The 72,089-nt window shown below is 41.2% G+C and overlaps 1 protein-coding gene and 2 long non-coding RNA genes across 4 annotated transcripts in view; 1 reads left to right on the top strand and 2 right to left on the bottom strand.

The window, feature by feature from the left end:
- Positions 1–35,986: 35,986 nt before the first annotated feature.
- LOC307168445 (rho-related GTP-binding protein RhoB) lies at positions 35,987–36,901 on the bottom strand. Its single transcript, XM_079888410.1, has one exon. It carries the CDS (start codon positions 36,822–36,824, stop codon positions 36,234–36,236), a length of 591 nt encoding a protein of 196 aa, XP_079744536.1. The 5' UTR covers positions 36,825–36,901; the 3' UTR covers positions 35,987–36,233.
- Positions 36,902–62,795: 25,894 nt separating this feature from the next.
- Positions 62,796–65,869, bottom strand: LOC307169081. Its single transcript, XR_013823038.1, has 4 exons — positions 64,135–65,869; positions 63,619–63,663; positions 63,257–63,430; positions 62,796–62,910 (listed from the first exon to the last, which is right to left on the bottom strand). It is a non-coding gene; the product is annotated as an uncharacterized lncRNA (long non-coding RNA).
- Positions 65,870–70,862: 4,993 nt separating this feature from the next.
- The window catches only part of LOC307169080, a 4,227-nt gene continuing 3,000 nt past the window's right edge, over positions 70,863–72,089 (top strand). The window contains exons 1-2 of one of the 2 annotated variants that reach the window (XR_013823036.1): positions 70,863–70,910; positions 71,732–71,791. This is a non-coding gene — a long non-coding RNA (uncharacterized lncRNA). Of the gene's footprint in view, positions 70,911–71,544; positions 71,792–72,089 lie in introns of those variants that run through there. The other variant, XR_013823037.1, reaches the window with a different exon arrangement.

The following is a 72,089-nucleotide window of genomic DNA, read 5'->3' as shown; positions in this document are numbered from 1 at the left end:
CGCGGCTCGAACAGAGGGAGAGGAAACTCGCTCCGAGACCGTCCGCTTCTGCCATCCCTTGAGAGCGGCGCAGTTGCATGGCTCGAACAGAGGGAGAGTACGGGTATATATCACATTCGCCTCATCCCCTGACGCGGCGGCGGCGCGGGCGAGAGCCGGCGGTTGAGCGGCCGGGAGGGAGAGGGCGAGAGAGAGCTCGAGGGAGAGGTTCTGGCGAGCTCCTCAGTCACATCAGTCTCCGGTGGTCTCTGCGAGCGGCGCTTCTTCTTGCGCGGCCCGGCAAGGACAGGCGGAGCGACAGCTTGGTCGAAAGCTTCAAGTCGAGCCCGCAGGGTCGACATTGAAAGCTCTTCGCACTCGGGGCAGCCGCCCGTAGAGAGTGCGGTGGCGGCGTGCCCGCGGCCCAGGCAGAGAGCGCAGAAGAGGTGGCGGTCTCCGTTGCTGAGTGGGGCGCGGCACGAGCCGCAGGAAAAACGAGGCGTTTTTACAAAAACGCCTCGTGCTCTTTTAGAATACAGAGAAAGTGTGTCGCGGAGCGAACACACACAGTAACAGTAATAATGTAAAGGATATGTCGCCGGATAGCGTAGCAGGCACGGATGGCTGAAGGCGGCGAAGACGGCCGGCTTCCTCAGGCGCTGTCCTAAGCTTGCTGGTCGCTGGTTTCAACGGCGGCGGCTCTCAAGATCCAGCGATGCGAAGAGCTTCGCTGAAGACAAGAAAATCAGATATTTAGCCTGTGAGCGCTGGTTATATACACGCTGGCCACACCCATTCTGACGGTTAGAAGGGTGTGGAGGGCGCGAAGCGCCCTCATTGGAGGCCGCGTATCAGAACGCTCACTGATAGGCTTAAGCAGTTGCCGCCGAGCAGCCAATGAGCACGCTTATACAGCCTGCCTAGGTCTGCCGGCTGCCGCACTGCGTTGACAATGAATACAAAATTAAGGATAATTTTTGGCTTCAGATCTCGAAGAAAGAAGACTTTCCCGATGCGTAAGCAACTTACGCAATACGAGAGAACCTCTCGTAAGAGAACTCGCGCAATGGGTTCAAGGAAAGTAATTTACAAATGTGTTCGATGCAGATCATCGGTATACGCAACAACTGAGGATATTAGAAGACATGTTTGTCGTAAGTTTTATTGTAAAAATATAGGATATCAACATAATGATGTAGTTGTTTATATTTTTTAGCTTCATTGTAAGTGTATGACATTTGGTATAGAAATAAACAATGGTAATTAAGTGCTTTTCCTAAAAATGAGAAAGAAAATATAGAGTATTAAAACAGTATGAACTACAAATAAAGTCAGTATGTGAGGCTAAATAGATGTGTTTTAGTCATAGACTGTAAAAAAGTATGGACGTAGTGTCCGTGACGTCACCCGTAGGTTTCTGACATAGACTGTAAAAAAATATGGACGTAGTGTCCGTGACGTCACCCGTAGGTTTCTGAAGAGCATTTTTGAAGCCTAAAGTGGGCGGAGTCGGCCGTTGCCATCTTGGCCTCGCGTCACCTTGCGTCACTCCCGGATAACAGAAAATGGGCAAAGAGGCGGGGCGTGGGTGAAGCAGCCCTGGAGGAGCCGCTCGACGTGATCGAGTTAGCTCAGGCTTGGGAGGTAATGCTATATGCTATGGAAAGTACCAAGTCTGCGACTGCACAGGGCCTCGCGCTAAAGTGACAGTTGAATGATGTAAAGCCAATTAAAAGTTCCTGTTTTTGCCCTTCGAAATATTATTAAAAGACATGGCTATACGTGAGACTGTGTATCGTGATTCTGTACTATTCTGCTAGTTGAAAATGTATTATGCAGTAACTATTACTCTGAGAGAGTGTGTGTGACAGTGATTTATGTGCATAACAGTTACATGTCAGTCACTCTTTTTGTATAGTCTATGGTCCGTCAGCGCGGCATCGCTCGTCAAGTTCGTAGAGTCAGTCAGTTTAGCGGTGAGTATAACATATAATGCCCTCAAATCTGTTTATTTTAATTTTAGAGATATGTAAAAAGACTTTAAGTAACGTTATATGTTATTCAAACCGGTGTGAGCAAGAGGAAACGCGCCTATACTGTAGTTTTACACTGTTTACTTTTTAGAGGTGCGTCACAACAGATTGTGCTCTGTTTGCAGCATTATTTTCATTTTTTATCACTGTAACGCATTTTTTAAAAAACAATCTGTATTGTATAAAGCGCTATATAAATAATGGTTACATGACTTAAATTGTTTCAGATCTTCAAACAAAAGAGAATGAAACAATTGCAACCAGAATAAACACAAAATTCAGTTTATGAATGATAATGATAATTGTAGCCTACTTATCTTTATGTTAAATTGGTAACACTTTACAATAAGAACTAACCATGAGCAATACATTTGTTACTGTATTTGTTAATCTTTGTTAACGTTAATAAAAATACAGCTGTTCATTGTTAGTTCATGTTAGTTCACAGTGCATTAACGTACTTGGTTACTTACGTAACCTCGGTTCCCTTAGAGATAAGGGAACGAGTACTGCGTTGCAAACGCTGTGGGAAAACTCCTTTTCTCGAGAATATTGAAGCCTTTATTTTAAAACGCATTGCATGCAGCACAGGCGAGAGCATCAAGCTCGCGCGAGCGAGCTGATAGGCTGTGCTGTGGGCAACTGCACGAACCAATGGCGGATTGGCAGAGGCGCGCGAACCAATCAGGGAGCTTGGCACACTGCCAGTGTCAAGCGCGCGAAACTGCACGTGACCAAAGCATATAAATATAGACAATATTCCGCCATTTGACAGATATAATCGACTGAAGCGAAAACACCTGACATAAGAGAGATTGCACGGCAAGGCAACGCAGTACTCGTTCCCTTATCTCTAAGGGAACCGAGGTTACGTAAGTAACCAAGTACGTTCCCTTACGAGAACGTTCTCTCGTACTGCGTTGCAAACGCTGTGGGAACGCTTATTTAAAACGCCGTGCAATTAATCTCTTATGGCCGCTCTGACTCACCAGAAGTTCCGGGAAGTTACAGAATAGCCAGGATAAAACGAGACCGAATTTCGGGCCCAGAAAATATCCAATAATAAAGATCTGGGCGAAGGGCCAGATTAACTTTACCACAAGTCCAGTGACAACTGAGTGTCCAATTTCACAACTAGTCTGGGTCCACAGAGCCAAAGTCTAGAAGGAAAAATTGTGTCTGTATAGGAACACTCACGTGTTCAGGTCTGAAGTCAGACTGAGTCCGCAGAGCCAGGTTCTGAACAGAAAAGTGCTCGTGCCTGCAGAGCAGGAACATCCAAGCTATAGAATCTAACAAATGTGGACGGAACGGACCAACCGGCCGCCGCACAAATGTCCGGATAAGAACACTCATGTGTCTGAGTCCTAAAGTCAGCCTGGGTCCGCAAAGCCAGGGTTTAGACAGAAAGAACTCGTGCCTGCAGGGCAGGAATGTCTAGGTTATAGAATCTGACAAATGTGGACGGAACGGACCAGCCGGCCGCCGCACAAATGTCCTCGATAGGAACACCACTCGACCAGGCCCACGAAGAGGCGACACCTCTCGTGGAGTGAGCTCTAACACCTATGGGACAGGAAAGGCCCAGTGAAGTGTAAGCCAGAGCAATGGCGTCAACTATCCACCTGGACAGCGTGGGCTTAGTAACAGGAAGGCCCTTAGTTCGGCCCCCGAAACAAACAAAGAGCTGTTCAGACTGTCTGAAAGAGGCTGAACGCTCCAGATAAATTCTCAAAGCTCTGACGGGGCAAAGCGTGAGAGAATCACTGTCCTCTTCGGAGGAGGGAAGAGCTGACAGAGAAATAACCTGGGCTCTGAACGGAGTTGAGAGCACCTTAGGAATATATCCATGTCTTGGCCTAAGGATGACCTTGGAGTCATTAGGGCCAAACTCCAGACAGGAAGCGCTAGTAGAGAGCGCCTGCAAGTCCCCTACTCTTTTAACTGACGCCAGTGCCAGAAGCAGGGCGGTCTTCAGAGAGAGGGGCTTGAGATCTGCCGACTGAAGTGGTTCAAAGGGAGGTCCCCTAAGAGCCCGCAGGACCAGTGAAAGGTCCCAGGCCGGCACAGACGGTGGCCGAGGCGGGTTAAGCCTTCTGGCACCCTTAAGGAAACGAACTATAAGGTCGTTTTTACCTAAGGAGGCTCCGGCTTCCAATACGTGAAAAGCAGCGATGGCTGCCACGTACACTTTGAGAGTGGAGGGGGAGCGACCCGCATCCAACATCTCCTGTAGAAAAGAAAGCACATTTGGCACTTCACAAGTGTGTGGGTCGAGGTTTCGAGCTAAACACCAGCTGGAAAACACTGACCATTTTAGGAGATAGAGGCGTCTAGTAGACGGAGCTCTAGCCTCCATAATAGTGTTTAGGACACCTTCTGGGAGATCCTGGGGTACCTGTTGAGTGGCCATACATGTAGGGCCCACAAGTCGGGACGAGGATGCCAGATTGTCCTGTTGGCCTGAGCCAGAAGGTCGCACCTCAGTGGAATTGGCCAAGGGTCTGTTACAGACAGTTGCATCAACTCTGGGAACCAAATCTGGGTCCGCCAGAGAGGAGCCACCAAGAGGACCGCGCTTTTGGTGTTCCTGATCCGTTCGATGACCTGAGGGAGCATCGAGACCGGAGGAAACGCATAGAGAGGGAGGTTGGGCCAGTCGTGGGCCAACGCATCCCTGTTCTTTGAAAAGAATATTGGGCAGTGACAGTTGTCTTCTGAGGCGAAAAGATCTACTTCTGCCTTCCCGAAGACCTCCCAAAGCAGGAGAACCGTCTGAGGGTGGAGAGACCATTCCTCTGGGGGAACTCTGCCCCGAGAGAGCATGTCTGCTCCTGTGTTCAACGTGCCTGGCACGTGAGCTGCCCTGAGCGAGCGCAGGTTGGTGTGAGCCCATAGCAGGAGCTGCGTGGCTATGGCAAGCAGGTTGTGGGACCTGAGGCCGCCCTGGCGATTTATGTAGGAGACCACTGACATATTGTCCGTTCGGACCAGCACGTGGTGTCCAGCCAGGTGAGGAAGGAAGGTTTTTAGGGCTAGAAAAACTGCTCTCATTTCGAGGCAGTTGATGTGTAGGCGTTTCTCCGAGCTCGACCAGAGGCCGGAGGCAGGCCTGCCCTCGTACAGCGCTCCCCAACCTGAGTTGGAAGCGTCTGTTGAAATCACCCTCCTCTCTGAGACCACCCCCATGCTTACGCCCTGCTGGTACCAGCTGGCGTCTTTCCAAGGGGCCAGGGCTTGAACACAGCGCTGGTTCACCTTGATAACCAAGTGGCCTGAATGCCAGGCGTGGGGTGGCACCAGAGGTGCTAGCCACAGCTGAAGAGGACGCATACGCAGTAGGCCGAGTTGGAGTACTGATGATGCGGAGGCCATGAGGCCAAGGATCCTCTGGAACGTTCTGAGGGGTACATAAGAGCCCTCTGTGAACGATGCTGCGAGCTGCTGAATCGTTAGAGCACGGGCCGGTGTGGGCCATGCTCTCATAAGTACGGAGTCGAGAACTGTTCCCAGGAACGTGATACGTTGGCTGGGCAACAGAATACTCTTGGCAAAATTGACCTTGAGCCCTAGACATTCTAGATGTCTGAGGAGCCAGGCTCTGTGAGTATGTGACTCCGCCTCTGACTGGGTCAATATGAGCCAGTCGTCGAGGTAGTTCAGGATGCGCATTCCCCGCTGTCTCAGGGGGGAGAGAGCTGCATCCATGCACTTCGTGAATGTACGAGGTGCCAGTGCCAGTCCAAATGGTAGGACTGTGTACTGGTATGTCTGCCCCTCGAAGGCGAATCTTAGGAATGGCCTGTGGTGGGGGTTCACTTGAATGTGAAAGTAAGCGTCTTTTAGATCTATTGAGAAAAACCAGTCGCCTGGGCGAATTTGCGCCAGGATGTGTCTGGTCGTGAGCATTCTGAACGGCCGTGACATGAGAGCCTTGTTCAGATGTCTCAGATCTAAAATGGGTCTCAGGCCGCCGTCTTTCTTTGGAACAAGAAAGTAACGGCTGTAAAAACCTGACTCGCTCTGAAAAAGGGGGATCTTTTCGATGGCCCCTTTGGCCAGCAGACTTAACACTTCGGTGCGGAGGACATGACTCAGTGTGCTCCTTACCGTGGTTTGTATAACCGCATGGAAACGCGGTGGTCTGCGGGCGAACTGAAGCGAGTAACCGCGCTTTATGATGTTCATTACCCATTCTGAAACTCCGGGGATAGCTTGCCAAGCTAGAGCCCGCAGAGACAGAGACATTATCATATCTGGAACGCCCAGTGTTGGGGGTTCGAACTGACATGTATGTGAGGGAGAAATTTTGCTCGATTTGTGCTTTTTGTGGGTCGCTGTTAAAACAGCGTTTGTGTGCAGGGGTGCGTGACAGGTGACGGGCCCATGTTCTGCATCTAATACTGCTCCAACCGCCTGAACTGAAGAGGGGGCTGAGAGTAGCACTCGAGCGATCTTCGGGGCTGGTCCGGCCGCGGCGGGACAATGACCCCTTTTTAAGCCGGTTAGGACGGCTTCTTGGGCTCGTGATCGAGCGTGAGCTTCGGCCGCGGGCCCTGGTGCTTAGGGAACGGGAACCGTTTTGCAGGCTTCATGCGCTGGCTAGTCTCAGCCACTGGGCGGGGCTGGAGGACTTGTGAAGCTACCCTCTCAGGTCGCGGCGTGCTCTTGGGGCGCCGTTGGACTGAACTGGAGCGTTTGGGGAGGAAATGCTTCATGGCGCTGGAGGCTTTCTGAGCCTCAGTGAAGCGTTCTGCGAAGCCGCTGACAGATGGGCCGAAGAGACCAGATGCTGTGACCGGAGAATCGAGGAAGGCGGTTTTGTCTGCGTCCCTGATTTCGGTCAATGTCAGCCAAAGGTGGCGCTCTAAAACTACTAGGCTGGCCATGTTGCGGCCCAGTGCTTGAGCGGTAGTCTTAGTGGCCCGTAGCGCTAGATCTGTCGCACTTCTGAGGTCCTTAAAAGTGTCTGGGTCAGGGCCTGACTCATCCATGGAGCGGAGGAGCTTCGCCTGAAACACTTGGAGGGTCGCCATGGCGTGGAGAGCAGAGGCGGCTTGACCGGCGGCAGCATAAGCGCGGCTGGCAATGGCCGAAGTAGTTCTGCACGGCTTAGATGGGTGCACAGTCTTAGACCTCCAACTTCCTGCAGTGGGAGGGCATAAGTGTGCAGCGACCGCTTCCTCCAGTGGGGGGAGACACACATAACCTTTCTCTTCAGCGCCGTCAACAGTGGAGAGCGTTGAAGAGGCAGATGAGCGCGTTCGCGCTGAAAAGGGCGCGCGCCAGCTTTTTGTGAGCTCTTCGTGGACCTCAGGCAGAAAAGGGGCGGAGCGCTGACGAGGGGCCTGTTGGCGCCCCGGCAGGTACCACTCGTCGAGGCGGCTTCTGGCAGGCTCAGCTGGGGAGAGCCAGTCGAGTCCCAACTCGTCAACAGCGCGAGACATGACACGGAAGAGTTCGGCGTCGATGTTCGCTCGAGTGTCAGAAGGATCTAACTGAGAGGGGGGGGCGGGGTCCGCGGAGTCCGACCAATCCTCACTCTCAGATGCCGCCACGGAAACTGCGTCATCCATATCATCAGCAGATCCGCCGAAAGAGACGAGCCCAGCCGCTTCAGATGAGGGGCGTTGGTCGCTCTGAGAGAATAGAACAGGCGAAGAGGGCGTGGGCGAAGCACGTGGAGAGAGGCCCGGCGTGCATTCGCTGAACTCACCGCGTTCAGGAAGCCTCTGATCGCGCCGCTTCTTCCTACGGGGCTCGCGGGGCGCCGAAGATGGAAGATGGGCGGAATCACTCACCGACGAAGCGTGCACGAGCCGCGAGCGGAGAGTAGAAACAGGCATCCCGTCGCAGAGAAGGCAGCCGCCTTTAGTGAGCGCTGACTCGGCGTGCTCAGGGCCGAGACAGGCAGCACACTGTGTGTGTCTGTCAGACACATGCAGAGGAACCCCGCAGGATTCACAAATAGAGAGCGGCATTTGAAACAACGCCGCGCGCTGTGAAAACAGCGATTTAGCTCTTTTAGAAAGAGAGAGAGAGAGATAGAGAAAAAGGATACTCGTCGGATGCCACAGGGAAACGCTCAGCTGGCAGATGCCGGGATGCGAAGCTGTTCCGCTGGACGGCTGTTCAACGACGAGCGGCTTCTTTATCCGGAGAAGATCAGCGACGAGGTGAGTCGAGCTGAAGGAGATAAAATCTGTCAAATGGCGGAATATTGTCTATATTTACAGTGCCCTCCACAATTATTGAACCCCCTGGTAAATATGATCAAAATTGGCTGTAAAAAATAAATCTGCATCGATTATCCTTGTGATCTTTCATTCAAAAAATGTGCAAAATTCTAACCTTTCATTGAAGTAAAAGAATTGAAAGTGGGGGGAAATCACATTATGAAATAAATGTTTTTCTCCAAAACATGTTGGCCACAATTATTGAAACCCCTAGAATTTTTTACGAGTAAAATATCTCTGAAGTATATTCCCATTAATATTTACCTTTTTTAGTACACCAGGGTGACTAGGAACATGAAACTGTCCAGCTATGACTTCGTGTTTCACAGGAGTTTAAATATGAGGAAACACAAAGGCCAAATCCCCTTAATCATCCATCACAATGAGTAAAACCACAGAATACAGTTCTGATGCGTAGCAAAAGATTGTTGAGCATCACAAACTAGAAAGTGGCTGTAAGACAATAGCTAAAGAATTGAAAATCCCCATTTTGACCATCAGGGCAATAATTAAGAAGTTATAACCAACTAAAGATGTTATGAATCTGCCAGGAAAAGGACGTGTGTCTATATTGTCTTAATGCACGGCGAGTATGAAAGTTTGAGTGGCCAAAGACTCTCCAAGGATCACAGATGGAGAATTGCAGAGATTAGTTGAGTCTTAGGGTCAGAAAGCCTAAAAAAAAAAAAATTAAACAACCCCTACATCCCCACATGTTGTTTGGGAGGGTTTAAAAAAAAACCTCCTCGCTCATCCAAAAACAAATTCCAGCAAATTTAATTGTCAGACACGACTGGATCTTCAAACAACACAGGGTTCTGTGGTCAGATGAGACTAAAACAGAGCTTTTTGGCAGCAAACACACTAGATGGGTTTGGTGAACACAAGGATAAAAAGTACCCCATGTGTACAATTTAATATACCACTGGATCTTTAATGTTGTGGGCATATTTTTCTGCTGGAGGTCCTGGACTTCTTGTTCAGATACATGGCATTGTGGATTCTATCAAATATCAACAGATAAAAAATCAAAACCTGACGCCTTCTGCTAGAAATCTTATAATGGGCCGTGGTTGGATCTTCCATCAGGACAACGATCCAAAACAAACATCAAAATCAAAACAAAAATTTGTTGTGGAGCACAAAATGAAGCTTCTGCCATGACCGTCTCAGTCCCCTGACCTGATGAGTGGGCTGAACTGAAGAGGAGAAGCACCAACATGGATCTGGGAATCTGAAGGATCTGGAGAGATTCTGTGTGGAGGAATGGTCTCTGATCTCTTGTCAGTTATTCTCCAAACTCATCAGGCATTATAGGAGAAGACTCAGAGCTGTTATCTTGGCAAAAGGAGATTGCAAAAAGTATTTAATAAAAGGGTTTCAATAATTGTGGCCAACGTGTTTTGGAGAAAAACATTTATTTCATAATGTGATTTTCCCCCCACTTTCAATTCTTTTACTTCAATGAAAGGTTAGAATTTTGCACATTTTTTGAATGAAAGATCACAAGGATAATCGATGCAGATTTATTTTTTACAGCCAATTTTGATCATATTTACCAGGGGGTTCAATAATTGTGGAGGGCACTGTATATGCTTTGGTCACGTGCAGTTTCGCGCGCTTGACACTGGCAGTGTGCCAAGCTCCCTGATTGGTTCGCGCGCCTCTGCCGATCCGCCATTGGTTCGTGCAGTTGCCCACAGCACAGCCTATCAGCTCGCTCGCGCGAGCTTGATGCTCTCGCCTGTGCTGCATGCAATGCGTTTTAAAATAAAGGCTTCAATATTCTCGAGAAAAGGAGTTTTCCCACAGCGTTTGCAACGCAGTACGAGAGAACGTTCTCGTAAGGGAACTAATGTTTACAAGGTTTTAATAAAACATTAGTCAATGTTGAAATTAACATTAACTCAAATTAATAAATGCTGTATACGTGCAGTTCATTATTAGTTCATGTTAACTAATGTAGTTAACTAACAAACCTTATTGTAAAGTGTTACCGTTAAATTTCTTTGGAATATCGGACACTACTGGATATACATAAAAAATACAAGCAATTATGTTCAATAGTTAATTGACATTAATGTGCAGAAAATGATTATTTTTTTAGAAATACTTTTTATTGTGTGATTGCTATTTTCAGGAAAATGCACTGAAACTAAAAACACTAAAAAAATCACTAAAAACAGAAGATTAAAAATGTAATCCAACAGAAGATAATGGCTGCGGGGAAACAGATGCACTCACAGTATTTAAAAATGATTGTGTCTTTCTGCTTTTCTTCAGAAATGCATGTTATTGTGCAAGTTGTGTAGACTGTCAATGGAGATCTCAGATTTCATCAAAAAGATTGAACGAACGTCTTGGATTGGAACGACATGAGGGTGAGTAATTAATTACATAATTTTCGTTTTTGGGTGAACTAACTACTTTAACTACTTTTACTTGGAGTGTTCAAAGCCATTATTAATACTGACCAATTATGTTAAATAGTTTGACATTAATGTGCAGAAAATGATTTTTTTTCAGAAATACTTTTTATTGTGTGATTGCTTTTTTCAGGAAAATGCTCTGGTAACAACTAAAAACAGAAGACCAAAAATGTAATCCAACAGAAAATAATGGCTGCGGTTAAACAAAGATGCATTCAAATAACGGTAAGCTACATTCTTTATTATACCTTTTATAAACTATTATCTTTATAGTAATTATTATTATTATTATTATTATTATTATTATCTTTATAGTTTAGAATACATATGACTGATATTGTACTTCAGGAACCAAGGGAATGCTGGCGGAATCAAGTGTACGAAGTCCTCCGTTTCCTCAGCCATTAAAGAATTCAGACGTGAAGAGCTTGAGGATTTAAAAAATGAAATCAAAGAGCTAAAAGAAGATTTACAATATTAGCGCAGATTCTGGATAAAAACCGAGAGAGAGCTGAAGGAGTGGAAAGGTAATGAAATCTAGTTCTACCACAGCAATTATTCTCAGTACTAAACATCATTTCTCAACAGTTTGCTCGTGGACTCTCTTCTTTTGTATTATAGCATAGTCTGTTTGAATACTCGATTCTGATTGACTGGAAGGTGTGCATTCAAATAATGAATGCACAGATAGTTACAGTCAGATTAATCATCATTCTGAATTAATGTGCTGCTTTACTGTAACACACACACATACAGTCCCTCTAACACAGAAACATATTTCTAAGCAACAAGGTCTTAACGTTGCTGTTTTTGGAGTAATTAAACTGACAGCTTCACTAGAGTGATGCTGCACAGACACTCACATATGCAAAATCTTTCTCTCTCTCCCTCGTTTATTCATTCAAATAAATGTAATCCAACCACACTAATTTATCTCTGTTGCCTGAATGCTGAGTGTGCAGAATGCAAGATCTAATGACCCGTAGCCAAAAAAAAACTAATGAAAATGAACTGTTAGTTTTTGCTCTTCCATCAAATTGTGCTCCACAAACGTTAACCCTTGGGCGCTGTTCGTTTGTGGTTTACACTCGGGTTGTTTGGGGTCTCCAGAGACCCCAGGCAACAAAATATAGCCTAATTTTACTCAGTTTATTCATGTTTTTATTCCACATTTGTGCAGTTTTTGGAGGATTTATTATTTAAAAATGTATGTAAATAAACAAATATTGTTTTTATACAAAAACAGCTTTTTATGTAAAATTCACTTAAAAGACCCACATTTCCAACTTTCATTCATGGGGATAACATGGATAATTTGACATGTTTAGTGTGTCATTTTTTGGAAATCTGTTTTAAAAGTAAAACATTTTCACTTTAACCAGTAGATTACTGCAGAGCTCCACTATTTGCTATATCAGTACAAAAAATGCTAACCTTTGACAAACTAATTTTATTGTTATAATTGTGATCTTATAATATGTAGATATGAATCCAACTGGAAAAACTTGTGAAAAGATTATTTCAGTTAGTCAAATAGCAAATAGTTGAGCTCTGCAGCGATCTACTGGTTAAAGTGATCATTTTTAACTTTTAAAACAGCATTTTCCACAAGATGGGCAAAAATCTTACACTAAACCATGAATGAAAGTTAGAAGTGTGGGTCTCTTATAAAGTGAATTTTACATAAAAAGCTGTTTTTGTATAAAAAAATATTTTATTCACATAAATTAAAAAAAAAGATGCACTGGTAACATGTAAAAACAGAAGATAATGGCTGGGGTGAAACAGATGCACTCCCAGCATTTAAAAATGATTGTGTCTTTCTGCTTTTTTACAGAAATGCATGTTATTGGGCAAATTGTGTAGACTGTCAATGGAAAGATCTCAGATTTCATCAAAAAGGTCTTCAATTGTGTTCCGAAGATGAACGAAAGTCTTACGGGGTTGGAACGACACGAGGGTGAGTAATTTAAGATTGTTCAAACTTCAAAGCTATTATTAATGCTGAACAATAAACCATACAAAAAATAACTGTAAATAGTATGAATACTTTCCACAAACACTTGCTGACACCAAGTTAAATTTAAGAGATTAACTTGCAGATTCATTTTAAGCATAATATATGCCTGTGGTGAAGAGTGTAAATGAAAGAGTTTCTCTGATTCGTTTTGTTTGTTTTTCCAGACTACATCCAAAATAATGTTTCCACATCTGAGATGAAGGCAGTTAAAAGAACCAAGTGGAATAATGAGGATAAGCTCTTCAAAAAAAATGCAAACTCTCTGAATAATGTGGGCGAAGATATATGCATGATTTATAAATAAACACTTTAAATACATTGTCTAACTCCCAGCCTGTTATTTGAAGTTATATATAAAAAAAAGTAAAATCACATTTGTTGCATTGCAGTTGTTTTGTACCTTAATTCGTTATATTGCAGATGTGTAAAAATAAACTTATTCTTGTTGTATTTCAATGGTATTGTACAGCATTTTATTAGTATTGCATTTTGGTAGTATTGTAGGCTAATTGTACTTTAGTTGTATTATGTATTGCAGTACTACCACAGTTATATTGCAGTACTACCACAGTTATATTGCAGTAAAACCACAGTTATATTGCAGTAATACCACAGTTATATTGCAGTTTTATTGCAGTAATACCACAGTTATATTGCAGTATTATTGCAGTACTACCACAGTTATATTGCAGTATTATTGTAGTACTACTACTGAGTAAAACTGCAGTTGTACTCCAGCTATACTGCAATATTGCAGTTTTTTCGTGTCCAAAAAACTGCATTTTTCTATATGTAACAAAAACTGCAGTATTACTTCTAAAAAACTGCAGTAATTTTTTGTAAGGGATTGAATAGGATATGTTTAGTTGGTGAATAGCATAGGCTACTATTACACAGTAGCGATAACTTTAAGCGCACCAGAATGAAATATAATATTCAGAAGTAAACAGCATAGCTGACTTATAGATTCAGTTAACATCCACAAATGAATAAGCGCGTCGATTCAGGGAGCAGTGCAAAGTGCCCGTGCAAAATCAGTTTTTGTGAGCTGATCGGCGTCAAAAAAGTTCAGGAGATATTTCTTAGTGATGGCTGATTTCAACAGTTTCAATATGATAGCATTTTGAAAAAAAAGTGTCATGAATTTATTGCATTTTTTGGGGAAAATAATCCGTTTTTATAATAGATCTTTGAAAATCCAAATCTGGATTTGAATTTTTTATGATATTATAAACTAAAGATGCTATGTGAAAGTTTGAAACAGAAAATAGTGGTTTTCATCTTGCCACTTTCTTGGTAAAGAAAACACATTTACTCAAATTAATCAAAATGGATTTATCACGTTCTGGAACCAAACTATAATATTCAGAAGTAAACAGTGTAGCTGACTGGGTGTTTATGTCAGAATGTTTATTTTTAAACCACAACCTTCTTGGGGCTTCTTTGACCGATATAACTCTCTAATGTCAGAATGTTTATTTTTAAACCACAACCTTTTAAAAATGATATATTTAACGATATCTTTAGCATTTCTCATCCAAACAATGTCAAACTTGGCACTGCACTTACTCATGTCCGTAGCAAGACACCTGTCAAGTTTGAAATCCATCGGACTAACGGTTTGAGAGATATGTGGTTAACAGACACACACACAGACAGACAGACAGACGTTTCTGTAATTTATAGATAGACTAGTGCAAAAAATGCCCGTGCAAAATCAGTTTTTGTGTGTGTTTTTAGTAATTGTTGGTTTGGTGTGTGCTCATTGTTACAATTACACAGATAAAGTTCAGTGACATTTTTATTTGTGCATGGTAAAAAGCACACAGTGAACTCCGAGAAAACGCTATGCTTGAGCAAACAGTTTGTGAATAGGCAACTACAAATGATGCCCATGAAAGAGACTGTGAACACATTGAATAGGATATGTTTAGTTGGTGAATAGCATAGGCTACTATTACACAGTAGCGATAGCGTTAAGCGCACCAGAATGAAATATAATATTCAGAAGTAAACAGCATAGCTGACTTACAGATTCAGTTAACATCCACAAATGAATAAGCACCTCGATTCAGGGAGCAGTGCAAAGTGCCCGTGCAAAATCAGTTTTTGTGAGCTGATCGCCGTCAAAAAAGTTAAGGAGATATTTCTTGCGATGGCAATATGATCAAAAATAACTTTATATTGATTCAATGGATTAATTGCATTTAAAAAAAAAAAAAGTCATGAATTTATTGCATTTTTGGGAAAAAATAATCCGTTTTTATAATAAATCTTAAAAAATTCAAATCCAGATTTTGATTTTCAATGTTGTTATAACCTAAAGATGCTATGTGAAAGTTTGAAACAGAAAATAGTGGTTTTCACACATTTAGTGGTTATCTCACATTCGAGATATGCGAATAACACACAGACAGACAGACGGACGTTTCTGTAATTTATAGATAGATGGATTTATCACGTTCGGGAACCAAACTATAATATTCAGAAGTAAACAGTGTAGCTGACTGAGTGTTTATGTCAGAATGTTTATTTTTAAACCACAACCTTCTTGGGGCTTCTTTGACCGATACAACTCTCTAATGTCAGAATGTTTATTTTTAAACCACAACCTTCTAAAAATGATATATTTAACGATATCTTTTGCATTTCTCATCCAAACAATGTCAAACTTGGCACTGCACTTACTCGTGCCCGTGGCGAGACACCCGTCGAGTTTGAAATCAATCGGACTAACGGTTCGAGAGATATGCGAGGAACAGACACACACACAGACAGACAGACAGACAGACGTTTCTGTAATTTATAGATAGACTAGTGCAAAATGCCCGTGCAAAATCAGTTTTTGTGTGTGTTTTTAGTAATTGTTGGTGTGGTGCCCGTGAAAGAGACTGTGAACGCATTGAATAGGATATGTTTAGTTGGTGAATAGCATAGGCTACTATTACACAGTAGCGTTAACGTTAAGCGCACCAGAATGAAATATAATATACACATTAAGCAGTTTTTGTGTGTGTTTTTGGTTTGGAGTATTTGAGTGCTCATTGTTACAATTACACAGCAAAAGGTCAGTGACATTTTTATTTGTGCATGGTAGAAAGCAAATACTGATACTGACATGATGCATTAGAGCATATATTTATTTAGAGTGGATATTTGTGTTTTGTTAATGCAGACTGGCTGTTCTTAAAGATTACATGTTGTTATTGTGTCAGCACCTCTTTATAGACAACATTGCTCAGAAAGTGGCGCTTTTTGTTTGTTTCATCATCTTGAGCAAGAATACGAAGTCTGCTTGATCTGCCAACTCTGCTGGCTGCAACGTAAAATTGACCATGACTGAAGAAGTCTCTTGTGCAGAAGACACCAACACGTTGCAAAGACTGGCCTTGTGACTTATTCACTGTCATGGCAAAGCAGGGTCTCACCGGAAACTGCTTACGTCGCAGGGTGAATGGAAATATGTTGTCAGATGGGATGAGGGTGATGCGTGGAATGAGTAATGTGCGTCCAGCATTGACACCGATCACAGAAGTCGCAACCAAAAGATGAGGCAGGATTTGTTCAATGATGTATCTCGATCCATTGCAGTGTCCATTTTGTTGGTCGAAATTTCGAAGTAGCATGATCACCATTCCCACCTTTAAAGTGATGCGATGGGGAGGCATACCAGATGGGCAGAGGGTATTTAGAAACTCAGTTGGGTACATATGGTGACCCTCAGATTCTGCAGTGTCCACACTGTTGCAAACATGCTCTTCTCCAGGAAAATTCTTTGTCATATATTCATTCACTTTATCAACTTCAGAGTTGGTTGGGCACAGTATGACACGTTCACATAGCCACTTTGGATTGGAAATGTTGACTGTCATGTCATCATATACCCAATTGACAATGTCCTCAAGTTTCTCGCCAGAAATTGATAGGGATTCATTGAGCTCAATTGCAAATTCACCCTCTTCTGGAACCACAGGAATTTTCCCCTCACCAAGGTTCAAAAGGAATTTGGCAAAATCTGCTTCTGTTTGTTGATCTCCAGCAGCTTGAGTGATCCTCATGTTTTCTGTTAGACGAAGAATCTCAACATTTTTCCATAGGTGTGAGCTCTTGAAACACCTGCCTATGATCTGGGTTTGGCTACCATGTGGGACAACAGTAAGGATTTGCCTCCAGTCACCGCTGAAAACCATTGTGATGCCACCAAATGGCTTGTCTGAACCTCTGAGCCACTGGAATGTACGATCTGCTGCTTCTAATGCACGCCGATCCATCATTGACACTTCATCCACAACCATGAGATGCGTCATTCTAATGAGTGTTGCAGTGCTGTCATGTTCACTCATACTGCAAGTGGACTCGTCGGTGAGAATGAGAGGACATTTTGTCCTACTGTGAAAGGTTGTGCCTTTCGGCAGTAGGGTAGCTGCAATGCCACTTGCAGCTGTTGCAAGAGCTACTTTGCCCTGTGCACGCACTTTGTTAAGGATGTGGCACAATATGAATGTTTTCCCAGTTCCACCACTTGCATCAAGGGATATCATTTTTCCAAGTCCCTGTTCCACACTTTCCATCACTGTTTCGACTACTTTTTGCTGTTCGTCATTGAGGCTGTTTTCTGTGTCAGTAATGATAGTCTGAAGTTCCTCTATGTTGTGCTCAGTCTCATGCTGGATGATGCGGGGAATTTGACTCCGGACGTGAAGTGGATCAGGCTCAGGGAGGCCAAAGTTCCCATTTAAAGTAAAACCATGTCTTTCAACATGGTCCTTAAGGTCAAGTAGCACTTGAGTCACAATAAATTCATCTGGCTCATTCACATTGGCCCTGTGCATGAAATCTTCACACAGCACATGCTTGTGCCTTTCCCAGAACTGCAAGTGTTCCCCTCTAAGAACAAACATTAGCATGTTGGCGAATACCTCACGCAGTGCTGAGCCAAATGTCACATTTGCAGCCTCCTCCATAACAGAATCTACTTCTTGGTCATTGTCAACAATGCCATGCGCAATGCAAGCTGCCAGATAGGTGTCCATGACCACATCTCCAACTCGTCGGAGGTCTTTGAAGCATGTTGGCCCTGGCACGCGGTACAAAAGGATGCGGAGATAGAATAGTTCAGCAGTGTGAGGGTTGAAGGCAATCATTGGAATTCGTCCAACGGTGTCAGCCATGCGGTCATCGTGAGAACTCAGTCTTTTTTTACGCAAATGAAATTTCTTCCGTGTGTATGTGAAGAGTTGAAACACATCTGGGTACACAATGTGTCGCATGTGTGGATGAAGAGACATTGCTTCAAAAAAGGCAGTCAGTGTGGTGGCAGGTGGCCCTGAGTCCAACAGGTTCTGGGCAGCGCCTTCATCATTGAACATGATGACCTGTTCATCCTCTAGATGAATTGCAAGCATCTTTACTGGTGGCTGTTTCTGCTGAATGGGGAAGTCGTATATGCGCCAGTATCCCTCAGATGCAGTGATGTAACGCCCTAACTCATAACGTGTCACCTCATCACGTCGTAGTATCTCACGGGTCTCATCATCAGGCACATCCAGTCTCACCATGCACTGATCAGGTCCCTTCTCCAAATATTTATACAGATATTTGACACTGGAGACAGCACACACAATTTCAACGTTAATATGCGCATTGTATCGGAGCAGGAGGTACGGATTGTATGGCACAACCCATGTATTATTGACAGGTACATTGACACCACCTCTGATGGTCTTGATGATGGGAGAACCAGGTGCTCCTTCTGTTCGTCTTCGGTACAGTGGGTAGGAGTTGTCTGAAAAGCTTGTGTTCTGTATCAATTGTTTGGGATAGTCTTTGGTGCACTTTTTGTCTAGCATGCAGGGGCTGGCACTGTTCCATTGTCCACATGGACCGTGAATCATGTGTGATGTTACAATGCGATGTAGTTCCATATTTGTGTTTTTGTCAGGAATCTCTGCAGACACCACACGGTCAATATCGCTGGCGGTCCTGGGTTTGTCGCGGGCTACCATGGTCATGAGCATGTGTATATGTGGAAGATGCCTCTTTTGTGTTTCCTTCACCATCACATATGCATCAATGTGTCCCAAGATGTCACGCTTGAGGAGGTCTGTGAGGAGTGCTTCCACCTTCATGTGAAATACTCGAGCAATGATGTCTGGTCTCTGATTGGTCTGTTGACCCTCAAAAAGTGACCCTGTGATTTCAGGCCAGTTCGGGTTGCAAGTGAAGGTGAGGAAAAAGTCCGGTTTTCCTTTGATTCGTACCAAGGCCATGGCATCTTGGAACTCCTTGGCGTACCATCGGGGTGATCCGTAAATTGTGGGTGGCAGGATGGTTAGGCGTCCAGGAATGATTTCAGAGTGACTATTCAGGGCATCAACAATGATTTTATACTTTTCAGCCTTGATAGACTTCTGGTTGTGGCGGATCCAGTTGAGGCGGTGTGACTCAATTTTTGCCATCATATCACATACGTATTGCTGTGTCAGTCTCCCACCACGAAGCAGCAAATTGAAGTGTTGAGCAATGTCACGCACTTGAAGATGGTAACGGTAGAAGCATGTTGGTGTGATGCCTGCCAGCTCAGTGTGGTATCCTTGGGAACCCTGAGGTAGAAGAAGCACATATGACAATGGGTCATATGCTGGATGCATGGCATCGATTGTCTGAAGCCTTCCTCCTCTGAGATGAAGAGTGACAGCCAGTTTCCCAAACTGCTGTGTAGTTGTTACTCCTGGAGCAATGACAGCCACGTCACTATTCAGTGATGGAAGATTCACAGTGCCACGATGAAGGTCATGACGTCGTGTGCGAGCTGTTAGGACAATTTTCAATTCATTGTCATTGTCATGTTGGGTCACATACTCAATGGCTGACTTAAACTGTTGCACGTATGGATTGCACACGTGAATGGCCTCTTGCGTCCTCAGTAAAAAATCTTCATTCAGATCACTGTTTGAGGCATGGGCTCGACGGTTTTCCAGCTCATGAGCAGGATCGTGGAAATAGATCTGAGCAAAGAGTGGTGTGCGACCTTGTTCAGGAAGGGGGCCGGCAATGTAATGATAAACTTTGCCTTGTATACGCACACCTGGGTTGAAGCCAGGCATAGCTACCTCTTTAATACCAATACTTGCCATTGCCAGCGCATTGTTGTATTGTTTTGCTTTCTTCACAAAACTTTGATCAAGGAAAAGGTCCTTAATAGCATCTGGAGGCTGTGGTGGGATTGAGCCAGGCTTGGGATTTGTGGCGTTGTATGTAAGGTTAATCTTACCGGAGTTGCAACAGAATCCTTTTCTCTCCTCTTTCCATACATAGGCACCACAATGTGAGCATGTAGGACATTCAAACAGTGAGGTCTTGCTCAGCATGTGCCTATAATCACCATGAAGTTCCTCTTGGAAGAAGTCTGTATCGTCACACCGAGCAAGGTTGCGATTGTCTTTTCGTGCCTTTTCCAAACGGGTGAGACGCATCTTCTGATGGCACGTGGCATCCCTTGCTCGTCGTTCCTCTTGCTGCTGAGGGGTCTCCTCCTCTCTCAGAAGGTTGTGTCGTTGACAGTCATGCATCTGGCGATCCGCTCGTATCTCAGGTGTTTCCATATCTCTCATGTTAGCATGGTGAGAAGCATCGCTTGCCAGCCGAGCACGGCGTTCGTCCTCTTCCTCAGCTTCACGGCGCCTTTCCTGACGTGCAGCGTCACTTGCCAGCCGAGCACGGCGTTCGTCCTCTTCCTCAGCTTCACGGCGCCTTTCCTGACGTGCAGCGTCACTTGCCAGCCGAGCACGGCGTTCGTCCTCTTCCTCAGCTTCACGGCGCCTTTCCTGACGTGCAGCGTCACTTGCCAGCCGAGCACGGCGTTCGTCCTCTTCCTCAGCTTCACGGCGCCTTTCCTGACGTGCAGCGTCACTTGCCAGCCGAGCACGGCGTTCGTCCTCTTCCTCAGCTTCACGGCGCCTTTCCTGACGTGCAGCGTCACTTGCCAGCCGAGCACGGCGTTCGTCCTCTTCCTCAGCTTCACGGCGCCTTTCCTGACGTGCAGCGTCACTTGCCAGCCGAGCACGGCGTTCGTCCTCTTCCTCAGCTTCACGGCGCCTTTTCAGCCGTGCAGCGTTACTTACCAGCCGAGCACTGCGTTCGTCCTCTTCCTCAGCTTCACGGCGCCTTTTCAGCCGTGCAGCATTACTTGTCAGCCGAGCACAGCGTTCGTCCTCTTCCTCAGCTCCACGGCGCCTTTCTTGACGTGCAGCATCACTTGCCAGCCGAGCATCTCGGGCTTCGACTGACTGAGCATTACGTGCATGACGCATTGCCTTGCGTTTCCTCTCTCTGTTGGTACGACTATCTTTCGTCATCTTAGCATCAGCAAAGGTGGTGTAACAGTAGGTCACAATCAGGTGGTCTGCAAAAGATCAGATGCCATGGGTATGGTCAGAAATGTGGTATGAATATAATTAATTTGGCTGATGTTCATAAGTAATAGTTCATTTGAATTATCATAACTAATAGTTCATTTGAATTATAATAATTTATGCACATCAATGCACAGCCACAGAGACGGAAGAGAGTGATCATGAACAATAAGGCTGCGTGGCATGAGCATGGTGTCTGCGTGGCGTTTTCTATGTCTTTGCACAGAAGCATGTCTGATGCAGTGCTACTGCTGATAGGTGACATACAATGAGGGCTATTTCGTGATTTGGTCGAAATGTGGGGAGAGAGTTGTGGAGGCCTATAATTCATGTTAAACATAAATATATAGCCTGCTGATACAGCAAAGACGACGTCGGCAGTATTGACGAAATAGGCTACAGAATATTTAATTCTGTATTGACAGGTGCAATATTTGAATATCGATAATTATTATAATTTTTTTTTTTTAAATGCAACTATTTACAACTATTTTCGCGTGAAAAATATGCGTCGGTTCTATTTCTAGCATGCACGCGTTTTTGGCGAGACACGCAGGCAGTGTGCAAGCTCTAACCTGTTAACATGGGAGCCGAAATAAAATATCTGCATCTGTCTCGAGCCGCGTCTGAGACGCGAGCGTCTCACGCAGGCAGTGTGCAAACCTGTTCACATCGGAGCCGTAATAAAAACGGACACGCCACGCAGCTGAGCTGATGGAGATTTGCTGTTCGATCGGTAAGATAGATAACCTCGTTTAAGCCTGCATAGCCTATTACTACTACTACTACTACTACATATTTTACACTATTTAACATTTTAAACATCATATAGTTACAGGCTAACTTAAGCGCACACGGCACAGTAATAAAGAAGTAAACAGCGTAGCTTTAAATAAACATTATTAAGAAGTAGCCTAAACAATGTCTTACCGATTCAGTTAAAAAACGGACACGCCACGCAGCTGAGCTGATGGAGATTTGCTGTTCGATCGGTAAGATAGATAACCTCGTTTAAGCCTGCAATATTACTACTACTACTACTACATATTTAATTTTACACTATTTAACATATTAAACATCATATAGTTACAGGCTAACTTCAGCGCACATCCCAGCTAACACAAATACGTGACTGTTACGTAACTGCAACGTAATCTGGTGACCAAACTTTCGTCGTGGCGACGTAATTAGTTACGTCGCGGCAACCGGAAAAGTGAAATTCCCAGATACGTTGCTACAACGTAACTTTGCAACGTTGTCAGCAGGTAACGGCGACGTCGTGGCAACGTTGTGGATCGACAGTCGTGTGTTGGTAACCAGTTGGTCATTTTAGTTTTTAATAATATGGGCGGACATGCAGTGGTCTAATTTAACTTGTCCTCATTGGCCCAAAACTATTTTAGAGACTTTTTCAACAACATATGAACGATATACAGACTCAAAATTTGGTTAATTCAGTTCATTTACTATAGAACAAAGCACAAACAGCAAAAACAGTTTGCAAACAGGTTATACATTTAAATGAACAAGGTTTTCCCCAAAAGCTTGAACATCAAACTACTCCTACACATCTTCATTTTGGTGGCCCTAATAACAAAGCAAGAATAAGAAAAGAAAAATGCAAGAAAAAAGAACAGTTGAGTGTTTTCCCATTTAACATTTAAATACACAAAGCAATTAGCACTGAAAGATAGAATCTGTATAAGCACACAGTTTTGTTTAAAAATCGCTTGTGTATTTTTCTAAACATTGTCACAAAGTTATGTTGTGGCAAGTGCATTATTTCCTTTTAAAATAATTTGATAACTTAATGACATGTATCACTATATTCTATAAAACCTTAGTTTGAAATAATTTTTTTGTACATTTAATAATACATATTTTGCTTTTCTTCTTCTGAAGTCATAATTACAATGTCCTTTTTTTTAACTAGGAAGGCCTATTTATGAGTATTCCTGAAGGCAGCATTAAACTCCTAAAATGTCAGGTGGTGGTGCAACTGTCCGAACAAATAAACAGATTAAGAAAACAATTTAAAATGGTGTCTTAATAATAACAAAATAAAAACTATTCCATCATTTTAGGTTTGAAGCCTTTCATATAATTGTTTTTTATAAATATCAGTAGTTTTAAAGCTGTTGAGATAATTGAGAAACTTTTGTCCGCCATTTGTATATTCTTAAATGTTATTATGAATTTACAAGGTAATAACAGTAAACGTGATAATGCATCGTCCAGAGGAGCCTAACTGATCTCTTTGGCAGAGTGAAAAAGTTTGTAGAGCTCTGATAAAATACTGATTAAAAACTGCTAATTTCAAGTATGGGTAGGTTGGTGGTACACTTTCCATGTCAGGTGGTACAACTACAATACATAATATTTTTGCTGTACCACCTGACATAAAAACTTAAATTAGTTTAAACACTTTAAAATATAATTTAACATCTGAAAATTGTTTAAACACATTGTCTTCAAGAGTGTTGATGTCATTAGAAGTCTTCCCAAGTGAGGCTGGATCCGAACTGGAGCTGCTGTAATCTCTAGTAAAATATGCTGAGCATCCTGAGATAGAAACAGGGAGACAACAGGAGAAAGATTAGCATTGCTGCTGTTCATATTATTTCAGGCAAAAGATGGTCATGTGCACTTTTTACTATTTCATCACATATAGTGCAAGATTATGAGATGTGTTAATTGAATGCTTGGCTAAAGAGATGTGTTTTTAATCTAGATTCAAATTAGGATAGTGTTTCTGGGCCCCAAATATTATCAGAAAGGTTATTCTAGAGTTATTCCCTTACATTCTATTGAATTAATAGGAAATCATCTGATTTTAAAAAGAAAACATGGCCTAACGAGTCAGCATTTTAATATTTGAATACTATACATTCTTACAATGCAAACGTCTTAAACATTTCTGAGTATTATCAATGTTGAAAACAGTTGTGCTGATTAATCTTTTTGTGTAAACCAATGTAAAAGTTTAATCCATTTTCTTTTTTCTCTCTCCAGGATTCATTGTTAAATAGACCCAACATATACACTACTGTTCAAACGTTTGGGTTCAATAGAGTAAAAATAAAATAAAAATAAATCATATTTTATTCAGCAAGGATGCATTAAATTGACAAGAAGAGAGAGTAAAGATTTCTGTTTCAAATAAATGATGCTTTTTTTTCTTTCATTCATCAAATAACCCTGAAAAACACAAAAATATGAAGCAGCACTGCTGTTTTCAACACTGATAATAATCTTAAATGTTTCATCTATGTTTTTAGTTTTACTTATTCACTTATTCATATTGCTCATACAGTGTCACTTAAGTTTGGATGTCAAAACTTTCTTAAAATAAATTAAACAAATAAATGTAAATGTAAATATGAGAATTTAAAATAACAGATGCATGGTGATGTACAGTAGGTGACAAACTATTGTGAGAAAATGGATAATGAAGTTATTTAATGAGCTTCCTCACTTCACCTGTTTCCAACTTCTCTGGCAGCAGCTTTCTTCAGAAATATTGAAGTCGTGGAGCTTCCCTCTGTTGTTGAAGGATTATTTTGTAGATGCTGAAATCACAGAACTAGTTTTATCAATTTGTGTTTACCATTGAGCTAGTTTCAGCCAATTTTCACACTCCATGTAACGTTAAGTGACGTCATCGAGTACGTTTATGTTAAATACGTTTATGTTAAATAAATTAGCTCACTTCCAAACTAACTTATTTTTTACAAAACTATCAAAACCTCTCATCTAACCATAAGATGTGATTAAAATCCTAAACTTTCATATCAAAAGCTCAAGCTATGAAGTTAGCATAACGTTATCTCTTCTGAAAACGGTTGAGATGCTAACGGACTTTTTCCTAAGACACTAAACCATTTCTATAAAGCAAATATTCAACAGAAGCGTGTCAATTACAAGTACGAGAAGTGTCAAGAACAGTTGTGTGTATTATTTGTGTGATTTTAGAGACTAAACTCACCTGAAAGCAGTGAAAACAACAGCGAGAGACGGAGTTCTGCCGCTTTGTCAGTTGCAGTCAGTGGGGCGGTCGGTGACGCGCCGTTTCCATGGCAACTCATCTCCGCTCCAGTGTTTGAGGGCGACTCGAAGGTTCACGCGCACGCCCATTAAAAAGTCAAAGCCACGCAACATTTACAAACATATCTAAAATTATAACCTTACTTGAATAAAATGAACGTATTTCAAACGTACAGTACGGAATACTAAACAAACAATTGAAACAAATAAAATATTTCATAGAAATGCAGTCTGATAAGATGGTAATGAAATTACGGGCCCGTGACGTTGCAGTTCCGTTGCCAGTAAGTCATGAAATTACCAAGTTATTACGAATAGAGTACGTATCTGGAACGTAGTTGGTTATCTTATAACCTTAGGAGGACGTACTGACGACGTTGTGGGTTGGTAATATGATGGTAATGAAATTACGGTCCTGTTACGTTGCAGTTCCGTTGCCAGTAAGTCATGAAATTACCAAGATATTACGAATAGAGTACGTATCTGGAACGTAGTTGGTTATCTTATAACGTTAGGAGGACGTACTGACGACGTTGTGGTTTGGTAATATGATGGTAATGAAATTCCGAGCATACGAGGTTGTAGTTACGTTGTCAGTTGGTAAGTCATGAAATGACCAAAAAGTACGAATAAATTACGTAACTGCGACGTCGTGTGTTAGCTGGGATGGCACAGTAATAAAGAAGTAAACAGCGTAGCTTTAAATAAACATTATTAAGAAGTAAACAGTGTCTTACCGATTCAGTTAATCATCCAGAGAGTGTGTGTTTGTTTATTTTTAAACCACAGCCCATTATGTCAGAATGTTTATTTTTAAACCACAACCTTCTAAAAATGATATATTTAACGATATCTTTTGCATTTCTCATCCAAACAATGTCAAACTTGGCACTGCACTTACTCGTGCCCGTGGCGAGACACCTGTCGAGTTTGAAATCAATCGGACTAACGGTTCGAGAGATATGCGAGGAACAGACACACACACAGACAGACAGACAGACAGACAGACAGACAGACGTTTCTGTAATTTATAGATAGACTAGTGCAAAAAATGCCCGTGCAAAATCAGTTTTTGTGTGTGTTTTTAGTAATTGTTGGTTTGGTGTGTGCTCATTGTTACAATTACACAGCAAAAGTTCAGTGACATTTTTTTTTTGTGCATGGTAAAAAGCACACAGTGAACTCCGAGAAAACGCTATGCTTGAGCAAACAGTTTGTGAATAGGCAACTACAAATGATGCCCGTGAAAGAGACTGTGAACGCATTGAATAGGATATGTTTAGTTGGTGAATAGCATAGGCTACTATTACACAGTAGCGACAACGTTAAGCGCACCAGAATGAAATATAATATTCAGAAGTAAACAGCATAGCTGACTTACAGATTCAGTTTACATCCACAAATGAATAAGCGCCTCGATTCAGGGAGCAGTGGAAAGTGCCCGTGCAAAATCAGTTTTTGTGAGCTGATCGCCGTCAAAAAAGTTCAGGAGATATTTCTTGCGATGGCAATATGATCAAAAATAACTTTATATTGATTCAATGGATTAATTGCATTTTGAAAAAAAAAAAAGTCATGAATTTATTGCATTTTTGGGAAAAAAAATAATCAGTTTTTATAATAAATCTTAAAAAATTCAAATCCAGATTTTGATTTTCAATGTTGTTATAACCTAAAGATGCTATGTGAAAGTTTGAAACAAAATAGTGGTTTTCACACATTTAGTGGTTATCTCACATTCGAGAGATATGCGAATAACACACAGACAGACAGACGGACGTTTCTGTAATTTATAGATAGATGGATTTATCACGTTCGGGAACCAAACTATAATATTCAGAAGTAAACAGTGCAGCTGACTGAGTGTTTATGTCAGAATGTTTATTTTTAAACCACAACCTTCTTGGGGCTTCTTTGACCGATACAACTCTCTAATGTCAGAATGTTTATTTTTAAACCACAACCTTCTAAAAATGATATATTTAACGATATCTTTTGCATTTCTCATCCAAACAATGTCAAACTTGGCACTGCACTTACTCGTGCCCGTGGCAAGACACCTGTCGAGTTTGAAAGTAATCGGACTAACGGTTCGAGAGATATGCGAGGAACAGACACACACACAGACAGACAGACAGACAGACAGACAGACAGACAGACGTTTCTGTAATTTATAGATAGATGAGCCGAATCGACGCGCTTATTCATTTGTGGATGTTAACTGAATCTGTAAGTCAGCTATGCTGTTTACTTCTGAATATTATATTTCATTCTGGTGCGCTTAACGTTATCGCTACTGTGTAATAGTAGCCTATGCTATTCACCAACTAAACATATCCTATTCAATGCTTTCACAGTCTCTTTCACGGGCATCATTTGTAGTTGCCTATTCACAAACTGTTTACTCAAGCATAGCGTTTTCTCGGAGTTCACTGTGTGCTTTCTACCATGCACAAATAAAAAAAGTCACTGAACTTTTGCTGTGTAATTGTAACAATGAGCACTCAAACACACCAAACCAACAATTACTAAAAACACACACAAAAACTGATTTTGGGCATTTTGCACTAGTTTAACTAATATGCAAATTCAAAATGCCGGTAACCGGAAGTGCCAAAATAAAAGCTTGAGGAGGTCAGTGTGTGTTTATAGCATGGTTTATAGTGTCAAATGACAAATGAAAACCATCTCATCTGAGGAAATGGACTCTTGGACATGGATTATCGTGATAATAACTACCTAAAATAATAAACACGTTTGGAGAAACTGTAGAGTTTCGTGATGAGAGTGATGACAGAGTGATGACATGACATTCAGTCAAAGTGAGCCCCCTCATGGCTGGCTATTATGGCTACAGGTCATAAGTCCCGCACTTTTCATAAAAGTGACACTAGCCTACTCTTCAAATGGTTTCTCCAAACGTGTTTATTATTTTAGGTAGTTATTATCACGATAATCCATGTCCAAATTTCCTCGGATGAGATGGTTTTTATTCGTCATTTGACACTATAAACCATGCTATAAACACACACTGACCTCCTCGAGCTTTTATTTTGGCACTTCCGGTTACCGGCATTTTGAATTTGCATATTAGTTCATCTCATCTTCTTCATTTATATAGCGCTTTTAACAATGTAGATTGTTTCAAAGCAGCTTTACAGAGATAAACGTAAAATTTAAGGTAACAGAGAATGTTTTGGTTTTATAGCGGTTCTTTAATAAAGTTATTTTACAGCTAAAGTTAGTTTTGATTGATTCGCTTCCGTCGCAACGATCATTTGTTATTAAATAGGGGCCGCCAAGAAGACACCATTCTCTCTACACAAACTTTAAACTGACGCTGATGGCGTTCACATGCGCATTAAGAATTGGTTCTATAGTTATGTGCGTTTGAATATATGTGTGCAGGTTTGTTATTCCCTACAAACCAAGCCTAAACAAATTACTGGTGTTTCCTTATAGTTTTGATTCAGAATTTTATATTATTTTATCAATTCGGGGTAGATACGCAAATTTAGTTTTCCCGACGACGCTTTATCTGTAGAGTGGGAAAGGGATCCTCCATAGGGAGAGACTAGTTGGCACTTCAGCACTGCGTTGTCATCGGGTCCAGGCGAAGGGCCTTCATCAGATCTGGATACGGCCTGGATCCGGCAGGCTGCGGGAAGACCTCGGGATAAACAAAGACACTAAAATTAGCGTAGATGCCATTCTTCTCATGATGTAACAAGTACATCAGGATTTATGGGAAGTGTTCCCGGTTCCAGCTGACCTAATCTATGCAGCCTAACACTGAATTATAGAAGTCTATAATGTATTATGTGAATGCTATGTCAAAGAGATGTGTCTTTAATCTAGCTTTGAACTGACAGAGTGTGTCTGCTTCCCGGACAATGTTAGGAAGATTGTTCCAAAGTTTTGGTGCTAAATAGGAAAAGGATCTACCGCCTGCAGTCGATTTTGATATTCTAGGTATTATCAACTGCCCGGAATTTTGAGATCGCAATAGACGTGAAGGACTATAATGTGTTAAGAGCTCGCTCAAGTACAAATTCCGCGCTCGTGATGAATTCAAATTCAAAAATTGCGCCCTCAAGAAGCGTTACGACATGTTTTACGGCAGTGATATCAAACGCTCATTGGCTCTCGCCACAGATTGCGACATGCCGTATTTCAGTCGGTAAACTACATTTGAAATGGAGAAGCGCGCGCGCCTTCACACAGAGCGAAGCCGGATTAACATTTTCTTGGATTAATAACTTAAATTCTGCTCTGTACCTCATTCAAAACTATTATACTGAAAGAGAGGACTGTGACTGCAACACATCGTCATGTGAACGACTTTTGGTACCGGTTTTGACATGTTCGCAATAAATAAATTATTGTGATTACAGGTAGGCCTATGTTGTAATTTTTCTTCATAATTGTAGCCTATGTAGTTTTAAGAAATTGTTATGGGTAGGTTTAGGGGTAGGAGTAGGATTAGCTGCTAAAAAAATCTTTTAATGCTATATTGTTAATAAAATTGCCATTTCCCACACATCTATGTTTTGTACTTTTTATATTCAAATGGGTAACGTTATGTTTAGGTTTGGGAGTGGGGTTAAGGGATCTTCCATTTATCTATAAAACGTACGTTTTCTATCTTTGAAAATTACGTATTAATACTACGTATTAACAATGAGACCAGGCTGTCATGCATTTATGGATATACGTTGAATCTATACGTATTTTAAGTTGTAATACGTAAATATAGATACGTATCGAACCTGAAATAACGTCCATACGATACGTAAAAGTCACTATAATACGTAAATATATATACGAATTGGATCGTTTTTATTTACGTCTAAATATGTACGTTTCGTGTGTGAGATCAGGCTGATTTTTAAGATGGAAAAATGTGGTTTTACAGATACTAGACACGTGACTTTCAAATGAAAGATTGGTATCAAAGAGCACACCCAGGTTCCTAACCGACGACGAAGACTTAACAGAGCAGCCATCAAGTGTTAGACAGTATTCTAGGTTATTACGTGAGGACGTTTTTGTCCAATAATTAGAATCTCTGTTTTTTCAGAATTTAGAAGTAGGAAATTACAAGTCATCCAATTTTTTATATCAGCTATGCATTCTGTTAATTTAGTGAATTGGTAAGCTTCGTTAGGTTTTGAAGAAATATAGAGCTGAGTATCGTCGGCATAACAGTGGAAGCTAATTCCATGTTTCCTAATGATATCTCCTAATTTTAGCATGTACAGAGTGAACAGCAGCGGTCCTAGTACTGAGCCTTGTGGTACACCATACTGAACTTGTGATCGATGAGACATCTCTTCATTTACTGCTACAAATTGATAACGGTTAGATAAGTATGATTTAAACCATGCTAGTGCAATTCCACTAATGCCAACATAGTTTTCTAGTTTATTTAAAAGAATGTTGTGGTCAATGGTGTCAAACGCAGCACTAAGATCGAGTAACACTAATAGAGAGATACAACCACGATCGGATGATAAGAGCAAATCATTTGTGACTCTAACGAGAGCAGTCTCAGTACTATGGTACGGTCTAAATCCTGACTGAAAATCCTCGCAGATATCATTTCTTTCTAAAAAGGAACACAGTTGTGAAGACACTGCCTTTTCTAGTATCTTTGACAGAAAAGGTAGATTCGAGATCGGCCTGTAATTGACTAATTCTGTAGGATCAAGTTGCATTTTTTTAACAAGCGGTTTAATCATAGCCAGCTTAAAGTTTTTTGGTACGTATCCTAGAGACAAAGACGAATTAATGATAGTAAGAAGAGGATCTATGACCGCTGGAAGCATCTCTTTCAGTAGCTTAGTCGGTATAGGGTCTAACATACATGTTGTTGATTTAGATGATTTAACGAGTTTAGTAAATTCTTCCTCTCCTATAGCAACGAATGAATCAAATTTTTCCTCAGGGAGACTACAATGCACTGCCTGATGCGATACTGTAGTAGACGGTTGCATAGTTATAATTTTGTCCCTGATATTATCAATCTTATAAGTGAAGAAGTTCATAAAATCATTACTGCTGTGCTGCTTGGAAACATCTGTGTTTGAAGCTTTCTTTTTCGTTAGTTTAGCCACTGTTTCAAATAAAAACCTAGGATTATGTTTATTTTCTTCTAATAGGGTTGAAAAATAAGCAGATCTAGCAGCTTTTAAAGCCTCTCATATGTAATCGAGCTCTCTTTCCATGAAATGCGAAATACCTCTAGTTTTGTTAGTTAAATATTTAGTTTCACCCAAAACATTTAGATTCAACATTTAGATTTAGATTTAACATTTAGATTCAACATTTAGATTTAGATTTAACATTTAGATTTAACATTTAGATTTAGATTTAATATTTAGATTTAACATTTAGTTTTAGATTTAGATTTAACATTTAGATTTAACATTTAGATTTAGATTTAGCATTTAGATTTAACATTTAACATTTAGGTGTAACATTTAATATTTAGATTTAACTATTTAAAATATCTCTAAGTTGACAAATATTGTTGTAAATGTGCTAAAAAGTGACCGTCAAAAATTCATACCAGTTTTTTAAACATTGTTTGAAGCTAAATGTGACAAAATGTTGCTGTTATTTTCAGCGTGAGCCGCTTTACAAACGGCGCCTCATAGTATATACTACTTTTACTGTCATAGAAAGATATGGTACAAAAAGTAAGAGTAATATGTGGTTCTGAATTCAGCCACACTCTTCATGTCCCCATTCTCAGCAAGCAAAAGAACTCTTCATCACAATGGTAACCCAGTATCATTGAAACAGTTCTAAATACAAACATAACTAAACAAGAAACACTTTCCATTCTCGCTTTTCTCTTCTTGCTGAAAAATACAAAAAAATATACATGATTTCAACATTCAACAGTCCCATGCAAAGCAATTGTGTTGTGTAGTTAATTATTATTTTATTTTTTTTCATTTTTGTTTATGGCATGGTTAATAAACATTTTGACAATGTTTTCTATAAAAGAGAGAACAGGAATATATCTTCGAAAGACTCTGATGTTAAATAAGATGTCTTTTTTTGTTATACAAATACATATGTTTCTTTTTAATTTTGTTCAAATGGAACAAAACAGGATATATTGATTAGATCAATATAAAAATGCATTTTAAATAAATGACATGGTCACTTCACTTTGTGTGTGTGTGTGTGTGTGTGTGTGTGTGTGTGTGTGTGTAACATTAAGATACTGCAGTTAGGATATAAAGTAGGCGTATCAGCTTTTAAGGGAAGTGAAAATGCTTTCCACATCTTTTGATTATGTAAAAGGAAAAGGAAATACAAGGAACTAAAATGTTAAATTGGGTCACCACTTGGGTCACACTGAAGCAAGAACAACTAAGAACCATATAGGAAAAGTCTCTATCAGGCACTCTCATTATTTTAATATACATCTGTATTTATAAGTGTCATTTTGTCAGGATTGTGTTCTGTTTAAACCATGTTGGTCTTCATCATCATCACTGTCTTCACCTGTGTTCTGTCATCATCATCATTAGTTCAGTTCTATCACCTGTGCATTGTTAATTAGTTCATCATCACCTTCACCTGTTGTCTTCATTATCTTCTGTGTATTTAAGTTCTCCCTTTTCACTCTTCAGTTGTCGGTCAATGTTTGTGTTGTTAGCACTCTGTCTGTGCACGCACACTGTTTCGAGTATTCTTCAGTTTAAATAAATATCGAGTATTTTGGATCTTTGCCTGGAACTACTTCTTCATCTACCCTGAGACGTTACAGATTGACCGACCAAAGTTATGGATTCCAGAGATAACCTGTTGTCCCTATTCAACGCGTTCATCATCCGGTTGGTTCCTGCCGAGCCGGCATTCCAGTTCGGGTCAGGAATGCCACCCAACCCAGCTCATCACGCCAGTCCAGCCGAGCCTGCCCTTCACACCAGTCCAGCCGAGCCCGCACTTCACGCCAGATATGCCGAGCCCAAGACTGTGAGCGTCATGCAGAACTACTGTTTTCTTTTATTCCACCGAGCTTGAAGCTCCCTTCGCCGCTGGTTCCGTCCAGCTCAAAGCCCTCTTCATCGCTGGTCCTGTCCAGCTCAACACCCTCTTCGCCGCTGGTCCCGCCCAGCACAACGCCCTCTTCGCCACTGGTTCCGTCCAGCTCAACGCCCTCTTCGCCGCTGGTTCCGTCCAGCTCAACGCCCTCTTCCGACGCTGGTTCCGCCCAGCACAAAGCCCTCATCTCCGCCGTGTCCCATCAGGCCTCCAGCTCCACCAGGCTCACTCGTCCCTCTGTCATCTCAGTGGTCAGCCGTCACCCTGGCTCCACCTCGGGACTCCGTGCTGCCAGCTGCAGCTCTGCCCTGCATCCCTTCGGCTCCACCGGGTTCCGTCTTCCCTCCTGCCCTGCATCCCTTCGGCTCCACCGGGTTCCGTCTTCCCTCCTGCCCTGCATCCCTTCGGCTCCACCGGGTTCCGTCTTCCCTCCTGCTCCTCCATCGTCCTCACTCACTCTGGTTCCGCCGCGGCCTTCCGGATCCCCTTCTCCGTCTTGGTCCCATGGGTCTTCGGTTCCGCCTTGGCCCTCCGGACCTGTGGTGTCGCCTCGGCTCTGGGTCCGGCCGGCTCAGTTGGGGATCCCTAAAACCCCTGCTCAGCCTTCATCGCCGTGGTCCCCTGCTCTGCCTGCTTCACCGTGGCCCCCTGTTCTGCCTGCACCGCCTTGGCCTTATCTTCAGCCTGCTCTGCAACGGCCGCCTCCTCAACCTGCTCCGCCTAGGCCGCCCGATGGGTGGTCTCCTTGGCTCCTCCCTCCGTCGTCTCCACCCTGGTCCTTCTCCGCCGTGAGGACGCGCCTCCCGGGAGGGGGGAGTATTGTCAGGATTGTGTTCTGTTTCCACCATGTTGGTCATCATCATCACTGTCTTCACCTGTGTTCTATCATCATTAGTTCAGTTCTATCACCTGTGCATTGTTAATTAGTTCATCATCACCTTCACCTGTTGTCTTCATTATCTTCTGTGTATTTAAGTTCTCCCTTTCACTCTTCAGTTGTCGGTCAATGTTTGTTGTTAGCACTCTGTCTGTGCACGCACAGTTTCGAGTATTCTTCAGTTTAAATAAATATTGAGTATTTTGGATCTTTGCCTGGAACTTCTTCATCAACCCTGAGACGTTACACATTTACTAGCAAAGCCATGTATTCACATTGCTTTACCTATGCATTCTAATTTCCCATTAATACATGAAAGCTATACGTGTGACCAGTGCCAGCCCTGTTGAGCCTGCATTTTGACCACATTAACAGATGACTTTTCTCCGTTCAAAGAACTATGACACTGGCACAAAAGCCATAGCCATGTACACACTCCAGCTGAACTGATAGTTGTCACTTCCCCTCTTAATATGGAAAAATAACAATCCCAAAGATACCTAATAAATGGACATGGCAACACTGCAAGAGCGCGCTTGGACGAAGCAGCTTTATGAGCATGAACAAAAACACAGCAGAGCTCAACAGCCAAACACGTTCCTCAAGAGCATGTTTACTTAGAAAAAAATATAGAAAAGTTGTGCAGTGGAATGGAAAAAACTTAAGGTTCAGTGCAATGGAATTATCAAATATATTAAACATGACTTTATACACTTGCTCACGCGCATATTCTGATGAAGTTATTATATGTAGTTAATAGGCTACATATAACAGTATGTGTAACAGAATGCTTTCTCTGTGTCCAGATTTGACTGTAACAATAATTAAAAAACTGACACTTCAAAATTACTTAACAAATTAACAACAACAACAAAACAATCTCAACTTTGACAAAAGAAGAAGTCCTTAATAATATCTAAATATACATATCCAAATGCAAAACCAAACCAAATGCACTATGTCTGAATCCAATGTTCCCAGCAAGGGAATACACAGCTATATTTATATTTATGTATAGGGCTATACAGCCAAAGTGGTTACACAATGGTAATACAGATGATAAATTGCATAATTTACTGCTAAATATTAAATACCATAAAATCCTCTTATGGAGCCAGTATTTATTTCTGTTTTCCCTGGTCCCCCTGACTGGTTCTTGGTTCTCTCTGTCCCACCCCATTTAAAAAATTCAGCAGAGATTGAATCACCTCACTCAAAGAAACATTATTAGTGATATTTATTTTATCACTAATATTTATGATGATAATTTGTGATGCAACATTTGAATCATACTTTTTGTGTTTGTGTTGTGCGTGTGTTGTCTTGGGGGAGGCCTAGGGGCCTCAAGAAATCCCTGAGCCTAGGGGCCTGTGTAGACCACATCCAGTATGATGTGGTCCATGGTTTAAGAGGCTGTGTAAAAGAATCACATAAAAATCCTCTACTCAAATAAAAAAAACAAATCAGACACTGATGAACGGCAAAGGTCAGAAAAAAACAAGAAAAAACAAAACAAAACAGGTAGGCCTATTAACAGGGATTTTCCTATGATGTTATTTTTTTTTAGAAAATTATTATATGATCCTTTTAAGTCAAGTCAAGTCACCTTTATTTATATAACGCTTTTTACAAAGCAGATTGTATCAAAGCAGCTTCACAGTGATAACATGAAAATAATACAACAAAGTTTGTTTCTAGAAGAAAATTGCGTCATCGTCCACCTTAAGTAAGGCAGATCAATAATACTGTTGAATATTAAATGTCCCCAACTAAGCAAGCCAAAAGCTAAGGCAACATATATTTTAAGAGATCTTCCAAAGTATGATAGAAATGTCCTTATACATCCTTTAGCTTTGACAGGGTATCTTTAGAAAACAATAATAAACACAGTTTTGTGAGGCATATTCTGAAAGCAAATCCATTTATTTAGTGAGCATGCTTACAAAAACAAACCTGTGCAAAGTCTACAAACTTAACGGTGGGTTCAAACTGCTCATTCCTTCAATCAGCAACATTTCAAAGACGGTCAGTAGCCTCTTGATCTCTTATTTTCAGTGGATCATACTGTACTTTACTTGCTTTGAAAAATTAGACACAATACATAGCGTGTTATGTGACTTAACGGATATAAAGTCTTTCACATTAGTCTGCAACAGTTCAAACAGCCAGTGGGTGGTCTTGTTCTCCTCTGTAAGGAGGCTCGAGTAGCGGTCTCAAACACCTCCCGAACACCCTCCTTGGTTTTGGCAGAGCACTCCATGTAGTCACAGGCCCCGATGCGAGCAGCCATTGTGTGCCCGTCCTCTGTTCTCACGGGCTCCTGTTTCATTCTCGACAGCTCACTCCTTACACTGTGATCGCTTCGCAAGTCTTTCTTATTCGCCACCAAAATGATGGGCACATTAGGACAGAAATGTTTCACCTCTGGCACCCACTTTTCTGGGATGTTTTCCAGAGAGTCCGGGCTGTCCACTGAGAAGCACATGAGAATGACATCGGTGTCCGGATAGGACAGGGGTCTGAGGCGGTCGTAGTCCTCCTGTCCCGCCGTGTCCCATAAAGCCAGCTGGACTCGTTTATTGTCCACTTCAATGTCCGCGACGTAGTTTTCAAAAACGGTGGGCACGTAAACCTCTGGAAATTCATCTTTGCTGAAAACGATTAAAAGACAAGTCTTTCCACATGCCCCGTCCCCAACCACCACCAGCTTTTTACGAATGTTCGCCATAAAGAGTTAGGCTACACGAACTGAAAGTAGCGGAATAACTTGTAAAACTGTGTAGGCGGCAGTGTTTCTGAACATTAAACATGAAGTGTCAGACTTTATAAGCACTCTGTGAGTTCCTAATATAGCAGTCCAATCAGTGTGAGGGAATGCCTCTGACTTCACTCTCTTTCCACATGAGTCAAGTGTTGTCGGGACAGTTTTTTAAAAACTATTTCATTAGAGGAGTCACCCAGCACTGTGTGAACAATAAGCACTGTGGGATAAACACTACAGTAAAAAATATTGATACTCATTCTGGGATAATTACCAGTAAAAAAGAAAAGGAAAAAAAAGCTCATTGTCCTACATTTCATTTCCATCTATTCCATTTTTTTCACCATTTTGAATTTTATGAACTCCCCCAAGGCCACACACACAGACATACATACACACAGAGAGACTAGGTGAGACTACACAAGTTGCTCTATCTTACATAATTTGTCAAAAACAAAAAACAAAAAAAAAAACCTCCATCCACAATGGAGAACAAATAAACATACACACACACACACACTGACGGCATAGATCGTGTTTGATGCCCCGGTTTGAACTGTGAAAACAGGTTTAACATAATATAATTATATCAAATTATATCTGGATGAGCTAATTTACTCACACATCCAATTGTTTCTGATATCATGTTTGACTACACACTGCAATAAATAGCATGCTTTGACTGCATTAATAGAAGATGAGGCCAAAAGGCCAATAACTAGCTTGTTTGGAGGGAAGCAAATTTTCATCAGGGGTGAAAAAAGTGACAGATGCAACCCTCCACCAAGTGGTACTCATGAGTCAAATGGTGTCCAGCTCCTCCTCTCTGGACATCTCATGGGGTGGAGGGAGAGATAATAGTGGGTGTGGTTGGATATTCTAGCTCCACCCATCAGGCCTAAATTACATTCGCTCCTCCTCGCTGGATGACTAATTTGTGCCAGCAGTGCATAACGAAAACTGTAAAAAAATAAATAAAAATAAAACATACTTGCACTGCAAAGTTTTATCAATTAAAACAGCTTTAACCCTTTAAGTGTCACCCCCCTTTTTTAAAATATACATGAAAATGCACATTTCGACTTTAAATGGTTGTAATTAAAGAATGCTTTGGAGTATAGACGTAAAATTGGTCTTGTTTTAAAGAAGACATTTTGCAGATTTTTGTTGAAGTGAAATAAATTAAGAAAGTGAAACAAAAAAAAAGTTATAGAAGTTTGAGTTTATGAAAATGTACAATGTAAAAAAATTAATTATTCATATTTTATATAAAATATATATTTTTAAAACCTGGCCGACTCTAAAACTGCTAGAAAATCAAAGCCAAAAATCTGAATAAGTTGTGTTTCAAATTTTAGGTTGATATCTCAAAAAATGAGCTTTCAGTGAGATTTTGTTTGGGCGCAGTACCAAACATTTTCACTAGGTGACAACCGGACTCCATTACTGCCCATATAAGGGCGCCTCCATTTCCATATGTGTTATTAAAAATATTTTAATATCTTTTTTTCTAAAATAATTTAATGGATGATACCTTTTGAACTCTTGGCATGAAAACAAACTGAGGTTTCAACCATTCTTTCATGATTTTTCATGTTCATTGCTATTTCAAAATAAAGGTCTGAACATGCCTTAGGAATATGAAAATATTCTTGTTGCAAATTAATAAATTACAGCTCCTCTCTAATTTATTTTGAAAATCATTCACCAAATATGAAAACTAGAGTTTGTAAGCTTTCAAATGATATATAGTTTGTCAATATTAGTTTATGTTTATTATAGGATATTACCGTTTTAAATATGTAATGATTTTGGGCCCACCGGTGGGCCGGTGACATACTTGCACTGCAAAGTTTTATCAATTAAAACAGCTTTAAGAAGACATTTTATTTGCAATCTTTCATTTTTTAATTACAATATAATTATTTTTGCACTCAAACACAGTTGCAGTAACAAACTAGAAAAATGCATTTCCGGAGGAACTGCGAAGTGTGCTTGCTCGGGTGCGGTTCACTAACGTGAGCAGGTAGTGGATAAGGGTGCGTTGAAGTTTGCTTGATCTGAGAATTTCAACAAGAATAGTACTTTTTTCAAGATTGTGCAAAAAGGTGAAAAGTTATGTGCATTAAGAGACATGTCTGCAATGTAGACTAGTGCCAATGGCATTGTTTATGTGGCTTGGTTGTTGGTTTTGAAATAATTGGTTATGAATATACATCAGAGAGTGGGAGTGTTTTGGGTGATGAAATAGTAGCCTATTGAAAAGAAGTTGACAGTCTTCATTTACTGTATCCAATAAGCCAATACAAAACTCACCCAGCTGTTCTGTGGTTGAGTGTTCCCTTTGATTAGGAACAAATTTACTATCTCAAATTAAGGTCTACCGTAATTAGCGATGCTTTGATTGCTGCTGTCAAGATGGTTGTCATCACCTACACAGAAACGCTGATTTTTATAGCCTACCGTCAGTCCTCATATTGTAATTAAATGAAAAACGCTATCAGTTTCACTATTAGCTTACTCTAGCAACAACATAGATAACGCTGTTTGGCCTTGCCTAACTTTATATGACATATGCGCCATATGCTAGAGTTACACATCCCGCTGCCATTTCAGGGCTTGAATTTCGGTGCGGGAATGTGGGGATTGCGCATAATTTAAACCATTCCCGCAAGGTTAGCTTTTATAGTGCGAGAAATTCCCGCACAAATATATTCGCTTCATCTCAGAGCAAATGATTAAAAAATAAATTCACAGATGCGAGAAAAAAGATGTCAAACTGTCTTTTATTTTCTAATTTAAAGGGTAACTAAACCCTAAACCAACTTTTTTTAGTTAATGATCTGTAAGAATGGGGCTTTATGCTGTTCATTGATTCGAGTAACTTTTTTGACATTTGCGTATAAAGTGTTTTAATTCTACAATATATGGTGTAAAAACGTCTGAGTGCTGCCCTCTTAAGGTTGAACGGTGGCTACTGCAGTTGAATTTTCCTATTGGATGTTGTGGTGGCAGGTGACGTAAGCGGTGGCACGTGACGTAATATATATATATATTTTTTAGCTTACTATGACCAGAGAAATTGGGTGCCAGACTGAACCAGTCAGCTCCAGATCTGCAGGTGTACAGGCTAACATGAAGCCCATGAGGAGAAGCAAAGGTGATTTTTGAATACTATGGAGCTTTTGAATGTTTCATCATATAGTAAAGATTATATAATTTTGTTTTGTACTTTCGCTGCTTATTGATAACAAATCTATTATTAATTTGTGCAGCCACCCAGGCCAGAGTGCCTAACAGGAGTGTGTCGTGTGACAGGCACACTGATGGAGCCTTCCACAGAGTGTCCCGGGGCAACCTCTACACCAATAAAGAGGAAAAGATGTGAGGTGTCCACTGATGACTCCAGCTACCATCAAGATGGAAGTGAGAGCTCCATGAACTGTACAAGGTAATGCGTTTAGTCCCGTTAGGTTTTTCAGTTAGGATATATTTGAATGTTCTAATTTAGCTATTACTTTTTTTTTAAATACCTTTGATTGATTGTAATTAAGTTATTTCTGATACATACACATTACATAACCAAATTATGATTATTTATGCTTTTATTTAAATTTGTTTGAACTTTTTTTTCTTTTACATAGAGTCTCCAATGAAGTATTGCCTGTCTGCACCCAGAGTTTGGTTGTTTTGGGACACTTCTCCGTGTCAAACAGCACTGTGCTTACTGTGAGTACTCCAGTGATTGGTCGAGCCAGCCAATGGTAAACAATATACCAGCGGGAAACCTACAGCTCTGTGCAGCTGTTCTGTTCACTGGCTCATCGTTTTGCCAGATATCGAAGGTGAGAGATAATAACATAGCGCTGTCATATTTGCATGTCACCCCTTAGGTTATTATATGAAGATGTATTTTTTATTTTTTTTTTGTTCTTGGATGCCTTCAAAATCCAGGGGATCTCTGAGCCGTGCTTCCACAAGCATCAGGCCAAGCTCCTTATCCCAACCATAAACTGGCAGTGGAAGATTGAGAAGGATGACGCTATTGAAAATGCCATTGCTGATGGGGCTGTGACTCTTGGTGGGGACATGAGAGCTGATTCACCTGGTAATAAATAACTCATTAATTATGTATATATATATATATATATATGTATATATATATATATGTATATATATATATTAGACTGCTGTCAGGCTTTGTTGACGTTGGCTTTGTGCAAATAACAATTGTAGGACATTCAGCAAAATATGGAAGCTATACCATGATGGACCTCAAAGCCAATAGGGTCATAGATATCCAACTAGTCCAGGTAAACAACTACACAATGAAAACATTTTGTTTTGTGAATTACTATATACTGTGCATTGATCTAAAGTATTTGTTTGTGTTTGTAGAGCAATGAAGTTGGAAACAGCCAACGGATGGAGAAGGAGGGATTTGAAAGAAGTCTGTCTCTTCTTGAGGAAAGAGGTGTTGTGGTCCAGTCTTTGGTGACTGACCGTCACACAGGGGTACAGAAGTTTATGAGGTAGCAAAAAAAGGACATTAGACACAACTTCGACCCTTGGCATATGGGAAAAGGTTAGTATTTTGATTAGAACAAAAACAGTACCAGTATTTCTAACAAAAATGTTTTCAGTTAAAGTGGTAGACAATTATACGCGAAGATTGTACAAAGTGAACTTTTTAAGATGCCCCACAAGGTTAATATATCACATAAACTTATTTTTATCATATAGCCTATACTGAATGTTAGTACACCACCTTGGTCTATAAAGTGCTGCGGGAAACACTGATACAGTAATTGTTTTTATTATTCTTTGTGTTCAGGGCTTGGTAAAAAAATGGATGCCCTTAGTAAGGGTAAGGGACTGCAGGACGTGGGGCTGTGGAGAAAGAGTGTGGTCAATCACCTTTATTGGTCTGCGACCACATCAAAATCTGGGTAGGAGGTAGTGGCCAAGTGGAGCTCTGTAGCAAACATCCACTGCCACGAATATGCCCTGTTTCCTTCTTGTCTCCACGAGCCTCTGGTTGGTGATCAGACAAGACACTGGCTCAAACCAAGTAAGTACAGATAAGCTGTAATGCTAATGTATTTTATTTTGTAGTCACGTCACTCTCTAGATTTATATTGAACTATCTCCATTGCAACAAGTCAAAGTTAATCTAAATTAATAGATAGATAGAATAGATAGAATTTAAAGCTTTCCGGCCACACTGTCATCAACTGTTGTATTAAAAACTTTAAATCTTTTGTTTAGGCACAGCAGCATGTGAAAAATTCACAGCAATTTTGTTGTCACCACGTCTTCTTAAAGACATGCACAAAATCAGTCCAGAATACCACACCTCTGGAATCGAGTGTTTCCACAGCCTCATTCTGAAGTTCTCAGCCAAAAATGTGGTGTTCTCCTTCAAAGGAATGTTGTGCAGGTAAACAAGATAATGGATTACACATTAAGTGCTGCTTACTAAATGCACTACAATTTTGTAACCTGTAAAACCACATTTGTAACTTATTATAGTTATCTTAAGTCATGTTAGAGATTGTTTCATTATTATATTGATTAATGTATTTTTCCCTTTCAGACTACAGCTTGCTGCGATGCATTATAATGAAAATGCAGGCAGATCACAGGCATCCACTGCAGCTGGTGATCTGCGATACTCAATCGTTTTCCCAAAATTTAAGCATGGAGAATTCACAGTGAGAGCTCTGAAGAGCAATCCTACCACAGGTAACTTATACTTGTCTGAGTTATCTCTGAAAAAAATATAATATACATTATAATAATTCTCTTTCTGAAGGCTACATTGACAAATTAATGGAGCTGCTGTTCCACCATGTGGTGGAAGACCCTCAGCCGTACCTGGACTGAGGGTCTTCCACCACATGGTCTCTGGACAAATGGCTGTCCCAGAAAAACTGTTTGCTCAGTTTATTCGGCCAGACAAAGAGGAGGCAGTGAGCAGACACAGGTCAAGGTTCTTTAAAAACGCATGAGGTTATAGAGCTGGTAAGTCCCGCCCATCTGTAAAACCCCACTGGACCTCTAGGTTGAAAAATCGTCAATGCAAGTGAATGTGAGAAAATAATTATTTTCTGGTCCCGTTTGAATTGTGCCATGAATGTGAACATATGTTGTCTGTGAATTTTTTTTATATAATTTTTCATGTTACGAGTTTGACAGTATATTGTATGATTCTTTGGCTAGCAGTTGTGGAAAAGACATAACGAGAAAGACTACATGTCGCCTATGTGACGTCACCCCATAACACATTTTCCCTCCACTTGTCAAATCACGGTGCTAATGCTGCGATAATCTATGGAGACAGATCGAGATGCCTGTGTGTTTTGTACCCAAATATCACCATTCAAACCAAATGGGCTGTTCTTTCTTCAGATTCCTGTCTGATGTAAAAACTAGTTGTAGTCCACAAAGTACTCTCACACAAAGTCTAACCGTATCAAACTTCTACCCACTAAATTGTAGCATTCTTCACACGAAAAATTATATTAAAAATTCACAGACAACATATGTTCACATTCATGTCAAAATTCAAACGGGACCAGAAAATACTTATTTTCTCACATTCACTTGCATTGACGATTTTTCAACCTAGAGGTCCAATGGAAGGGGTGGTACTTACCAGCTCTATACCTTTAAAACGAAGGTCTTAAATTTCATTATACTAGCCTATTCATTCAAAGTCAACTAGACTGCAACGCAAGGTGAAATGAAAATTCAAAAGGGTTTAGCATAACGTCAGAGAACGTCTAATTTCTTGGAGTATGCGCAAACTATCTCTCTTATCTATCTCTCATTGTGTGTCTCTTTTTAATCTATCTACCCCTCTCTATGTCTCTCTCTATCTCTCCCTCCCTCCCTCCCTTGTTTTTAAGGTGTATTTACATTTCTTTTTATTCTTAAATGTAAAATGGTTGAAGCAATGGTTGAAGCAATTTGAATGCTGAGAAACTTTAAGATGATTTGAAAAGTTAGTTTATCTGTTTATTATTATGAATGTTTGATATTTACCAAAAACATCACTTTGCAGTGTATTGTTGAATGCGTTTTTTTTTATAATAAATGTATTTTTAATTAAAACATTTGTTAGTAATAGTCATTATTGGGATTTGATCTGGTGTTTTACGACTGCATAATGGGTGCGATGTAGGTCTTAATTTTCATTAAAGTGGTCTTAAAAAGGTCTTAAAGTCTTAAATTTGGGGTGATCAAACCTGGGGAAAACCTGGTCATCTACAACATTCAAGAAAAATGGTTTGCACTTTTATTATTTTATTTTTTGGTGGGAGTCCAGTGTGTAAGCGCTACTGATTCAAATTTAGACTAAAGAGGGCAGAAATAGGTTGGTATATTCATTTTGAGTTTTGTAGCTGATTTTTTTTTTTTTATTGTGTAGTGTGTAACTCCAGTTAAAAAATGCTTCTTTATAATTCATTTTTATTTTATTTTTATATTATAAAAAAAAAAAATATCAAAAAAAAAAAAAAAATGCAGTGGGGGAAGGAAACCTCTGTATGGTCCTTCTTCAGGAAACTCTTCCCTGATCCGTGTCACAGCGCATGAAGGTATGACCACCCGAACATGTTGGCCAAGGTACCCCCAACACCACCTAACGACATTGCGATACGCAAGGTGTCTATAAGCGCTGAAAGACAGGTGGTGCACATGTATGTTGAAGTGGAGTATAAAAAAATTTGTAATAAATTATTTCATTATTTTTATATACACTTATTTTTTATATTTATTTATATAAAATTTAACCTTTCTTTCTGGAACTAACCTGTTTATAACTGTCTCTTCCATCTCCCCATATAACTGGACGTAAGTATACAGCTTGTAGCACATAGGGGTTTAGCGCTACTGGCGCAAATCCTGGATGTGCTGTTATACAGCCCACTCCACCTATCTGGTCACACCTGTGTACTACCTACAACATGAGAATGTTTATTACTACTTTGTTAGGATGATTTATTTAATATTTGGTATGTGGAGGTTGTGTGTTTTTTCAGGGTCCGTACAAGGTGCTTAAAATGCTTGGAAGTACTTGAATTTGACTTGAAATGTATGATTTATGAAATGGAATTTAAATTATTGAAAGACAATGTGAAATTAGTGTTTAATTTTATTGATAAAGCAATCTTTTCACACAAAATTATATCTTTATCAGATAGGCTGAAGCTTTAGAACCATTTTGCATGGCTATGAGTGATATTGTTAATAAATATCCAAGTATATGACACAGCTTTTCATTCTTCAGGTCAATCATATTCAGATGGAAAATCTGTTTGAATGTGATATCTTTGTCATAGTAACCTTTCAATGGTTAAAGTTTCCACAGTCATTGCATCTGCTGCACTTTATTTTGTACTTTTATTTTGTTTAATTTGTTTATTTTTGTTTACCTATTTATCTGTATGAACCCTGGTTTTGTGTATAGTACTTATTAAGTTAATTAACTGGACTTAACACTCTGTTCTTGTCATATTTCATAGCTACCTTGGGTATCTCCCTACAACAGACATTCTCTACCAGGGACAGTGAGCTGCAGTGCCCACAGGTGCACCTGTTGAGACAGAATAATTTGTACTTGTAGAGGGAGACTTAAAATATCTGTTTTTCGCTTAATTATTAACACTAAATCATACCAAAATGAACCTAAGTGCATGGGTTTTAAATTTTTTATAGTTCCGTTAGCATTTGCTATGAGCAATTAGCCTAATTTAGCCATAATGCTAATGTTTTACCACTCAGACACTGGCCCCATTCTCCCTTGCGCGGCTGCTTCGCTAGCATCGTCGGATGCCGATCGCGATACGGGAGTTAAGACCGCAATTTGAGCCAGCGGCTCGAATTGATAAGGTTCTGGTCCTGTGTCCGCAGACAAATCGCCCTCCTCCACTTCAGGTGAAGGTGGAGGAGAAAAGTCCTCGACCTCAAATGACAGCTCTGTTGCAAAGCTACTTTCGTCACTCCAGTCAGTCTCCATTTTAGAGTCTGACAGCAGCTGTCAATTAATCCGTCACTGCAGGTCTCAAATGCACGCCCCCGCGCTCAGCCCCGCCCTCGGTTCGTCCCCTCTATCTCCCCTGGGGTCTGCCCACTTTTCTAGCATTTTTCAAATATTGCCAGTGGGTGGAGTCACCGGCATTTTCTGTCTTCCGCTGAGTCCTGGCCGTAGACAGATCATATGTTTCATGCTGTCAATGCAGTGGTCTGCGTTGCGCTGATCTTATTCACACTATCGAGTGTAGGTGCAGCATTCTAACATTGAGTCATAATGAGCTGTTTGTGAAGAAATTATCCGCTTCCAAATTATGTCATTTTAATCACGAAATTGAACCATTAAAAAACAATTTGCTCTTTATGGTGTGCGAGTGACAGAGCGTGGCAGCAACGAACCAACTGATCAGCTTGCAGCGTAACAACATTGAATGCTCGGCCGAACAGCTGATCATAGCTGTACAGGGCGCCTTATTTTTCATCTCCATAAATATATCTATTAGTAAAGCTAATGCAAGGGCTAGAAATCAATTAATCTTTTGCTGATACTTCCTTGTCATCATGGAGAGCGCAGTTCATGGTTGCATAGCAACGACAGACGCCACGGGAGAGCAAGCGCTTGTGGAAAGGAGACAGCGGCACGCCCGCGCTTTCCACTTATTTTATAGCAAAATTTGTCTGGCCCACCTCTGGGCCTCATCCTTGCTTCAATTCTGGCCCAGTTCTGGCTGGGTCCCCGGCCCAAAACTGGCGCAATACACTGAAAATGGACTCAAACAACTTCCTCTGGCCCAGATGTGGCCCAGGTACTGTAAAATGACTCTCATTTATTGATATGGCCCAGGTCTGGCCCAGGCACTGTAAGACAGAACTGGCTGAGAGTCGGCTGGGTCCCCGGGCCAGATGTGGCCGATGGTGAGCTGGAGTTAAATGTATTTTTGGTCACTTATACAGAAAATCTAAAGAAAATTAAACATATACAGAAAGATTATACAAATACAATTTCAATCACCAAGCCTGTCACTTGAAGCAAATATCCATTCCTTCTTAAATGTCCGCGGCAGCGAGCGTGTTGAGCCGTTTAGTGAAACTGACGCAAATAACAGTTTAAATAAATAACATACTTCTGATATAAACATTTATATTAAATATGCCATTCAAATTAATGGAGTTAAACACTTAAACATGAAATCATTACTGAAGTTACAACATTTTTTTAAATTCAATCATTAGAAATATTTGTTGTGGATGCGATTGTTTTTGAACACTTTTCCTGTGGCGTGCTTTAATGTTTTAACCACAGAGATAATTGCTTATCATGATAATACCAGATTGTCTGAGAAAATAGTTTCGTGCAAATAATGCCCAAGGCCTATCTGTTTCCATTAAAAATATAAATCAATTAAAAATACAATTCGGCAAGTGGAAAAGATTGAGAAAAACTTTCTCTGAAATGTATTTTACACTATTTGATTTATGTAGGCTATTCAAAAACAAGGCAAGGATAGACAACTACTTGATTTGTATTAATGTAATGTTTCTTGTACCATTTATATCATTTGCATATGATTATTCATCCACGTGATAACGTTTAAGTTATCACGTGGATGAATAATCATATGCAAATGATATGTAGATGAGGATCTGCATAGTAAAACTAGGCATTGTAAGCTCCATATATGGTTATTTCGGGTGGAGACGCATGTACGCACGTACGCACAATCTTCCGCTGACTGGGATTTATAAAGTGAATTCTGCGCAGGTTCTGGCGTACGCACGGTTTTATAAGTCTGAATATTTTTTTGCGTACGGCATTTTTGGCTTTCGGGCGCACGTACACTTTTAGTAAGGTTCCTACGCACAGTTTTATAAATGATGCCCCTGCTGCGTATTAGAATTGATCTCCGTCCACATTAAAACGACTGAAAACGCGGATCACGTGACCATTCACCAACACTGGGCATGCGCGTGCCGGTGTAAACATAGAGACTTTCAAACATAGACTGTAAAAAAATGCTTTCAAACATCAAAATGTCATTTATTAATATGTATTTGTGTCAAAATTACATATAAACATCTTTTCCTATTCTATTTTGCCTGGAAACGCTTCCAACACTTGCGTGCCGCATGAAAAATAGGCGTCGGTTCTATTTCTAGCATGCACGCGTTTACCGCGCCTGAGATGCGGCAGTTTGTTACTGTAAGAAACTGTTCCAGCGGGTGGAGTTTATTGGTACTGAATATTACCTGTGTATACTCCATGACTGATGACACCCAATCATAGAGCCGAGCGTGAGCCTCTGCGTCATCGTTTCTAAAGTCCTCCGTTGACCCGTCTTCACTAAAACGCCCTCCGAAGATTCAAAACGCAAAACGGGGTCGGCAGCGTTTCTAAACTTCTCCGTTTTAGGTCTTCGTTTTTGCCGTTTTAGTCTGGACGGGAGGTGCAAACGTAGCAAAAGGTCTCCGTTTCTAAACGAAAACACAGTAGTGTGGATGGGGCCTCTGTCAGCTAAACTGTTTACTTCTGATTATATTTTATTCATGGCCATCATTTGTAGTAACCTATTCACAAACTGTTTGCTCAAGCATAGCATTTTTTCGGAGTTCACTGTGTAGCCTGCTCCCTGAAATCTGTAAGTCACCTACGCCGTTTACTTCTGTATATTATATCTAATCTATCTATAAATTACTGAACGTCTTTCTGTCTGTGTGTGTGTGTGTGTGTGTGTTATTCGCATATCTTTCGAACCGTTAGTCCGATTTCAAACTTGACAGGTGTCTCACTACGGGGATGAGTAAGTGCAGTGCCAAGTTTGACATTGTTTGGAATGGAATTAGAAATGCAAAAAATATCGGTAAATATATAACGGTAAAAGAAGCACACTCTGGCTTTTGATCCTCACAGAGAGGGTCGAAGAAAGCAGTGGAGCTTAAGTAGCTCGGAGTTCCCTGTGTTAGTGGGGCGGCTAAGCGCAGATTTTCATCAGAATCGATCACTTAGCGATAAAAGCATGAAATTTGGTATGAAGGCTCACAAAGGGGGTCTGATCAGATTTAGGACCGTAGGCGCTCAAAATTTGGCCCCTGGGGGCCATGTCGGCCATTTTTCAAAATGGCCGCCAAATATGGATTTTGTAATGGGAAAATGAATTAAAAGCTGCCAGAAACATAAAATGCAACAACACATTTCACCATAAATACATGTAAATATGAGCATACTTTCACATAGAAGGTCTTTAAACTTTAAAATATAAGATATGTTTTAAAAAAAAAATGAAAATGGCCGCCAAATATGGATTTCATAATGTCATAATGGATAGACGACAGAAATTAACAATTAAAAAAGTTGCACATTTGATCATTAATCAATCTAGTTAATTTTTAAACAAAAAGGAAAAGAGGTTATGATATCTATCAGAAATTATGTACTTTTTAAATGTATATTTAAATATTTAATATTAAATTGTGTGCATATACTAATACACATCATTTTTACTTGGTAGTTTGTCAGTGACTCCTCCTTATTCAGTCAGTAGGTTCCACTTGTGGTGGTTAAATATTATTCTCTTTAAAATCTAGGGAACTGGTGGGATGTTTTACTCTTGACTACAAGTGAGATAAAGGCAAAGTCAGTTGAATGTGTTTCTCACTGTTACTCAGTAAAAATAGTGTAGGCTAATACTGCAAGTAAGCAAACATAACTCAGACAGACAAATATAACATAAAATAGATTTTAGTCTGCAGGAATTTAGAGTTAGGATTCTGTGAAATAAAGTAGGTGTACATTTCCACAGAATTTCATTTATCTAAACTAGCTGCAATTCATCCTATTTATTTCATTGTAACTCTGTGCTCTTGTACGGCTAGTTTATACCACCCAAAGCTAATCTCAGTCAATTCTTTGCTCTCCAAATGCTCTCACCTTGACTAGAAATATTAATTGTAAGAACTGTTGAGTCCTGCTGGATTATTTGCAAGTGGTTTAGTAGATAGGCCTACACATCACATTGTAGACCGAGTTTTCCTCACAAGATAAACGTAAATTAGCACGATTAGCATGATTACCACAATTAGTCAATCGATTTAATCTTTTTTGTGCCAGTTAAGTGAAATAGAGTAGCCAATATTTTTTTAAGGTATTAGCACACATCTTTTAAGTTAGTAGTAGACCTCAAATACAGTGCCACGTCTTAAGAAAAACTAAAACTACAAGACCACTACACAAGAACTACTGTGATTAAATTAGCATGATTACCACAATTACAATCGATTTAATCTTTTTTGTGCCAGTTAAGTGAAATAGAGTAGCCAATATTTTTTAAAAGTTATTAGCACACATCTTTTAAGCTAGTAGTAGACCTCAAATACAGTTCCACTTCATAAGAAAAACTAAAACTACAAGACCACTACACAAGAACTACTGTGATCCAATGCAATGGCTAAAACCTTCAAATTATTTAATCCTGGATATACTGATCCCCCAACACAAATCACTGACTGGGAATTGGGTTTCATTTGTCAGAATAATACTCAAGAGCCACTCAGATGCCCATCAAATTGTCAAGGGCAGGTCAATACTGAACGTTACAAAAATCTGGCAGAGAATCTATTCAAATTTGATGAACTTAAACAACTCCTGATATCGCTAGATTGCACGGTTAGATGAAGGGCAAGGTATAGAGGCCACATTTATTAGGAATTATTGTATCACCATTAGTGAATTGCTTTGGTAGGTTAATTTACAGATAATTCATTAACCCATGTATAGTAATATTTAGTATTACAGGTGCAAATTTTAAAACATATCTTATATTTTAAAGTTTAAAGACCTTCTTTGTGAAAGTGTGCTAATATTTACATGTATTTATGGTGAAATATGTTATTGCATTTTATGTTTCTGGCAGCTTTTAATCCATTTTCCCATTACGAAATCCATATTTGGCCGCCATTTTGAAAAATGGCCGCCATGACTTCCAGGGGTCAAACTTCAAGCGCCTACGGTCCTAAATCTGATCAGACCCCCTTTGTGAGCCTTCCTACCAAATTTGATGCTTTTATCGCAAAGTGATCGATTTTTGCGCTTAACCGCCCTACTAGTGTAGCCTGCTCCCTGAATCGTGTAGTTCAATGTTCCACATTTATTGTATGTCATTATGTCAGTATCAGTATTTGCTTTCTACCATGCACAAATAAAAATGTCACTGAACTTTTGCTGTGTAATTGTAACAACTAGTGCAAAATGCCCGTGCAAAATCAGTTTTTGTGTGTGTTTTTAGTAATTGTTGGTTTGGTGCCCGTGAAAGAGACTGTGAACGCATCGAATTCAGGTAGCAGGCTAGGTTAAATGATGGCTGTGAACAGTGGCGGTGCTAAAAAAATTGGGGGTGGGGGGGGGGGGGGGGGGGGTGGGCGCAACAAACTGAATTATTAATCCAGGACTGAATGTAGGCTAATTGTTAAATAACAATATAACAGTGATAATAATGTAGCTATCATTAGCCTAAAGTTGAGCTAAAACAGCTGGTAGGGTTGGGAAATAGCCAATTGCCAAATAAATCTGAATTGTTGGGCTAAATGGCGATGTATGGTATAGTGGCGTGGCGTGGGGAAAATTTCTGAGGAGGCCAATTAAAGTCGGCATGAAATCAAATTTGACAAATCTTCTTTTTATATGTAATATTGTAGTGTTTATTATAAATGATTTATCTGTGCACTTCATTATTTTTTTAAAATTCATGTACCCTTATAATCTTTAATCAAATACATTACCCTTCCCTCCCCCCTCGAAACGACCTCTCTTCTCTTCTCCGAGAGAAGGGTCTGACTGCAGAGCCGCAGAGCCACAGTTTCACCCCTGCAGTTTCACCCCGCGCATGCGCAGTTTTGGTTTATATTAATATGTAAATATATTTACAAAGACCTATATTTTTGTGAATTGGTGAATATTCCGGTGAATATTGTTTCGTGGCCACAAATTAATAATACCTCAGCAGGTTATAGGCAACTAATTTGTTCCCTCGTTTTACTTTAATGTGGCCACGTTGTACTCAAATTTGTAAAATGTGCTGAGGAATTATTAATTCGTGGCCACGAAATAATTCACCTGAATATTCACCAATTCACAAAAATAGGTCTTTAGCATTCACAAATTAATAATATCAAACTGTTTTTGGCCACGTTGTAATTCGTTAAATCAAAATGAGGGAGGGAATTAGTTCAACGTGTCCACGATTTATTAAAACGAGGGAACAAATAAGTCGTCGTAACAACTAATTATTTAGAGCAGTGGACAGGGCGCATAAGAACAAACAGAGAGAGAGCCCCGGCCGCGCGCGCGCGCACTCTCATCGCCTTCAAACAACACGAGCGCTCTCTCTCTCTCCCTCGCGCATATCAACCTGATATCAACACAATAGTAAAATGTCGGAAGACTGATTGTGTTTTATAGATTAGTAGTTTGTTCATATAAAGTGTTTGATTAGCAAGTACATGTTAAGGAAATGCATAATACAAATTGTATGGGTTAATGTAACGGTAAACGGACTCTGCGGGTAAAACTGTTGTGATGAAACTGCGCATGCGCGGGGTAAAACTGCTGGGGTGAAACTGCTGGGGTAAAACTGTGGCTCTGCGGCTCTGCAGACAGATATTATTGGGAGCCGATGAGGGTGCGGCTATCGAGATGCTCTCGAGGGTGAACTTGACTTATAACAGAGAATGTTTAATAAGGCTGATAACTTGACTTGACTCATCTTGGTTCGCGGGAATAATAAAATAAAATAAAAAATCCTTCATGGGAGGGTAACGATGGGGAGTCCGGTGGAGAGAAATCCTCCACAACTGAATGTAAACTGGCATTCAAATCTGCCTCGATTTTGTTTGCAACGCCCAACCTCCAACGATCCAATCAATTTCCGAAGGACGAAATCAAGCCCCGCCCTACATTTTTTTCTAATTTCAGAAGCCGTTTCACTCGGACATACGTCACAACAAGGAAAAAATTACAATCTCAACTTCCGTTTCATGCCGACTTTAAGACACAACCTCTAAGCTGTGTGTTTTAAGGGGTGGGGGCAGAAAATCATACGTTACCATTTATATGTTGCTATTTGGATGAACTATTAGAGCGCCCAGCATCATCTTACCGGGACTTACGCTTGTTACACTCGAGCACGGACTCTCTCTCTCTCTCTCTCTCTCTCTCTCTCTCTCTCACACTGTCACACACACACACACAGTCAGTCCTCTTAAACATCTTTCATGGTGTTTTTTATTAAAACATTCGCAGATAGGAAACGCCAACGGTAAGCAACAAGAAGATAACCTTTTTCATTTAATACACCCTTAAATCGGTGTGACGCTCATGTAAGGATATACAATAGTGGTTATTCACAAACAATCACAACAATAAACAACAAAGTGCACTCACATGCTGCTTAATCAAAGCACGCAAGAAACGAACTATAATAATCACATAAAAAAAAATAACACATCGCTAAATGGGCAGTTCAGACCAGACGCGCTCTCTCTCTCACACACACACACACACACACACACACACACACACACACACACACACACACACAGTCAGTCCTCTTAAACTGAGTTGCTGCTGTAGAGGCAGTTTAGTAAAAGATTTTTTTACCAAATACTCCAAATCTCCACCCTCCATAATTACAATTAATAATTTTAGCTAACTAGCTAAACAAGATGTCAACACAAATCCACAAATCTTCCGCTATTTCATTCATTCATTCATTGACGATGATAACGTGATGTGATTGGCCTGATGCCAACAAGTTCATGGCTTCCCTTGACACTGTCCTGACCAATCACAGGGGAGCAGTGTCGTGACAATAGCGTCACCTGATTGGTTAATCATTCTTTTTTTTTTCTATCAAGGGATGCCAACTCAGCCTGGCCTCCTCACAGACACAGGGTGCAGTACCATGTTTTCAACGCTCATTCACCATGTCACTTTTATAGGGGCGCTGTTTTACACATCATAAAACGCTCAGTAATGAATGAAGAGAGACGATGAGGAGATGACAGAAGGATTACGTAAACTGTGAGAACAAAAGTGTTTATTAAATGACGATTATATTCTGAAAAAGTGAGGAAGCCTGGCTTCCCTTGGCCTCCGCAAGAAAACGTTTTAATTATTATTTTTCTATTTGAATAAAAAAAAAAACTGTATTTAATAAAAAAATAATAATATCCTGATCAATATTGTCCTACAAACAATGTTCATATTGAAGGTTATAAAAACATAGTGTAACCTTGCTGTCTATCTGCAGTCTATCCAAAAAAAGGGGTCACATTACATTCTAACATTGCAGCATTACAATCTAAAAACAAAATAATGCTTTTTAAAGAAGTAGTTAAATTTACTAAACTTAAAATAAAATAAAAACAAAGCTAATAGGCCTATCATAAAAATACACATGTAGGTTTGAAATTCTCTAGCACATTTATGTTCACCAACAACAACAAATATTCAACAACAAATATTTTAGCTAAATATATTTATAATTTAGTGCTAATGTATATTTTAGTCAGAATAATTGCGCTCCTATTCTATTGCGCTCCGTCTGTTCGGCGCGCATGCACGCGGCGGCGCTCGTTCACGGAAGTTTAGCTTGCAGAAAGCTCGTTCACTCATGACAGCAAACTGGAAATATTGACTTTCTAACATTTACAGATGGAGAATATGTCCGTGAAATAAGTTATGCACTGAGGAAATTATTGGATGTCACTTCAGCTTATGGCTAAATATTATTAGAGGTATATTTGTTTCCACCAATCGCTGCACAAGTGAAGTTTACGTATGATGACGAAAGCACGTTAGTGCGAGCCCTCCGCGGAACCCATAGAGAATGCATTGCAGTGCCTGCAGTTCGAAAAAAAAATCTTTGAATGTAAGGCCCTGTTTATACGAGAACGCTCGCGGGTGAAAACGTAAAAATATTTTATCAGATGTACACAGCAAAGGAGTCCGTGGCGGACCCGCCCTCAAGCCGCCAGATCCGCCTTACCCCTCATTTACACTGCAAACGTCTGCGGCGCATTACGGCTGCGACACGGCTACCGGAGCTGATCGCGCTAATTCTAGTCAATGCTTGTGTTTACACCGGCCGCGACGCGGCGCGTTTCAGAAGCTTCTCACGCCGGTTTCACACTGCATGCATTAGCAGAGCGTAAGCAGCGCAGGAGCAGTGCATATGGTGAGCAGGAGCAGGACACGAGCGTTTTGCTTTCACACTGGCAGCGTTTGTCACGCGCGGCTGAACCGCAGCGTGTGTATAGACAGAGTACTCTATAATCAGGGTAAGTTGGCATTGCTTTATTTCGTTTTCAAATACATTTAAGAGAAAAGACTTGTCAAGAAGCTTATTTTATTAATCATTTCATTTATATAACTTTTGATTCGTCTTTGTTTTTATTGTTCGGGCAACAAGTTTGTTTTTGGACATTTGTTTTCTTTTTAAATTGCTGTTGGTCATTTGAGTGACTGTTTAAAACACAATAGATATCATCAATGCGCTTTTGGGGTAAAACTGCGGTGTATTTTGGCCTTGATCAATGCGTGTCACTTTCATTCAGCGTAAGCGGCGCGTTAAAAATAGACTGGGCGCCGAAACTATCGCCGCACTGCTGTTCCTGCTCTGCTCCTGCTACGCGCTGCCGCGCCGCTTCTGCGTGCGGTGTGAATGCACTCATTGATTTATGGAAAGCCAAATGGGTCACATTACGCCACTTTCCTACGTCGTTTGGTTAAAATAACGCCGTAAAAAGCGCCGTTCAAACGGTCAGGACGCCGTTTTTTACGCCGCTGAAAAGTGAAACGCCGTAAAAAGCGCCGTTGAATTGTGTAAACAACGGCGTATTTTTCGCCGGTTTTGAGGCGGCGAAAAAAACGACGCTCTATATGCCCATGTAACGCCGCTTTTTACTGCGCACAGTGTCCCCAATGACGCGTATCATAACGCGTCACAAGACGCGTAGTGTTAAATGATAATGATCTCCACCCTGTCTTTTCCAAAGCCAATAAATTTGAACTGGTATCACCCAATCAGTAAAGAACAAGAACAGACGGCATTAATCCAACCCAGCACAAGGATGAGCTTCGATCCATGCCTCAGCTCACTGAATGTTGCTGAAACTGAGGTAGATGGTCTAGCTCACTGCAAACGTTATACCGCCTTGTAAGGCAAGCATATTTTATTTATAATAGGCACACTTTAATCTGTTATTTTTCTATGTTCTTTTATCGCATATTCTCGATTTTTTTTTCATCTAATTATTTAGCTCTAAAGCACTGCATTGTGGTTTATAAATAACCTTGACTTGCCGCTACTCCCCTTACACATTTGTTTGATTGTAGACAGATAAATTGTAGCCAGTCGTTTTGTTTCCCCCAAATATTAACATAATCCAGTTGATTTGAAAAGCACAATCCAAACATAACGCAAGATCTCCACTAGGTGGAGAGATAATATCATATTCTCGTATTAGGCTATATAGAATTTAATCGTATGCCATATTTTATGGCCTATAGGCAACAATGTTATTTTTATAAAATAAAATCTTGAATTGAATTATTTCAGTCAAACTTAACTGTAAATTAGGATACAATTCATAACATGAAAAACAGCCCCATGCGCTTGATTGCAATGTTTGATGTCTAACTTCACAGTCAACTGAAACATGCAGTTTAATTGTAATAAAGCATATAGTTCTATCTACAATAAATAATTTCTTAAACGTCCTGCTGCACAGGTTTTTGTAATTATTGCATATCATATAAAATAAATAAATAGGCAAGTAAATAAATAAATAAATAAATAGTCTCTCTCTCTCTCTCTCTCTCTCTCTCTCTCTCTCTCTCTCTCTCTCTCTCTCTCTCTCTCTCTCTCTCTCTCTCTCTCTCTCTCTCTCTCTCTCTCTCTCTCTCTCCCCATAACTGTATTAATAACGGCAAAAAGCCGGGGATACAATAACGATACTCTGGGCGATCTGTCTCCCCCAATAACTGCATTAATAACGGCAAAAAGCCGGGGATACAATAACGATACTCTGGGCAAGTTTTTGGACAATGTTGCTGGATCTTGACGAGCGATTGTTGCTCGGCCGCTTTACCAGAAAATGGTTTTGGCATTTATATCTGGATAATTTAGATAATTTAGATCTTGTCCGTTGATGGCAACATTGCCCAGCAACATTGCTCAAAACAAAAGCCCTGTTTATCATCACCTTTAGGCTACTGTAAGGCCGTTTATGAATGTAACCTAAAAACATAGCCTACATCTCCGCTGTTAAGCAGATACGATTTAGAGAGAAATACACCTTTCATATGGATTAAATAATCATAAGGTATTTATTTACACAAATAAATGTAGTTGATAATAATGTATTATTATTATTGTTGTCTGTATGACCAGAAATGATATTCACGCTCCTCATCATGTGGTGAAGGTGGAGAGGGTCTCTTCCTTTCAGTTCCTTGGGACCACAATCCAGGATTCCTATCATGGGAGCTCAACATGATCAGTAAAGCTCACCAGCGACTCCACTTTCTACAGCAGCTCAAAAAGTTCAAAGTTGAGTAGCCATGACCTACACTAGATAATAACAAATAAATACTGTTGACTACATATCTCAAAGTGGCAATGTGTCATACAGTAGCTGATCATCTGGAAAACATTTTATTAAGAGAAAGGGCTTTTAAAAAGTGTAATATGACTTTTCTAGAACACAGAATTTGGGATACATCATTCTTTATTCGTAGCAGCAGACATATTTATTTGTATAAATTAAATCTAATAAATTTTCATTATATTTTCTCGTTTCTCTTTTTCTTTTGTTGCTTGATAAATTTTAAGGACACAATATTAAATTTATTAGCCTACCCACTGTCACTTTAAGACATCAGGGGTCTCATTTATAAAGCGTGCGTACGCACAAAACGGGTCTGGAAACGTACGTACGCCAGTTCCCACGCAAAGGTTGTGATCTATAAAAAACAAACTTGACGGGAGAATGTGCGCACCTTTAAGCAAACTTTGAGCTGTGCGTACGCACATTCTGGAGACAAAGGGAATTGGCGACACCGATGGTGAGCTGGAGTTAAGTGTCTTTTTGGTCACTTTTAGACAGACAATCTAAAGAAAATTTAACATATACAGAAAGATAATACAGATATAATTTCACTCACCAAGCCTGCCACTTGAAGCAAATATCCATCCCTTCTTAAATGTCAGCGCCAGCGAGCGCGTTGGGCCGTTTAGTGAAACTGACGCAAATAACAGTTTAAATAAATAAAATAATGATTTAAACTAATGGAGTTAAGCACTTAAACATGAAATCATTACTGAGAAGTTACAACATTTTTATATTCAAATTCAGTCAATAGAAATATTTGTTGTTAATGCGGTGTTTTTGAACACTTTTCCTCTGGCATGCTGTGTTTTAATGTTTTAACCACAGAGATAACTGCTTATCATGATAATACCAGATTGTCTGAGAAAATAGTTTCGTGCAAATAATGCCCAAGGACTATCTGTTTCCATTAAAAGTATTAAAAATACAGTTCGGCCACTGGAAAAGATTGAGAAAAACTTTCTCTGAAATGTGTTTTACACTATTTGATTTATGTATTAAAAAACAAGGCAAGATATAGGCAACTACTTGATTTTTATTCATGTAATGTGTCTTGTACCTTTAAACGTTATCACGTGGATGAATAATCATATGCAAATGATATGCAGATGAGGATCTGCATAGTAAAACTAGGCGTTGTAAGCTCCATATACGGTTATTTCGGGGAGGAGACGCATGTGCGCACAATCTTCCGCTGACTGGGATTTATAAAGTGAATTCTGCGCAGGTTCTGGCGTACGAACGGTTTTATAAATCCGAATATTATTTTGCGTACGCCAATTTTGGCTTTCGGGCGCACGTACACTTTTAGTAAGGTTCCTACGCACAGTTTTATAAATGAGACCCCAGATCATGTCCAATGATGACATGCGGATCCAAATTGCACTGATGCACATCCGATACACTCAAAACAAGTTTACGTGAATACTTTCCAAAATGGACATTTTGACATAACGTTGTTTGTATTTGTCCATTCAGACAAAAGAAAGCTCAATTCAGAACTTGCTGTATGTGTCTGTGTGCATGGAAAATCTTACAAAATAGAGCTCTTTTTTTTATGGCGAAAGAAGTCTCTGGGTGAGTAGCCGGCCAGTGATAGTAACTATAGTAACAGCATAAGACGCGCTCCGTTGTCGGTGCTTGGTTGATTATTTAGGCATTTTCTAAGTAACGTTTAGTTACCCTAATAGGCTAGTAATAATAAATGAACACGCATACAAAAATGTCTTTCGTCCTGTAGGCGTCCTGGAGAATATTTATGTTCGTCCTAAACACATTTTCTATCGTCCACATCGACACAGTTAGTCTTGAGCCCTGGACTTTAGTGTTTTTCTGAGACCAAAAATGATGCAATTTATGCACTTCATTCATCTTTCTATGTGGATCTCTCTCACACAAGCCTTAGAAAACCACTGAATAGTCATACAACTAATAACTAGTTCCTTTAATGGCTATGTGATTGTACTGTATGTGTGTCAGCAGAAGAGGACATGGATCTCACGTTTGAAGACCTGCTGGTTTTTGTGACGGGGGCCGATTCTGTCCCTCCTCTTGGGTTTCCGCAGAAATGCCAGCTACACTTTTATATTCAGGAGGATAGGAGCTGCCGTATTCCATACTCCTCGACCTGTAGCCTTAGCCTCTTCCTCCCGAGAGGGGTTACAGAAGAGGAGGAATTTAAGAGGCTCATGTTCCTTGCCCTAAAAGGGTCTCTCGGGTTTGGAAAAGTGTGAAAGCAAAAAATAAGTATTGATTGTTTACATTAATAAAATGTTTTGAATGTGTGCCTTTTTTTAAACTAGCATGATAAACAAATAGGATTGAAGTAGTGTGTGTGATGAGCTTGGGTGATTTATATTCTGATGATGGATGGATGGATGGATGGATGCCTTTATTCATCCCCTATTCATCCCCACTGCAGAAATTCAGATGTCCAGCAGCATGTAGTGTGTGTTATCTATTCACAATCATTCTAACAGCAATATACCTTAAAAAACAGACACAGGACCCTGCACGACCGATCTAAATTATCAAGATAAAATACCAATACCATTTTCAATGGTAAAGCGTCCGAGCAACAATCGCTCGGCAAGATTGCCCAGCAACATTTTTCAAAAAATTGCCCAGTGTATCCCCGGCTTTATGCCATTATTAAGTTATGAGAGAGAGTATTTCATATATTCAATATTATTATTTATTTATTAATTCTGTTCGTTTTAATAAATTTGTTCATTCTTTCTATTAGCAGTAGAATAGCTTAATAAATGAAAACGCAAAGCTCTTTTAACAAGTAGGCCTAGGTCAATCAATATGCCTAATTTTTTATTTTATATGATCTGCAATACAATACAAACTTTATTTCTAAAGCACATTTAAAAACAAGCAAGTTGACCAAAGTGCTGTACATTGACATTAAACAGTAAATAGATACAATGCAACAGACAATTTCAACACCTATCATGCTGGATTAAAAGCTAAGGAATAAAAATGAGTTTTAAGTTGCACTTTAAAAACTGAAAGGCTGGGGCCATGCAGTCTAACATGAAGAGGCAATGCATTCCACAGTTTAGGTGCTGCAACTGAGAAAGCTTGATCCCCTCTGCTCTTGAGCCGTGTTTTAGGAACAACAAGAAGAAACTGGTTTGCGGACCTCAAGGACCTTGACGGAGCATATGGCTTTAACAGCTCAGTAATATAAACAGGAGCTAGTCCATGAAGATAATTACGAAAACCTAGTTCAGCAGGACTTATTTATATATTCAGTTTAATCAATTATTTATTACTATATGCTTTATTACAATTAAACTGCATGTTTCAGTTGACTGTGAAGTTAGACATCAAACATTGCAATCAAGCGCATGGGGCTGTTTTTCATGTTATGAATTGTATCCTAATTTACAGTTAAGTTTGACTGAAATAATTCAATTCAAGATTTTATTTTATAAAAATAACATTGTTGCCTATAGGCCATAAAATATGGCATACGATTAAATTCTATATAGCCTAATACGAGAATATGATATTATCTCTCCACCTAGTGGAGATCTTGCGTTATGTTTGGATTGTGCTTTTCAAATCAACTGGATTATGTTAATATTTGGGGGAAACAAAACGACTGGCTACAATTTATCTGTCTACAATCAAACAAATGTGTAAGGGGAGTAGCGGCAAGTCAAGGTTATTTATAAACCACAATGCAGTGCTTTAGAGCTAAATAATTAGATGAAAAAAAAATCGAGAATATGCGATAAAAGAACATAGAAAAATAACAGATTAAAGTGTGCCTATTATAAATAAAATATGCTTGCCTTACAAGGCGGTATAACGTTTGCAGTGAGCTAGACCATCTACCTCAGTTTCAGCAACATTCAGTGAGCTGAGGCATGGATCGAAGCTCATCCTTGTGCTGGGTTGGATTAATGCCGTCTGTTCTTGTTCTTTACTGATTGGGTGATACCAGTTCAAATTTATTGGCTTTGGAAAAGACAGGGTGGAGATCATTATCATTTAACACTACGCGTCTTGTGACGCGTTATGATACGCGTCATTGGGGACACTGTGCGCAGTAAAAAGCGGCGTTACATGGGCATATAGAGCGTCGTTTTTTTCGCCGCCTCAAAACCGGCGAAAAATACGCCGTTGTTTACACAATTCAACGGCGCTTTTTACGGCGTTTCACTTTTCAGCGGCGTAAAAAACGGCGTCCTGACCGTTTGAACGGCGCTTTTTACGGCGTTATTTTAACCAAACGACGTAGGAAAGTGGCGTAATGTGACCCATTTGGCTTTCCATATTGATTAACATGGACGCCGAAAAAAATACGCGCTGCTCACGCGCCGCTGACGCTTGCGGTGTGAAACCGGCGTCAGAAGCGGCTCTCCACGCCGCTTCGCTAAATATAGGCGAGTCTATTTTTGACGGACGCGCGTCCAAGTCGCACCGGAAATACAAAATAAAAGTAAAAAAAAACATTGTAAAATTCAAAATAAACACCCTGTGCAAACTCCCAAACGTATTACACACCAATATCCTAGGTAGAAACCATAGACTGTATGGTATATCCCAAAAATAAAAAAAACCCACGTCGGACAGGCAAATCACGTGGTCTCGCGCATCCAGTCGCTCCGCTTCTGAAATGCTCCTGGTGTGAGTTGGCACCGCGTGGAGGACGGAATAAAACCTTGTCGCAGACGTAATGCACCGCAGATGTGTGCAGTGTAAATGAGGGGTGACTGTCAGATTCGTTTTCGCTGCGCTAACAGGATCAGCCCCGCCTCCAGGATCGGCCCCGCCTGCGGTTTTAATCGGCGGACCCAGAACGGATCACATACGGATCCGCACTTCGGACGCGCCTTAACATGTGCCCCGCCTCCTGACGCACTGTCACATCGCGGACTCGCTACAGACGCTGGGCGGACCCGCTGACCAAACGCGCCTAATTTCAACTGTCGCCATTGTCACTGAATCATTCTCCGCCCATAAGAAATTTTACCATGGTATTTGTACCATGGTACAAATACCATGGTACTAGTACCCCGGTATTTTTGACAGTACCATGGTACATGTACCATGGTATATTGATGGCACCATGGTACATAAACCATGGTATTTTTAATAGTACAATGGGACGTGTACCATGGTATTTGTACCTGTCAAATGTACATGAATTTAAATATTTAGCTCAGGCAAATAAAAAGACAGTAAACTAAAAAATATTTTTCTCATTTTATTTTATTTTTTCCATAGATTTAGCATGATTGTCTTTTTATGATTTTGGCCGCATTTGACAACTTCTGGCGAATGAATCCCTCAATTTCAGCATCCGACTTTTCTGGGAAGACAGATTTAACTTCACCTAAAGAGAGAAAAGAAGGGAAGAAAAGGAAAGGAGAACAGACACGTTACAGATAGATACATTGACATTAAGTACAAACAGGTACATATACATACACAGATATTACAGATACAATGAAACAAACTATTGAGAGTGAAAGAGTAACAGTAAGGGCAACACATACCCACGCCTGCTTTGCAAAATACCTGGTTACCTTAATTTCTTAAGTCTGTATGGCTCACTCAATGTTTTCTAATGTTTTCTAATGTTGTGAAATGATACAACACTACACTACACAGTGCGGCAGGCATTTGTCACTCTTTACGGACGGTACATTACTGACTGTCACTGAAGAACAAATACTTACCAACAATCTTTTTAACATCTTCAGTGGGGAGTGATGGTCGTGTCTCCCCCTTGCATGATGACCCAAGCCCAGTCACACTGTGAGATGCCATGAATGCAGTGGTGTACAGGCCATGCATCAGATCGTTTGTATATTTGCCTTGTTGCAGCGGTCCCTGATTGCCTGTGGAATATCCTAAGAACATAAATTGGTATCACATTGGGTCATATTACCAAAAGCTTGTTATGAAATAGTCGTGTTGGGGTTCAAAGGGGACAACTAAAATAATTTTGTTATCTTCCTATTTATCTCAGATTTCTATTTGCAGAAGTTCCCTGGTCCCACTTTATAGTATACTTCTGTTATTAGTGAATATAACTTACCAAACAGACAGAACGGTCATCCACAGGCAGCTGTGTTCTGGAAGACTGCATACAGCATTTAAAAAGCACAGAAGAATGTATGTTAGCCTACTCACAAGAAACCAACAAGACAGACAGACAAAACAGTAGGGCTGTAATCAACAAAAGAAAATCTTGGTCGACTGAAGTCCTGAAATTTCTGACAGCGTTGCATCACGTGCACCTGCACAATATCATATCAAATATAAATTTGCATTTGACTTTTTCCCCGTTTACTATTTTAAAAAAAAATGCTGCCACGCTGTCGATGTCTTTGTTGGCATGATCGAAGAGGACTGATTATAAATTAAATGCTCTGACAATTAAATAAATAGTATACAGTGTGTGATTCAAAACATAGCTAACTATCAATTATTGTGCCAAGGTACTTGTATTCTTGTACTATCTCAATAGGTTGGCCATCAATGATAGTGAGGGGAAGAGGGGGGCTCTGTTTCCTAAAATCAATAATTAATTCGTTAGTTTTGGATTTCCTACCTGTATTTCCTACTTCTCCGGCAGCAGCTTTCTTCAGAAATGTTGAAGTCGTGGAGCTTTCCCTCTGTTATGGGTTATTTTATTGCTGCTGAAATCACAGAACATTTTTTTTATCAATATTTGTTTACCACTGAGCTAGTTCTCTTACGAGAGTCCTCTCGTACTGCGTTTTTGTAAAAACGCTACGGGAAAAACTCTTTTTTTCACGAAATACTGAAGCAAAAAATTATCCTTAATTTTCCATATATGTAAAGCGCGTTGCAGCAGTACACAGCTATGGCGAGACAGCTTGCTCGCTCATTGGCTGTTCTGCGGCAACTGCATAAGCCTATCGAGCGAGGCCTGAAGTGACGTCAGGCCAATGAGGGCCCTCCTTGCCACTTCCCGCCGAGACGGGTGTGGCTGACCTCTATAAAAGGAGCTCGAAAAGGCTGATTCACTTGATTTTCATCTCTTCAGCGAAGCTCACGCATCGCTGGATCACGAGGAAGCACGCGTCGTCTGATGCAAGCACTTCAGCGGGACGAGCCCTCGAAGCCGCTGGCCAACGCCGCCTTCTACCGCCGTACCTGCTGCGCTTTCCGACGCCATATCCTTTCCATTCTATTGTTCTTGTGTGTGTGTGTGTGTGTGTTCGCTTTGCAACACTCACCCCTAAAAGAGCTGCGTCTTTTTCAAGATGCCTTCTCATGCAGCGCTCGCGCTCGCTGACGGCGAAACGCCTTCACTCCGAGCCAATTGCCTACGGTGACTCTGAGGACTCGCCGGGCATCCTTTCCGAGGCTGCCCTTCCTGGAAGCGGATGGCGGGATTAGTTTTTCTTTACTTTACAAGAAAAGCTACCCTGCCTCTGCACGCGTCATTCACCGGCGAAGGAGAAAAGAGTGTTCTTAGTCCCGCCGTTGGTCGGTCTGACCTCTTTTCTCTCACATTTCTCAGTTCCCTGTTCGGCGACTGGAAATATTATTGCAGCAAGTGAGTCTGTTATAACACGCTTGCCTGCCAGCAAATCACTCTGTTTGTTCCCCGAGAGGCAACTGCAGACGTGTTTTTTGCAGCCCACGAGCACGTGGTACATGGCCGGACTTATACCGAAGTCCCGGCCACGGCAGATGATGCTATATGTGTAGAGAAGATGCCCACTGCCTAGTGCCCATCCCTACACATTAGCACAGCCCTTCACACAGGGCCCACGCTCATATATTCGACTCGGGTCGATCACGCACACAACATAGTGAACGTGCCCACTGCCTAGTGCCCACAAACACTATGTTCTGCATGCCTTGTGGTTTCTGTAAAGACGAAACCTGTGTGCATTCACTCTGCTCAGGCAGACAGTGCACTCATTGCAGTAACTGTGCCCGCTCTCCCGCGCCCACACTTACTCACGGCCATTATATGTCCTACGGGACTCGCCCAGCCCTCCTTTGCTCGGTTAAACACCGCAGCGGGGTCGAGCGCAGGCATTCTGTCCGCTGTGATCAGCGCGCTTCCCCCTCGGTAGAACGCGCTTCATAAAAGAATTTAAATAAATAAAAATCTATTTTTATCAGGTGTAGAGCAGATGCCCACTGCCCAGTGCCCATCCCTACACACAAGCACAGCCCTACACTCAGGGCTCGCGCACATAAAATCGACTCAGGTCGATTGCGCTTCCAACATAGTAAAAGTGCCCACTTCCCAGTGCCCACGAACACTATGTCACACAGATCACAGGTTTTCTGTTGTCCCGGCCACGGCCGATGGTGCTATAAATGTAGCGTTGATGCCCAGTGCCCATCCCTACACACAAGCACAGCCCTACACTCAGGGCTCGCGCACATAAAATCGACTCAGGTCGATTGCGCTTCCAACATAGTAAAAGTGCCCACTTCCCAGTGCCCACGAACACTGTCTCACAGATCACAGGCTCTCTGTAAAAACGGGACCTGTGCGCGCTCGCTCTGCTCAGGCAGGCAGCGCGTCCAAAGCAGTGAATGTGCCCGTTTCCCGCCCACATTTACTCGCAGACAGCATGAGTCCCACGAGACTTTCTCAGCCCTCCCTCACTCAGTTAAGCACTGTAGTAGGGTCGAGAACGAGCGTTCTGCCCGCTGTAATAAGCGCGCTCCCCGCCTCGAATGTCACAGGCGTAACGCCTATGTTATTGCGCCCCGAAGCACCTCTGTTGCACGGCGAACAGAGCGCGCTTCCCATCCAATCCTTAGTCAGCCATGCAGAGGCATGGGCAGCGCTTCCAGGGGTTTCGGACTGGGTGCTAGACATTATAAACAGAGGCTTCTCGCTACAGTTTTGTCGACGCCCTCCCCGCTTCACAGCGCGCGTCGAAACTACGGTGACTTTAGAAGTAGCACACCTACTTCGCGCCGAAATATCAAAACTGATGAGCAAAGGGGCGATAGAGCATGTATCCCAAGCTCAAAGCGAAGGGGGGCTATACAGCAGATACTTTCTGGTCCCCAAAAAGGACGGTGGTATCAGACCCATACTGGATCTAAGACGGCTGAACAGAGCATTAGTGAAACGCAGTTTCAAAATGCTCACGACCAGGAAAATCCTCGCGCATATTCGCCGAGGAGACTGGTTTATGTCGATAGATCTGAAGGACGCGTATTTTCAAATACAGATAGCGTCACATCACAGGCGATACTTGAGATTCGCCTTCGAGGGTCAGACATACCAGTATACAGTCCTGCCGTTCGGCTTGTCCCTGGCACCTCGTACATTTACGAAGTGCATGGACGCAGCGCTCGCCCCTCTCAGACTCAGAGGCATGCGAGTGCTGAACTATTTGGACGACTGGCTGATCCTAGCTCAATCACGATCACAGCTCGTGGAGCACAGAACCATTTTACTCGATCACCTCGAGAATCTTGGTATCACGGTCAATTGGACAAAGAGTTCGCTGAACCCCAGTCAAGCGATTTCGTTTCTGGGTACCATTCTGGACTCACAGTCTATGACAGTGCGGCTGTCGCCACAGCGCGTGCTGCACATTCAGCGCGCGGCGAGATCCTTCCGCTGCGGCGCGACTACCCCGCTCAGGAAGTTTCAAAGGATGCTGGGTCTCATGGCCTCAGCATCGCCAGTTCTTCAGCTGGGCTTGCTCCGCATGCGCCCTCTGCAGTTCTGGTTGAGAGCGCGAGTACCGCGCGGAGCGTGGGTGTCCGGCCGGTTACGTCTCAAGGTCAATCAGAGCTGTGTGGCAGCCCTGATACCTTGGATGGCGGACGACTGGTACCGATCAGGTGTAAGCCTGGGGACTTCCTCGGGAGTGAGGATGGTGTCGACAGATGCATCCACCTCGGGATGGGGAGCGCTGCTCGAGGGCAGACCGTTCTTCGGCCTGTGGTCAGAACGAGAAAAGCTCCAACATATCAACTGCCTGGAAATGCTGGCAGTGCACAACGCGCTGACGCGTTTTTGTCCCCAAATCAAGGACCAACACGTCGTAGTCCGTTCGGACAACACGGCCGTGGTGTCCTACATAAATCGCCAGGGCGGTCTCAGATCCAGATCCCTGTACAGGTTGGCGAAACGCCTCCTAACATGGGCTCAGCACAATTTGCGCTCGCTGAGAGCAGTGCATGTGCCTGGGCTCCAGAATTTGAGCCCAGACAGACTGTCCAGGAACAACATTCCCCTGGGCGAATGGTCTCTACACCCACAAACAGTCCGGCTGTTGTGGGAGAGATTCGGCAGAGCGGAGGTGGACCTATTCGCGTCCCGCGAAAACGCTCATTGCCCCGTGTTCTTTTCCAAGAACGACAGCGCGCTGTCCCGTATGTGGCCGCGCTGCCCGCTATACGCTTTTCCCCCCGTCTCCCTCCTGCCTCAGGTGTTAGAGCGGGTCAGGGAAACAAAATGCTCAGTACTGCTTGTAGCACCGTTCTGGAAGAACCAAGCATGGTTTCCAGTCCTGATGCAGTTAGCAGACATCGCTCCATGGCCAGTGCCATTGAGGAAAGATCTCTCGCAGGCCGGGGGCTCGATTTGGCACCCACACCCGGAGTTGTGGTCCCTTCATGTGTGGGCGCTCAACGGATATCCGTTGATCTCGCAGAGGGAGTGATGAATACCATCACTCAGGCTAGAGCACCGTCGACTAGGCGGCTTTATGCCTCGAAGTGGTCGGTTTTCTCCGGCTGGTGTACAGCTCGGGGCCTATCACCCCTCGATTGTGAGGTGACGGAGGTTCTCTCCTTCCTACAGGAGCTGTTGGATAAGGGCAGATCCCCTTCCACGCTCAAAGTTTATGTGGCGGCTATTGCAGCGTTCTCTGGAACAACGCTAGGTCAGTCACTAGGAAGGAACGATTTAGTCATCCGCTTCCTCAGGGGAGCTAGAAGGCTGAATCCTCCTAGACCTCCTTCAGTCCCTATGTGGGACCTTTCTACGGTTTTGGCGGCCATGAAAGGTGCCCCTTTCGAGCCTATCCAATCTATTAGCCTCAAACATTTGTCTTTAAAACAGTGTTTTTGATGGCTCTCGCTTCGGTGAAGCGCATAGGCGACCTGCACGCGCTCTCCGTGATCCCAGCGTGCTTAGAGTTTGGACCTAATGACTAAAGTCATACTCAAACCTAGGCATGGTTATGTGCCAAAATCCCTCAACACGCCGTTTCGGGCTCAGGTTATCTCCCTGTCTGCCCTGCCGGGATCAAGTGAGGAAGGGGACTCAAGTTTTCTTTGCCCCATTAGGGCTTTAAGAGCTTACGTGTCCCGCTCTGCTGTCTTCAGACAGACTGAGCAGCTCTTTGTCTCGTTCAGTGGACATTCCAAGGGAATGGCTGTTTCGAAACAGAGCCTATCCAGATGGATAGTTGACGCCGTAGCGCTGGCTTACACTGTCAAGGGCCTCCAGTGCCCGTTGGGCGTTAGAGCGCACTCCACGAGAGGCGTCGCCTCTTCGTGGGCTTGGTCTAGCGGGATTTCCTTACAGGACATATGTATGGCGGCAGGCTGGGCCTCGCCGTCTACATTTATTAGGTTTTACAACCGAGAGGTTCCCGCCTTGCAGGCTAAGCTACTATCGGTGTAGTCGAATCAGCTGTCTTACTAGAACACTGAAATCGCATGCGCAGCGCGCTACCGACTGTTTTATGGGCAGAATTGTGTAAGACCCACATTTCCCACATTAGTTCAGGTTCCCCACCCTGTCTGTGTGATGTCATATTCGCGTCTGCGGACGCGGCCATATAAGGACGGAGGGATCCCCTTTTGTCTCTAGACTCTCTCTATGAGGTCATGTTTTGCGTCTGCGGACGCTACAATATAGGGAATTAAGGTCCCCCCCCCTTTATTCCCAGACTCTCTGTGAGTCTATCTGATGATTATGCACTGTATACCTGGGTTAGCTTCCAGTGATCGGTGTTTTATCCCAGCACGCACGGCGTTTTACAAGGGGTTCCCGTAGCGTTTTTACAAAAACGCAGTACGAGAGGACTCTCGTAAGAGAACGTACTCGGTTACTAACGTAACCTCGGTTCTCTCTAGAAGAGGGAACTAGTACTGCGTTCTCTGCCGTGCGTACGGTTTCAACCAATTCCTCACTAAATGTAAGTGACGTCACCGATTAAATACGTTATGTTTAAAGTTACTTTGTGTAAAATAAATGAGCTCACTTCCAAGGAAAACATATACACATAAGAGGTGATTAAAAGCCCAAAATATCATAAACAAAAGCTCAACCGAGTTAACGTTAACTTAACGTTAGTTTACCTCTTCTGAAAACGGTTGAGATGCTAACGGACTTTTCCCGAAGACACAAAACCATGTCTATAAAAGTAAATATTCAACAGAAGCGTATCAATTACTGTACAAGTAAGAGAAGTGTCAAGAACAGTTGTGTGTACTATTCTTGTGATTTTAGAGACTAATATCACCTGAAAGTAGTGAAAACAACAGCGAGAGAGGGAGTTTTCCTGCTCACCATTCACAGTGGTCCAGCGCCGTTTCCATGGCAACTCTGCGCCGCGGCCGCTCCAGTGTTTGAAAGCGACATGAAAGTTCAAAGTTCACGCGCACGGCCATTGATTAAACCCGATTAAACCACGTCAAAATCATGCAGCATTTACAAACATCTAGAATTAGAACATTACTTAAATAAAAATCTCATTAATATTAAATTATGAATTTAAAACTGATTTTGGAGATCTATGACTCGTTCATTAATTAATTAAAATAAAATAAAAATATTTGGCTTAGTTATTATTCATTAGTTATTTTTATTTTTGCTAAAGTATAAGCCTAAAGTGTTAATTCCTCTTACCCCGGGCTTAAAGTAAAAAGATGTCTGTACCATGCGACCATGCAAAGTACCATGGTAATATTTGATGTACCATGGTTATATCTGAGGTAGTATGTACCATGGTAATATCTGTACGGCAGAATGTACCATGGTTATATCTGAGGTACTACGGCATGTACCATGGTAAATCTGAGGTACCATACTACCATAGTAACATACTGTACAAAGTATGTACCATGGTTATATCTGAGGTACTATGGTATGTACCATGGTAGGTACCATGGTAAATCTGAGGTACCATACTATGTACCATAGTAACATCTACAGTACCATGCAATGTACCATGGTACCATGATAATATCTGAAGTACTATATAGTATGTACCATGGTTATATGTAAGGTACCATGGTACTACCATGGTACTACTATGGTATACCATGGTATGTACTATAGTACATCATGGTAAAATTTCTTATGGGCGCACTGTGGAAAAGCTACAACCGGCAGGTCGACAAGCACGGAGCACGGTAAGAATGGTTAAAATATGCTTTATTTGTACAGTTACTTAGCTGTAAAACATTACCGTTCATACCGTTCAACATACCGATGATTTTATTTCTGAAATGATTGTGGCAAACCAAGTTAGCAAATTGTCATTAGCGTAGATTTGAGTAAAAATGTATTTGATAATTAATAACTTTGAGTAAAAAGCTATTTGGATGGTATATTCTTTCTCTCTGGGAGGTTAGGTGATTTAATTAACGTTAGCTGTCCGGATTTTTATCACACCCTGAGCGCGTATTTGCTCCCCTCCAGTAACGTTAAAATGTCAGGCAAGATATTATCATGTTAGGCCTAACGTTACCTAACTTACTTTTTTCACTGAATTTCTGGTATAACATGTCCATTTTTGTTTACATTTTGACAGTTCCACCTCCCCATGTAATGTTGTTTCAAAAAAATAATTAATATTATATGATACTGTGTGTGTGTGTGTGTGTGTGTGTGTGTGTGTGTGTGTTTGTGTTCTGTTGCAGCGTACGTTCAAGTGTCACCAGTCTTATTTTGGAGTTTCATCTTTTCCTGACATTAGAGTAAGTAAGATTTAATACTGTTCCAACTTGATTTAGCCAGATATTTTGTCAAATACTGACACTGGTCCACACTACAGCATTTAGCACTGTACTGGTTTGGTTAGTTTGAGTCCATTTTTGTTTACGTCATGACAAATATATTCTCCACCACCTCCCCATGTAATGTTGTTTCAGATAATTATTTCATATCATATTAAGATACTGTGTGTGTGTGTGTGTGTGTGTGTGTGTGTGTGTTCTGTTGCAGCTTACAGTTCGTTCAAGTGCCACCAGTCTTATTTTGGAGTTTCATCTTTTCCTGACATCAGAGTAAAGTAAGATTTAATACTGTTCCAACTTGATTTAGCCAGATATGTTGTAAAATTCTGACACTGGTCCACACTACAGCATTTAAATTGTCAAGGCAATTTGCAAATTATCAACTTGAAGATGCAGCACTGGCCCAATGGGGCAGGTGAAAGTTCCTGCAACTGGCCCAAGTGTCTTTCACGCTGGCCCCGGGCCATCAGGCAGTCCTTATTGTCGAGCCCTGCTGTATAATTATTTTTGAAAACACTAAAAATTTTGGTTATTTTCCACAACTCACTAGTTGAAATGTGTATTTTGTGTTTC

This window comes from Squalius cephalus (assembly GCF_949319135.1).
Source record: "Squalius cephalus genome assembly, chromosome: 12".
In the NCBI taxonomy this organism is placed as follows: domain Eukaryota; kingdom Metazoa; phylum Chordata; class Actinopteri; order Cypriniformes; family Leuciscidae; genus Squalius; species Squalius cephalus.
This window is presented reverse-complemented; position numbering and strand designations above follow the sequence as displayed.

Excerpts from the sequence above, each read along its gene's own strand:
- LOC307168445 (XM_079888410.1), bottom strand. The coding sequence starts at position 36,824 with ATGGCGAACATTCGTAAAAAGCTGGTGGTGGTTGGGGACGGGGCATGT.